Raw genomic sequence first — 72,089 nt, 5'->3', positions numbered from 1 at the left:
CATGTAATGTGTAAACTTGTACTAACATCCTGGATGTGTTAACTGTGTGTCTAGTCATGTAATGTGTAAACTTGTACTAGAATCATGGATGTGTTAACTGTATGTGTAGTCATGTAATGTGTAAAGTTGTACTAGAATCATGGATGTGTTAACTGTGTGTGTAGTCATGTAATGTGTAAAGTTGTACTAACATCCTGGAAACTTATTAGAATCATGTGTGTTAACTATGTGTCTAGTCATGTGATGTGTAAACTTATACTAGAATCATGGATGTGTTAACTATGTGTCTAGTCATCTAATGTGTAAACCTGTACTAACATCATGGATGTGTTAACTGTGTGTCTAGTCATGTAATGTGTAAACTTGTACTAGAATCATGGATGTGTTAACTGTATGTGTAGTCATGTAATGTGTAAAGTTGTACTAGAATTATGGATGTGTTAACTGTGTGTCTAGTCATGTAATGTGTAAACTTGTACTAGAATCATGGATGTGTTAACTGTGTGTCTAGTCATGTAAACTTGTGTGTGTTAAAGTCCTGTACTAACATCCTGGATGTGTTAACTATGTGTCTAGTCATGTAATGTGTAAACCTGTACTAACATCCTGGATGTGTTAACTATGTGTCTAGTCATGTAATGTGTAAACCTGTACTAGAATCATGGATGTGTTAACTGTGTGTGTAGTCATGTAATGTGTAAACTTGTACTAGAATCATGGATGTGTTAACTGTGTGTCTAGTCATGTAATGTGTAAACTTGTACTAACATCATGGATGTGTTAACTGTGTGTCTAGTCATGTAATGTGTAAACCTGTACTTACATCCTGGATGTGTTAACTGTGTGTCTAGTCATGTAATGTCTAAACTTGTACTAGAATCATGGATATGTTAACTGTGTGTCTAGTCATGTAAAGTCTCAAATCTCTTAAGAAAAATACGTATGTAACATTTGTTTATCTTCTTGCAGCGTGTTTTAAAGTTCAACTGTTTTGTCGTCTTGGAACGTTCATTAAAACGTATCTTTTCAGAACAATAACTATTTTCTGGGTAAAATTTCTTCATTTACGTGTAATTGTAGTTTTATAAGAATAACAATTTCCACCATTATCAGTTACATATCTCAAATGTCGATCTTCTATAAGCAAATTCATTGTCCAATAACAGAATAAAATATTTACTTGTAAGCTCACCCAAATAAACTAAAACATTATCTATCTATATAAAAAAAATATATATATACTGTAACGTTGTATGTGGTTCAAACCCACTAACTACTGTAATGCTACGTGTGGTTCAAACACACCAACTATATAAATGTCTTAAGAGCCACAACATGCGTTGTCCATGAAAATCACGTTTCTTTTATAATCGCAGAATCGTTTCAAAATTAATCATATTGAAGCCAGTGAGAATGTTGACGTGGTGTATTCCCCACTGACACAGATAGGTCTTGTTCACAAAGCACCATCTGAACGTGAGCCACTCATTTCCTGTCGAGCCTCGATCTGGCTTTCTTTCATTTCCTGTTTAATTAAATTTCACCCCGTCTACATCACTTCTCACTATGACTTATATTTAGATTATAAAGCTGTCTTCAAGGACAATGGCTTTCAATTTTTCTAATCTTTTGGTGAGTAAGCAGTGTCGACTTTATAATACCAAACATACATGTGTCAACAGCTTTCATTAGACTTGGCCCGGCATGGCCAAGTGTGTTAAGGCGTTCGACTCGTAATCCGAGGGTCGCGGGTTCGAATAGTTCGAACATGCTCGCCCTTTCAACCGTGAGGGCGTTATAACGTGACGGTCAATCCCACTATTCGTTGGTAAAAGAGTTGGCGGTGAGTGGTGAGGACTAGCTGCCTTCCCTCTAGTATTACACTGCTAAATTAGGGACGGCTAGCGCAGACAGCCATCGAGTAGCTTTGCGCGAAATTCAAAATAACAAAATAACTCGTTAAACTAGTCACCCTAGTAGAATCACTACACACTACAGCAAACATTGCAACACTAGTGTAAACAGTTATTCTGGGAAAGTTAATACACACAGACTAGAATAATCATGACCATAAAATTGACAGTAACAGTCCAGGACAGTCTGTTTAAATGCTGTAATAAGCCCAACATTGAAGTTGGCTGTGAAAAGTTCGAAAGCAAGATAATCTCACACACTACAAAATACGTAAAAGTAACGAGCAGATTACAGTGCACGCGAACAGTTTAGGTACCAGACAATATCTACACACTACAACAGTAAGTTTAGCTATAATTACTCCTGTATTGACCACTCAAACATTTCAATCCAAATTAATCAAACATGGAATGTTCTATGACAATGTTATTCACAGAATGTCACCACAGTTTCACGTTAAATAAATTTTGTTTGATTGTTTTGTTTGTTTTTTGCTAATACAGCATTTAATATTTCAACAAATATATGACGGTCAATCCCACTATTCGTTGGTAAAAGAGTAGCCTCAGAGTTGGCGGCGGGTGGTGATGACTACCTGCCTTCCCTCTAGTCTTACACAAGGGACGACTAGCGCAGACAGTTCTCGTCTATATTTGAGCGTAATTCAAAATAAACAAACAATGAAATTGACATTTTCAGCTTCGAATTTATAAACTTTCTACTTACTAGCACAAATACTTTAAACATATTACGTTGCAATACTTTATTAGGTTCAATAGAATTCGTTCAACATCGAAATATTTTATGGACAGAAATCATAAAAATCCCTGTAATCGATGTTTCTGTGTTCGATTCGAAAGCACTCGAATTTTGGTGTATTTTAGTGAAATACATTTCACCCTTTGTGTGTGATGACCGAGCTTTCGCATTGTGCATCTCAAGCACAGAATCCGTTTAATTTTGTGGGAAATTCAAAAATATTCTCACCACAGATTACAAAGGTTTTAGAAGTTCTACAACTTTTATAAAACTGCCACCTCTACAATTTAACATCCTCGTGACATTGAATATAACGATATTGATGAATTTTGGTCTATAAACTAACCACCATTAGGCTTAACCTTCTTTAAGTTTAAGCTTCTATTGCGTGTAGTTAATATTAGTTCTGTAACAGTTTCGTATATAGCATCACATCTCCAGCTTAGTTAGTTTTGACGATTACTTTGTGACGCATTAACAACCGTTTTAGCTCTCCTTAATAAACATTATTATTTCTACTTAACTTTCTAATTTTTAAGAGGCTTGTCGTGTTTCCTTAACGGCTTTTAGAGAGGTTTTATCATTATTTATTAATGCATGTTATCGACACTATTCATTTGGCAAGTGAATGTAGTTGAAGTAAGTTATTAACCGCACTAACATGCTGTTTTCTTTGTATTACATTTAACGTGTTTACATTTTCACGGACAATTTGGCGACAATTTTAATTTTTGAACTATATGTTCTCCAACATCCGTTTTGTTGGTTGCACTATTAGAATATTATTGATCCAACAATTTGACTCAACATTAAAAACGATAATGCATTTCCTATACAGATGGGGCTCGTCCGTGACGCTAGACAGTACGGGTGGTTTCATGGGTTTTCTGTGTTCTGAAGACAAGCTACGGATAACTGAAAAAAATAGACATGTCACACCAAGCTCACATTTTCGAAACAAATTTCTTTTACGATAGCAACTGAAGCTGACAACTGGCGTTTCTTTGTTACTTACGTAGGGTAGACTGTATTATTTGTTTATTGTTATTTTCATTAACAGTATTGTTTATATTCTTTACTGTTTTAAAATCATTACTTTCTATTTCGATTTACTGTTTATTAATATTCTTTTATTACAAAAGACTGTTTTCCAGTGTCTGCTTAAAATATGTAAGGCGACCGAACTTCGTGAGATGTTATTGGGATTACGACCGAAAATGTTAACAGCGAAAATACCCAAATGATGAAACATTACTTTCTGCCATATACAAGCAGGATATGCATGGAAAGTAGATGTAATTATCTATACTGATTACCACATTGATTTTTAGCTTCGCTCTAAATACAAGTTTACTCTAATCAGAAGTTAATAATGGACAGAACAGACAGACACTTTGTCCTCCTGAGTCCCCACACACCAAAAAAGATAATTGCACTGTATATAATATCATGAAACATTCTTAATACTGTTGTATAAATGAATACCTCTTCACATTTCAAAGCAAGAAGTTGAAACCCTGGGAAGTCTGTTTGCTTATTTATTGAATTTCGCGTAGAGCAATTCGAGGGCTATCTGCCATAGTCATCCAATCCTAACCAGTTCAATGACTTTCACACACACAGAATTTTTCAGTCGAATCGCCTGCGGCATCTATGTCTTCCAGTACTAATTCAAATATTTTCACATATATATTACAAATAACAAATTTATCTACCTGAATTACTTACGCATGTCTTCTTACGCTAATTCAACATCTTTGACACTGAGAAAAAATTTCCACCCTTATCGCCTACGTCACGCATGTCTTCTAACAATAATTTAACGTCTTTCACAGATATACGTGTATACATTAATAGATATATCTCAACCTGAACTGCCTACGCATGTCTTCCAGTATTTATTATGTGTTTTACGTATTCTGATTTAAACTCTGTAACGTGATATTCCATCTGGCGGGCAGACCGGCAGTCGTTAGTATCTCATCACTCAATCAAATCAGAACACTGCTCCCCTTTTGTTCGCCTCGTGCAGACTGCGGTTAAAGGTGTACTACCGGCCGGCTGGGCCCAATCCTCCTCACAATCCGTTCAGAATACGTGCTTCACTCGTGCGCACTGAATGAACATTTCCATTATTGGTTGTCCCACAAGCGAACAATTGGAAAATTGGATGACTATTCTTTAGAGAGTTGTGTCCTTTAACACCGTAAGCTGAGCACCCTACTCCGTTTCCTTTGTGATGCGAGGCAACCCCCAACGCGACGTGACGTGACGGTGAATTAATTTAGCACAAGGTTTCTTCTGGCTTACCTATCCTTCCCTTAGGCCTTTAGGGTGATCGAATGAATCAGCTGTCGCTTTTATGAGGCCACCTGGCACGTGCCGTGCAGTAGTTCAAAAGATGAAGGGATAAAAGAAAAGGTACGGCACGTGCCACGTTACACTTTGAAATCCCCAATAATACAGACTGTTTACAAAGACTTAGTGGTTTAACAAACTCAGAAATATTTTCTGGAGTGCAGTAAACGTACATTCAATGCCATTTTTTTTACTCCGTATTTTGTTTGGGTTGGTGCGAATGTTAAGATAATTTACGAAATAAAAAATAACATTAAATATTTTTGTATAGTAAACTACAACAGTTTTCTTATGAACTGTTTTATCTTCGCTCTTTTATGTTCACTCCGAATGATAAGAAAAAAAACGTTTGGCGTGCATGTTAAGACAACTGACAGAAAAATATCTACTACACTTTACTATAAAAATACAGTATTCAACGCTATTTTTACGCCATATTTTGTTCCATAAAGTGTGAACGTTAAGGTAAGACACTCCTTACTATAGTTCTCTATAATAAAGGTCTAAAAATGACTAAGTGTTGTTGAAATTCTCCAGGAAAAACAAAACACCATGTGCACTACGGTAATCAGTCTTTCATTTCTTAACTATTGTTGTAACAATGTATATTTTTGTAACAGAAAACATTGTTTATACACAAAACAGTTTCATTTTGTTTAAACATACGTATATACTTTTACGGCGTAAAGAAATAGGAACAAAATATCTTCTTTCATAACGAGTTATCAGTGGACAACCAACGTTCGCCACAGTCTTGTTCTTTTGACCTGCAAGTTGATTCCATGGTCTCTTGACCCTTTGTCCGAAATTTGAACAGCAGATAGTGAAAATTTACCAAATATAAACCTTTTCTTGCTTAATACAAACTTCCTATCAGAGCAAGATATGTGTACTTAAGCCTAACGAATCCGTAAAATCAAAAATAAATTTTACAATTCATTGTTAACTAATGTAAGGTTTCGTGGCCAAGATATTTGATTAATTTCTTGAAAGCACGAATTATTCGATCGGTCTATCTACTGTTAACTCCAAACACTAATTCTATACGTGCAAGAACAAAGATGAATTATTGTACTTGATTTGTTGCTAATTCAGTTCCGGTTTAATACGATGAAAAAAAAAATACTGCACGTTTTATAGAATATATCCTCTTCTTAAAATCCTTCCACCCTCATCCGGAGCCATTGAGATGATCCAGACAACATTGGCGGACTGATGCATTAGGCCACTAAGGAAGGGAAGTCATGATAAAGAAGCCAACATTGAGTGAGATTACTCCATTTTCCCAGGAGTCATGTATATATACAGAGAGAGAGAGATAACAGCATCACTCTATATCGCACGAAAGTAACATGGGAATAAGACAAGGAGAACTGGATATTTTCTGTGCAATCTCTTCAGCCATTTCTAGCAATAAAAAACTGAATGTAACCTTTTCAAACAGTTATAATTATAAACCTGTAACTAGAAGTTTCACATCAGTTAGTTTTTCTTTTTTTGTAATTAAAACTACCACGAGCTACTAACCTTACACCCCTTAACGACAAAGATTAAACAGCCCGGAGAATACAGCACCAGTTGTTTTTTGTTTTTTGTTATTATTTTTTTTGTATGTCATAAAACTACAGGGTGGCCCGTAAGTTCCTACCCATCCATATGCTATTATGTTATAATCAATTACGCATGTATTATAAATTTGTTTGTTTGTTTTTTCAGAGAAATGTGGCCGATGTCTCACAGAACATGGCGTCGCATAATATTATGCTGTGAGAATGATGGACAGCACACAGATACACTGGATACATAAGATATATGGATGGGTAGGGACTTACGGGCCATCCTGTAGAACAGAATTCAAAAGAATCGCTATTGTAACAATAACCAAGAATTAACACCTGGACCCAGTCTTCTCTATTTCTTGAAACTGACTAGTTAAAAAAACAAATCCATACCGTTGGTTTTGTGTGTTCCAGCAGAACATATGCTATTAACGATTATTTTAGAATATACTGGAAATAAACAGAAGATTAAAAAATCCAGCTAATTAATTAAAAAAATACTAACTCCAACAGCTAGGAGACATTTTGTAAAACTAGGAAGGGACGCGTTTTTTTTCTACGTATTATTTCAACATGTTTGTTCCTACTTTAAATAAAGTTTCTGAGAGAACAAACAAATATATATTCACCACAAATTACGTTTATACTACTGACACATGAAGTTAATATTGGTGCACTTTATACGATAACTGAAACTATGGTAACACGAAACTACGTAAACAATAAGGTTTTCAGTTGGCAAAAATACAGTTACAAACAAAGAGGAAAAACAAACGTATTTCTTCTTAGAAAATGATCAACATTCATAACTTTGGAAATGTATTCAAATAATGAAATTAGCTATCTTTATACTTGCATTTTAAATTTAAAGTATCACTTGTTTTCGGGAATGTGGAACAAATATATTTGCTTGAAGAATGTTTAGTTTAAAATATCTGGACAAAGAACAAATAAATATAAAAATACACTTTTTTTATGTTCACATAATCTTTTGTAACATTTGTAGTTAATTAGTAGCAATCCAACTTTCAGTAAGTATTACCGAAAATTAAAACTATGGCAAATATTGAACTATCAATGTGCTTGTTCGTAAGTTTAAATTCAAATATAGATACCTCGTTAGGCCTAATAATCCAACAATTCATCAAGTGTGAAATAGACACACACATTTCTTTTTTGTTATGATGTGTTATACAGAACTTATTGTTTACTAAGGATGGCTAAGTACAAGCTAGTGTTATGTCGCAATTAAAACTTAATTTTAAAATACACCTTAACGTTAGGTAATTTTAGCTGTAAAAGCCGTTCCGGAAATGAGACAAGAAAATACTTTACCAAGTTTGTTTGTTTTTTTAATTTAAATATTTGAGTTTTATACGTCAAGGAATATTTGTTATTATTGTGTCCTTAATATGATGGATTTTGAAAATAAGGAAAAATTAGTATGAAAAGATTGAACAATAACGTTTAAAATATTTTAAAATATAAAAGATATACAAGAAATATTAAAAACAAATTGTTATTTAACTATATACATCTTAACAGCTGATAGCAGAAATCACACATGCCTGCATATGTAAACTTCATGTAAGTTGTTTTGCTTGTAGTTCAGTTGCACAGATTTCGAAAATAATTGTTTTCTATCACGTAAGGATTTTATAAAAATGAGAAATAAACTCGATAAAAATCACCACATTGAACACTTTTTAAAATTTTATTTATTAATAAAAATACAAACTAAAGCAAAATGGGAGAGTATTGATGTTAAATATGCATTTCCATTATCGTGATTTTTGTGTGAAATCCACGTTTTTTAGTCTCAAAACTACACGTTGTGGTCTTTCTCTTATGTATTATATTACAACGTTTTGTGACAAATCTATACGAGATTAAGAGAAATGGATATCATTTTTGGATTCATATTGTATACAGGAATCACTGGAGAACATGTAAACAATTCAAGGTAATAAAACCATCGCAGACCCGTGTTATTCGCATAAAATAAAACCTGAGTAGCCACATCATGTAATCTAATTTGTCACCAGAATAAAAAATTCAAACCCTCTGCAACAGTTGTTTTCTATTAGTAACTCCAAAGGTTATGTCGTTATTTTTGTTCAACCAAAGACCTTACTATAATTAAGTGACGTCAGAATAACGTCATCTTCAACACGTCACAAAACTTCTGATGCTATAGCAATACGGTTATTAATCCTCTACAGACTCGCAATCGCTACATTGCCAATAAAAAGATTTCAAACGGTCTACGAGTTTACCAAATTTTCAGTCCAGCCCAAAAGTTACCTTTAACAAAAAAATTTGTATTTCGCACAAACATGAATTCTGCTAAAAATATACATATAATTAAAATTAATCAAGTCCCATTTAATATCTCTTAGAACGATCAAAGTCTTTAAAAACTTTCCTTGTTTTATTTTAAAACGAAAAAACGGATGTAAACATGCTTTCAGATAAACTCATTATGATTTGGGTTTCGTATTCACGGTGTAGCACCGCCAGCGTCTCTTGTACACTAATGCTCCGAATGCCTTACAAAATTACTTTGTTTATTTAGAATAAACTTTATACCAACAGGTCATGTTAATAATTTACATCTGGTCCACAAATCAGCAAGGATTTAGACTGCACGCAATCTCCAAGAATATTTCACAACTGATCAATTTCTGAATACTGGAGTCTCATTCTAAAATCACGAACTATTTTATAGATATATGATATTCAAGCGTGTCTTTATCGCTAAGTGAGGTTACAGGTCAAATTTCGAATGTCCCAAATTTTAGCCTTGGCTTATAAAGCATCCAAAACATCCAACCCATTTCCAGTTTTTGTTCCTTCAAAAGATTTAGAATAATAACTCTCATTTGGTCAGAAACTAACAAATAAGTAAAAACTGATTCTGAGACTTGAAAACATTAAATAACAACAGTTGAAGATGAACATATCTGACAGATATCGTTCTAATAACCCAAAACGTAACACTGACGACAGCAAAGTTATCAAAGTTGTAAATGGTAGGAAAGATGACACGTTTCAATATTAAAAATAATTTTGCTACTGTATTGTTTAATACTAATAAAACATACGAAGTACTAACAGTTAATTAGTACATTTCGAACAATAGTAATACATTTATCTTTAACTATATGTTGTTCTCAAATAAAGGTTGTACTCAGACGTTTCTTAAATTAACTTCAAATTACAAACTTTTTCGTGAGCTTTCTATCTTTTTATTTACTTTAAGGACGTTTCCTGCCTTAGATCTAACTTACAAAAAAAATTCTTACCACTGAGGGCGCTCATATACTCGTCTAAAACTCACGTGCTTGCAACCTTTACACTGTCACAGCGGAAGAATGTGCAGTCACATACACGAGCCATTCACGATAAAAGAAAACTTATACAAACATTAAACATCACTCTTAAAAACTATAACTTTAAAATATACATGCTGCTAACGTATTTCTGAGCTTAATGTTATCAGTGTCACTTAACATTTAATGTTTAACTTGTATGCTTAACGTCGTTACTACAAGCAATACGCGATATTTGTAGGATAATAGACACCTTACCGTTATTTTTGCGAGGCTTAGCTTGTTTTCGTCTTCTTGCTTTAGGGCTAACCACGTGTTCTGCCATCGCTTTAATTGTTATTATCCCACACAGTTTAAATTGTTTTTCATACTTCTCAGATCCTAATAACAACAGTGATGCATCTACAAACGTTATATACAACATGAATGTTAACGAATTCTGGAATTAAAACGCTTTTATAATGTGGCAGAAATGAGAACTCACTACACGTTTGTAGCATTGCTGTTTGTATCCCGTACAAACAATGTAGGTAATACAACGTTAGCCCTTATGAAATGATGATACCGAGAGTAGCTTGGAGACAAGTGACCTAATCAATGACTCTTCACGTGTGAGGAGTTTCTATTGGTTGGTACACGCTTGCTATGATTGGTCATTGACTTCGTACCTATCAGGTTGCTCCGCCTAACTTCTGAAAGTAGTTGATTTTTCTTTCTTGGTTTTTGTGTTTTTAGGACGCCTCACATCGAAAACCTTTCTTTTTATTTTATTTTAAAAGAATTTTTACGCGTTTTAAGTTTATTTTAAGTATGTTACTTAACTCTCAGGTGTTATGTTATATAATACTTGATAGATTTACACAATTTTAATCGTTTGAGGTAAAGAGATTTGTGGTGAAATTTTACGATTTCATTCATTTCTTCAAAAAATTAAAGAGCGTTTGATTATAACACACGATGGCGTTGATGTTGTTGTTGTTTTCTTTATTTTTTTGTCAAAACATAACCGAAGGAAATAAATTCTGGTAAACTTCCAGAAAATGGAAATGAAAATAAGAAAAAACTTCTTTAAAAGTTGAATTATGTATATGCATACACAGACAGCTAAGCCTAATAACGAAAGATGAAACTTCGTACTTTTGTTAATAATTCCAAACTCTCGATTCCCAAGATTTTCGTTTTATCATTTTACCTTTTTCCAACTTGTAATGGTTGTTTAAGTCTAGTCAGCTATAACTGTCAAGTTTGATTATAGTAAACCTTTTTGTTGAGGTAGACCTAATGTACCAACACTTAAAACGATATACAATTTCACCCTTCCGATGAGCAATGGGAAACACGTATTTAGCGCCATCTCTTGAAGAAAGTAAACCTAATTATTTAACAATAATTTATTTAATATACATTAATTAGAGTTTAGAAGATAATTGTTGTAAATATTACAGTCGTATAAAAGTAAGTGAAAACATGAAAACAAAACGTGATTTTTTAAATAATTAAAAACCTCCACTAAACTCATGGTTACATGAAATTCTGATTTTGTCAATCAAAGACATTTACTTTGCCGTCACAATAAACATTCTCGCCCTTTCAGCCGTGGGGCATTATAATGGTACGGTCAATCCCACTATTCGTTGGTAAAAAAGTAGCCCAAGAGTTAGCGGTGGGTGGCGATGACTAGCTGCCTTCCTATAGTCTTGCACCGCTAAATTAGGGACGGCTAACGCAGATAGCCGTCGTGTAACTTTGCGCGAAATTGAAAAAAAATAAACAAACAAACATTTACTTTGCCATCTGTTGATAGATTATTAAGTAACTCAGAAATAAAATAACTTGCTGTTTATTTGATACTTCCCCATAAGCTTGTGTTAAATACACGTGTATATATGTATATATGTGTATATATAATTGAGTAATATACAATTGTTCATTGTTTATAATGTAAGAAGTGAAAACCAAACGCCCTTGAATTCCTTAAGGTCAAGGGTGCAGAATAGCGTCAGATACGACACGTATTCTTGCTAGATGTAAGTCTACCCACGTCACTCATTAAAAAAAAAAGTTAGATTTAAACACTTATTGCTGTTTATACTTTAGGCCTTAAGTTTTATTCATTATTAACAGGAGGTTACGTAAATGTTTAATAATCCACAAAGGAGATTTTAACGTGATTCAGTGTGATACGGTAGATTGTATTAACATTTACCTAGCTTAAGATTTAATAATAATTTTAAGCCTAATTAGTTCACAAGTGACTTGCTGACGCGACGATTTGACTTAAATTTGCCAACGAATACTGTACATAGTTTTTATCTTGAGTTAAATTACATACAATCAAAATTGAAAATAAAACACTTATGTGCTTTCTGGTATTATCAGTGAATAAATGAATGACTTTTTATCCAAATTGATTTCTTTGATTAATTATATTTTCACTGTAATTAACGCCAGGACAATCGGATGATGTTCACATAACAATGTTTTATGTTGGAGCGCGTTCCTTATTCGTTTGTAATTTTTCAATAACTCTTTACAAATGGAGTTAACTTTTTTCAAGATTATCAGACATTTCTCTCCATAAACCTAATATATAATTAACAATCAAATAACTAACTTTTTTTTTTTAATGAGCAAGATACAACTGTACAATAGATAATAATGGATTAACTTGAAAAAAACTAGTATTCCGTCCAGAGGGCGGGTCTGCATTCTCATCCATTTGTGTTATTGAAGCCATTGTCCTGTATTTTATCTTAATTAAAGTTGTAATACCCATACCAGCCGTCTTGAGAACACATTTTTATTCGTCATCGTAAAGTTCAATTTCATTTTCGATGTTTCGTTTCAGCATTAATTAATTTAGTTATACATACATCTATGAAAACATAATCGGCATTATATAACGTAATGCAAAGAACTGTGATTTTTTATTACTCCTTCGAAGCGAGTTTTATACAGACAACTAACTTACAAAAAATGTTTATTAAACATTTAAACAAACAAACAATGTTCTGTCAGACATTAACGAAAAAATGTTCCAACACTTACTAGCTGTTGCTGTGGCTGTATTTTTTAAACAGATGTGACTCAGCAGATAGCTCAATATGGCTTTGCTATAAAAAAACACATACACAGATACAAACACTTAAACAGATGTGTTTTTAGACCTTAACATTGAGGTTACAAAGAAATCACACTTACAAAAACTGTAATGAGATGCACAAACCCCGTGATAAGAAACTAGTGTTTTTAATAAGAGATCTGCTGTTTGTGAATTTATTAACTAATATATCGACAAACTACTTAATAAACGCATTGAAAAAGCAGAATAAAAATGATGAACCTGACGATGACCGAAGAAGGTCGAAACGTTGTTCGCTCCTCCATATACAAAATTTCTCAACCCAAACGAGCCGTTTTCACATATATAGATTTTTATTCTGCTTTTTCAATGCATTTATTAAGTAGTGTGTCGACATATTAGTTAATAAATTCAAAAACTGAAAAATGAAATTCTCAGTATTTGTTTGTTTACAAGAATTAAACAGATTTCGAAATCAACAATTGAAATCAAAATCGTGCTAGTTAGCGACTACAGCGCCATCTCTGGGCAGTAACTTCAGCAATTTATCAAGTTGTCAAATTGAGCAAACCTAGATTGGTTACATGAACCTTAGTAGTTTAAAATTGAAAATATTAATTGATAATTATCCAGATAATTCGAATGCTCGTGCAGTGTTTATTTCTCAACAAGTATTAGTAATGGGCTTATCCATCCGAGAATTCAACGATTTTTTTCTGGGTGGGGGTGCTACATCTAGAACTTAGACTCAAAATATTTGTAACACATTTTTCTTTTGTTTCTTAGTGTAAAGGTTGCTATGTGCTTGATAGTTTCATGGTAGCTTTGCAGTGTGCCCATCAATACAAATAGTTCGGAAAGGAGCAAACGTACAATGTAACTTAGAGAGCATTAATACAACAGTAATAAGATATTTCGTTCGTTTATTGTAGTTTCACGTGTGTTTGTTTTCTTATGGCGAAGCCACATCGGACTATTTGCTGAACCCACCGATGATAATCGACCCTCTGATTTTAGCGTTGTAAATCCGTAGACTTACCGCTGTACCAGCGGGAGACTTGTTGTTTCGTAGGAACTATGTCATAGAAGAATCGATTTCTTTACTGAAAAAAGGAAAAACCCAGAATCCAAACAGGATATCAGCTCGTAATATTCTCTAATTTTAATTACCCGGTTAGGAAACTCGTCTCGCAATATAAGGGTCGAGGGTTCGAATCCCTCTTACACCAAACATGTTCGCCCTTTCAGCCGTGGGTGCGTTATAATGAGACGGTCAATCCCACTATTCGGTGGTAAAAGAGCAGTCCAAGAGTTGGCGGTGGGTGGTGATAACTAGCTGCCTTCCTTTTAGTTTTACACTACTAAATTAGGGACGGCTAGCACAGATAGCCCTCATGTAGCTTTGCGCGAAACTCAGAACAAACAAACAAACTTTTGTTTTCCTGCACTATAATTTCTTTGCCCATGCACTAAACTTCCTTCTGAGAACAGTCATTTTTATTCTATAATTTATATAGCATATAAGTTTATGAGCATAACAGCTCATAAAATGACTTTGAGCTTTTTTAAATTTTTAGGCGCATCGTACCAGCTTATAGAATGGCTCTGAGGTTTCTGTTTTGTTTTGTGTGTTTTTTTTTCAAGTACATACTTTTATCTCATAGCTCCGTCATCTAATTATAGTTTTGGACTCAAGGGGGCTAAATCGTTTTGATTGATGTATTTGACCGAGCACAAAGTCTCATAGATTAATTTACTCTAATCCTACCTAAAAGAACTTCATGTGCTGTGGTCTTGATAATTCCTTTTTTTTATAAGTTCAATATTCACTGATGTTTATAGCTATAGATGGCGCTGGGGTATTGCTGGAAAAACAATAATAATTCCGTCAGACCTGTAACAGTTGTTACCACATTCTAATGCCTATTGTCATTTACTGTAATTAACATTGTAAATATATATATACACTGCTGGCCAAAATCTTAAGGCCAATGAACATTAAGAAAAAATATGTATTTTGCGTTGTTAGACTCAACTACTTATTTGAGTATAGCTTCGAAAGATGAAAATAAGAAAAGGGAAAATAAAATAAAAAAACATTTTTAGCATATAACCTGTTGACTGCCAAGTATTTCAGCTGCTACGATACAACTCTAATGCTTCTTTATTTTGTAACATTTTTCGTGACGCCATTTTGGACACAAAGTGAAACAATTTGTATGAAGGTCATTCAAATGGCGTGTATGGCGCTGACATCTAGCGTTGAAGGTAGGTATTATTGAGAACGAATTAACTCGTCCGTGGCACTGTGTTACCGATCGGCTTGGACAAGTTATCTCGTCTACAGCACTGAACAGGTTAATAGGGAAAAGGTAAACACTATGAAATTAGCCTAAATACTAGCTGGGCAAAAGTTTAAGACCATACTGAAACGAAGCGTTAATCGGTAAACACGTAATGAAATTTAGTCATTTGGGTTCAAGCTGTAGCGTTGTCAACATCTCTCACTGACATCTCCTGTGTTACATTGGGTAAAAACATGGCAAAAGCTAAAAAGTTGACAGAGTTTCAACGTAGCAGAATTGTCGAACTGCAAAAACAAGGTTTCTCTCAACGTGTCATCACTGGTGAGAATGGGTGTAGTAAAACTGATGTTGCAAATTTCTTAAAAGACCCTGAAAGATACGGAACAAGAATTTCAAGTGGTTGGGCCAAGAAAATTTCACCAGTGTTGAGCAGTGTTGATGCAGAATGTAGATCAAGAACAATAAGACGGCATCTGTGAGAGAAAGGCTTTGAAAACCGTAAACGTCTTCAAAGGCCACGCCTCCTTCCACACCGCGAAACAGATCGGTTAAACTTTGCTGAGAAGCACCAAACATGGGACGTTAAAAAGTGGAAGAAAGTTTTGTTCTTTGATGAGAAAAAAAGTTAACCTGGATGGTCCAGATGGCTTCCAACGTTACTAGCACGATAAGGATATCCCATCGGAGACATTTTTTACACAACACAATGGAGGGGGCTCCATCATCATCTGGGATGCTTTCTCCTTCCATGGAAAAATGGAGCTACAGGTTATACAGAGGCGTCAAACAGCAGCTGGCTACATTGGCATGTTGGAGAGAGTAACTTATTGACTGAAGGCCCTCGCTTGTGTGGAAATGACTGGATCTTTCAGCAGGACAACGATGCAGTCTACAATGCCCGCAGGACAAAGGACTTTTTCATGGCGAATAATGTGATTCTTTTGGGCCATTCAGCGTGTTCCCCGAACTGAACCACATTGAAAATGTTTTGGGGTGGATGCCAAGAGAAGTCTATAGAAATGAACGTCAATTCCAAACAGTGCATGATCTTCGTGAAGCCATCGTCACCACTTGGAATAACATTCCAGCCAGCCTTCTGCAAACACTTATATCGACCATGTCAAAGCGAATGTTTGCAGTTAGTTATTCGCAATGACGGCCGTGCAACTCACTACTGAGACCTTTTGTTGGGCATTTCCTAACCTGTTTAGGACTTCTTTTTGGTATGGTCTAAAACTTTTGACCAGCTAGTATTCAGGCTAATTTCATAGTGTTCACATCTTTCCTATTAAATGCTAAAAAAGTTTTTATTTTTTATTTTCCCTTTTCTTATTTTCATCTTTTGAAGCTCTAGTCAAATAAGTAGTTGAGTCTAACAACGAAAAATGCATATTTTTTCTTTATGTCCATTGGCGTTAAGATTTTGGCCAGCACTACATATATAGAAAGAGAGAGAGAAAAAATTAAAATGATTTTGAAAAATGTAAAATAACGGATCACAAACTTTGGTACATTTGGAAACGTTACGTCACTCTAAAACTACGGAAAGTGATTTTAAGTAAAATATTTTTCTAACATTATATTTTGTAAACTCTGGATAAAAATGATTCCGAATACTTAATATTTGGAAGCTGATTGGTTGAGAGTTGGTCTCAGAGGAAAGCCACACTGGACTATCTACTTCATCTAACGCTATGAATCAAATCCCGGATTTTAGCCTCTTTTCGCTCAACTTGGGAGTATTTGGATATCATCTTCAAAAGAAGCATTATAAGAAGTCTGTTACGCAAGTGATCAGCCAATAAAGTACTGTTCCTGATTCTATATTTAGCTCAGAACAAAGATCGACATTTTTACATTAGTTATGTGGCCATGCAGAGAAAATCGGCCAGCGGACTTTTTCCACCTCTGACATTACAATTCTCAATGAACATCCGATCGAACCTTAAAAAAAAATATATATATATATATATATATACATATGTATAGAATGGGTTGGACTTAAAATAAAATATCAGATTAGATTACGTTTGTTTGTTTGTTTGTTTGCTTGTTTTGAATTTCGCACAAAGCTACTCGAGGGGTATCTGTGCTAGCCGTCCCTAATTTAGCAGTGTAAGACTAGAGGGAAGGCAGCTAGTCATCACCACCCACCGCCAACTCTTGGGCTACACTTTTACCAACGAATAATGAGCTTGACCGTCGTATTATAACCCCACAGCTGAAAGAGTGAGCATGTTTGGTAGAACAGGAATTCGAACCCTCGACCTTGAAATTGCGAGTCGAGCGCCCCAAGCTACTTGGCCATGCTGGACCACAAAGTATAGGTGGGAAAAATAAGAGCAACAAAGCTGATGAATGGAAAAATACGGACGATTCTATGAGTAATATATACCTGTTTCAAAAAATATCTAACACTCGGGTTTATGGATTAACAAAATGTTGAGACCGTACTAAACACTTAGTGATATCAGTTTCACCTAGTGTTGTAGTTAAACGTGTTCTGGTATAATTACTTTATTACTACTATACAGTTCTCAACACAAATATGTGTGTGTCTATACAGCATTTAACCATGTTATACGTCTTTACAAAACTTTATAATTATGTGTTATTACTACACAGGTTTCAGAACAAATATGTGTGTGTCTATACAGCATTTAACCATGGTATACGTCTGTACAAAAATGTATAATTAGTCATCAGGAATAAATGTGATATAAATATTCTTTTATTCATTCCAGTTTAATGACAATTGCACAAAACAGTAATAGCCTCAAGAAGTATGTGATGATACGGCGCACACAATATAAACATCATCCGTTTCTGAAGCCACGGTAACACCTTAAACGGGTGCACTTCAACGGCCAGCAACACCTGGGATATCTCCAAGGGTTACACTGTAGAAGAAACATACAAATAACTGATTACATAACATCACAAAGTTATTATTTCAAAGTACATCTTACGATTTGGAGTAAATCTAATAAGTAAAAGTGATTTATGTAAAATCTCTGGCACAAGTTAACGAAACATAATTTTATAGCGTTTCTCTTCGTAATGGGCCCCAGCATGGCCAGGTGGGTTAAGGCGTTCGACTCGTAATCTGAGGATCGCAGGTTCGAATCCCCGTCACAACAAACATGCTCGTCCTTTCAGCCGTGGGGGCATTATAATGTGACGGTCAATCTCACTATTCGTTGGTAAAAGAGTAGCCCAGGAGTTGGCAATGGGTGGTGATGACTAGCTGCCTTCCCTCTAGTCTTATACTGCGAAATTAGGGACGGCTAGCGCAGATAACCCTCGTGTAGCTTTGCCCGAAATTCAAAAACAAACAATACTAAATTGGGTTCAGTAATTTAGATTATATGTTAGATAAAGGGGCAGTAAGACCATATTAAATTAAACTATTTAATGAGTGTCATAATGACAATACTGTCAACACTCAGTACCATGTGACAGTAAAACTATATTCATATAAACTATTTATTGAGATGGATGGCATAGTGGAAATATGAACAACGACTTCTCTGGATGACTATATTTTCATTTTCAGCGTAACAAAATATGATCCGGTTTTAATTAAAATAATTCACCCATATAAAAGTACATACAACGTTTTGTGAACAATCTGTACGTGATAGATATCATGTTCGGATTCAGCGTACTGGGCTTACTGTTGAATGTGTAAAAATTTCAAGACAACAAAATCATCGCAGGTCCGTGTTATTCTCTTGGTCATTTAATTTTAAAAGCTATGTGTGATTATGTACAATTAATTATTCAGTAAATTAAACAAAAACTAATATGCGTTATTTTTATCCGCGCATTTGTTAACGTTTTATCCCAATACCAAAGGTTGGTTAAGTGTCAGTACACTATATAATACTATTCGACAAAAGTCACGTGCATTCTAATAACGTGATTACACCTTCTTTTGTTGTTGTTGTTACGTCTTATAACGCATGCGTAAACAGTACTTGATGTTTTATTTGTTGCTGATATCCGTTTACTTTTTATTATTTGTTTGTTTTGAATTTCGCACAAAGCTACACGAGGGTTATCTGCGCTAGCCGTCCCTAATTTAGTAGTGTAAGACTAGAGGGAAGGCCAGCACCACCCACCGCCAACTCTTGGGCTATTCTTTTACCAATGAATAGTGGGATTGACCGTCACATTATAACGCCCCCACGGCTGAAAGGGCGACCAAGTTTGGTGCGACGGGGATTCGAACCTGCGACCCTCAGATTACGAGTCGAACGCCTAACCCACCTGGCCATGCAGGGCTAACCTTTTTATTACCAAACAAAAAGTATTTAAGACCCTCTTTCGTGATTTAGACATATTAAAAACAATGTCTAATTTGAAAATGTATATATCTTACTCACATATATATATTTAAAAATATATAACCATTAATGATAAACATTTATAAAAGCTTGCTCCTTAGCCAGTGCTTGTACTTACCCTTCCGCCATATCCAGCACATCTCAGAGACCGTTCGGTAATTTTATGATCTAATAGCGAAGTTTTCATAATGCCACATAAAGCTATCAAAACAACCAGCGTAAGCATCGCTTTGTGACACATCCTCACTTACGTTTAAACTGAAACAGAGAGAGAGAGTTATAAAAATATGGTTAACGTTACAGGGGAAAACAGAGAGACATTCAGTTAAGCGCATACCTTCAGATTCGGCTCTTAAAAAGTTCGAAAATATGTCCGTCGTTGTCAATGGACGCGAAATATTTCGGACAGAGTAGTGGGATAACATTCTACATTGTTAACTGAGTTATAGAGCAAACATAACCTGAAATATCTGTTCCCATGCTAAAATAGAGATATTTTGTGGATTTTCGCGACTTTGCTGTGGCCTTGACCCTCCAACGACCAACAACCTCTGAGCTGGGTCATAGTTCAAATGTATGCCAACTTACGTCCAAATCCATTTAGCCATTTCTGAGAAGTTTCGTTGACAAACACACACACACACAGGGTCGAAAATATCACCTTCGGTGGTAGAGGTAACTAATTTACGCAGAAAGAGTTTTTGTCTAAACAACAGATAACGTAGAAAGCGTCTTGACCATTACTGTGTCTATCGTATCCTCGCTAGATTGATGAGCTCTGGTTTTGAACGAAAAGCCTCTTCGGCACTGGATATATTAGGTATAGTGGCATTTACCTTTTATCATTGCCCTTGTCTGAGGCATGGTTGATACTTCAAGTTCCGATATAACATCTGGTCTCTGTTGGTGGTTCCGAATTACCCCGTGGGTCAACGACAAGTTTACAGACTTACAACGATAAAGTTCGATTCCCTCTGGTGGATAGAGCGCAGAAAGCCTATTTTAGCCTTGTGTTCAAATAAACTGTTTGACAAGTTGGAATTACTTGATTCAGAATCTTGCCACCCGCTTCTTTTTTTCGAAAGTCTCGTGCACGTGCGACCTGATAATGTACGGCAGCAGGTGTGTAGTTTTAAAATGCAAGAAAGTTTTATTGTTATCCCGCTCGTGCAAAAGTTTTTCGAAACCAGCATTAAAATTACACACACATACGTTTATATAAAGGACCAATCAGATGAAGAGAACCATTTGGACTAGGCTTCAAGCTCAAAGGGGACCCTAAATGTAGACACCTGTTTTTGTTTCGTATTTGTTAAATTTCGCGACTTGTTTTCATGTGCTTCCATCAAAACGTGACACACACACACCTTCAGCTTAGAGCTGCAAATTTTATATACATATATATATATATATATATACACACACATTAAATATTTAAATTATGTTTCACTGTTATTTCGGGCTAATAATCGTCTTATTTTGTTTTATTGTGGCATCATTTTTTTATTCTATTATAGCCAGCGGCTTCAAACGATGACGCCCCTAACAGGGCCTAAAATGTTTAAATAAATTTATTTTTGGTTCACGGACCATTGGTTTCATTGTAAAGGTCATTACGTTGAGGCAATGAACGCGAAGCAAAAGAACTTGTGACCACTTTGTTTTCAGCTCCGAGATACTACCTGCTGACCAATCTTTGACCCTGTCTGATGTTTAACAGAAGTCTGAGTTAGGCCTAACTTGATGGGTGACCTTTCAACCTGGAGCAACAATTGATTCGTCATACAATAATAAAAGGAAATTGGGTAACAAATAGACGTCATTTTAACTCACTGCACACCGCGAGGATCAAATAAGGCTTGTTGATTGGTTCATAGGTTAAATTTGAAGCTTGCATAACGGTTAGAATTTCTTCTAACTAAATGAGTGTCATAACACCCTAAAACCTTATTTTAATTTAAAACTAAATGATTATAATCACGAGTTTTAGTAAGAATATATATATAAAATTATAGGGCTACAATTGGTATATTTAATTAATAGGAAAAGTTATTTAAAAAAGAAAAACATTGTAAAAAATTTTAAATCCCTGATAGATAACTTTATAACAAAAAAACACAATTACTGATATTATAATTAACGTTTAACGCTCTGTCCGATCCATAATTTAACCTTTTAAATATGTAAACTTACCATTGGCAAATACTATAAGAGAGTAATTCTTTGGCTTTATGGAAATTAACTTCCATTTTTGTACCTGACATTTGTAGTGTACTTGAAAACGGTAACGAGCCATAAAGATCTTTTGTTTGTTATACAGTGATTCAACCCTTTAACAAAATTAACAAGTAAAAATAATGATTATTGAGCCATAATAGTAAAATCGATTATCATTTAAGCTCAATCTTTCGATAATTTTAATATCATACTGTAATAAATTTTAAGCCCCCCGTTACTACAGCGGTAAGTCTACGGATTCACAACGCTAAAATCAAGGGTTCGATTCCCCCGGTGGGCTCAGCAGATAGCCCGAGGTGGCTTTGCTATAATAAAAAGACACACATTTAATTTTAAGTCACCCGCTACAACAGCGGTAAGTCTACGAATTCACAACGCTAAAAACAGGGGTTCGATTCCACTCGGTGGGCTCAGCAGATAGCTCGATGTGGCTTTGCTATAATAAAAACACACACACATTAAATTTTAAACATTCTAAATTTGAATTTCAACAGATATAACTCACGCATTACTTAATCATGTCACAAAACTTTGATCGTTTCCCAGAAGCGTTTTAAATTTCTTAGATACCTAAATCTAGTTGTTGTTGTTTTTTGTGAAAATTTGGTTTGTTTCGAATTTCGTGCAAAACTACGCGAGGACTATCTTTACTAAGCGTCCCTAATTTAGCAGAGTAAGACAGCTAGTCATCGCCACCTCTTGGGCTAATTTTTTAGCCAATGAATAGTGGGATTGACCCCTAACGTTATGACGTCCCCAAAGCTGAAAAGGCGAGCATGTTTAGTATGACGGAGATTCGAACCCGAGACCCTCGAAATACGAATCGAGCGCCTTAACCACCTGGCCCTGCCGGACATTTGTGAAAGTAAACTCATATTTCAAAATTATCAATAAACTCGGTAAATCTCTAATTAAACCCAATACAATTTTCGGCTCGAATCCCTCCGATTGGCACAGCAGATAACCCAGTCCGGCTTTGCTCTAGAAGTAAACACACTTAAGGTTTGTTTGTTTTTTCAGATGGTTAACGCAAGTGTGAATAGTACTACTAAATAAATATAAATTCTCTTAAATTCAAACAAAAATAAATGGGATTCGAACCTGCTTGCCTTTTATAGTTCGAAACTAAATGTTATTTTTCGTGCTGGAAAAGTTACACAGCGAGTTATGTAGTCCCCCGCTGGTACAGCGGTAAGTTTTCGGATTTACAATGTTAAAATCAGGGGTTCGATTCCCCTCGGTGGACTCAGCAGATAGCCCAATCGGGAAACACACACAAGTTATGTAAGCTCTTTACAACGCAACGTATTAAACCCTAAGATTTGTTTCTGTTATAGCTTCGTAGATTTACTACTGACTTACCTAGGGTATCACGTGGTAGAAAGAAATGAGAAAGCACTTACATAAAATTAATCAAGTCCTGATACAGCAAAGTTTTTATTGGACGAGGTGATAGGCCTATGAAAAGTTTCTGTACGAAATGGAAGTAAAAGTCAACGTAGTAATGCCAATTATTTGAATGACAACAACAGAGCCCTCTAAAGAAAATAACATGAATTAAAACAAATTATTTTGATTGAAAATATGTAGCTCTTTTCGAATGTAAATGAAGGAACTTCGTATGACTCAGAAAAACTGGTACATCACAGACTGAAAACAATTAATTGTATTAAACCCCTTTATTTAGATAAACATAAAATAAAAAAGGAATGCTACAGTGTAATTATGCATTAAATTATTCATGAAATCCCACATACTCATGACATTCACAATAATAAGGCCCGGCATGGCCTAGCGCGTAAGGCGTGCGACTCGTAATCCGAGGGTCGCGGGTTCGCGCCCCCGTCGCGCTAAACATGCTCGCCCTCCCAGCCGTGGGGGTGTATAATGTGACGGTCAATCCCACTATTCGTTGGTAAAAGAGTAGCCCAAGAGTTGGCGGTGGGTGGTGATGACTAGCTGCCTTCCCTCTAGTCTTACACTGCTAAATTAGGGACGGCTAGCACAGATAGCCCTCGAGTAGCTTTGTGCGAAATTCCAAAACAAACAAACAAACAATTCACAATAATAAGAGATGTTAGAAGATTTGTACTGGTTTAACGAAATATACTTTACCTTTTATTGCTCCTTGTGCCTAAAGTAAATGGAAAAGACCTATTTTTCTCTTCAAACTTTGCTTTTGTGACCTGGGAACGTATAAGGAAAACACAATGGGAGACTATATTTGGGATCTGATACGTGAAAGTGATTTACATTACAGTCGCAAATCTCAAAACACTACTCACTTCTAAACATTTTTGTATAACTTTAGTATCAATACATGTAAATCTTGATTCATATGTTGTTTTATTCAGACCTTATGTAAATAAAAATGTGCAGATTTGTCAGTTTTTACATAGAAAATAAGTTAATTTCTAAATTTCATTATCCAGGTCACAAAAGCAAAGTTTGAAGGGAATAATGGCCATTTTCTGTACTTTTACAACATAACTAATTAAGAAATAACACATACTATCTAGGATAAATAGAGTGATGTGGCTTTGCTATAAGAAAACACACACATACAATCCAGGAACAAAATTTGTGTTACAGGGTATAATCACAATTGTAATTATTTGTTTTCAACCATGTTACGTTTTTAAACAACATATAGTGGAAGGCACAGGACAGATAACTTATTGTATAGCCTTACGCTTAATAACAAACAAACAATCTGCTGTAACTCTGAAATCAAAAGTCGATCATACCTAATATATTAAAATTAGAGCTTCCGTACGATACTACTTTTGTACCCATCTTTAAGCCTAATCTGAGTTCTTAAACAATACAACTTTTGTGCCCACGTCAAGCCTAATCTGAGCTCTCAAACAATACAACTTTTGTACCCATCTCTAAGCCTAATCTGAGCTCTCAAACAATACAACTTTTGTGCCCACTCTAAGCCTAATCTCCGTTTGAAAATTATTTCTCATGTCCAATGCCTTTAGCAAAGTAATTTACCTGTTTTCTGTGATAAACAAGTAAGTTTACACGGGGAGAATCTCGGAAAGTCATGGTTACCCTAACCTCAGATGGAAGAGCTAAGCTAGAAGACTGATATTTTCGTAAAGTGGATGTAACCACGATGTTGAAGCTCAAAAAGTCACAGAGACTGTTCAAAAACGTTAGAATCCAATGAAAAATGAGAAGCAAATGAAACAGTAAAATAATTGGTTCTTGTCATTGTAACAGTTTTTATTGTTTTAGACTGTTCAGTGATTGACAGATTTTGATATGATTGGTCAAGCCTCAATCACTAAAAACCACAAAAACAGATGTAAAGCATTTATTGTTGTTACTACTAAGTGTACAGGATGTCTCAGATGACATGAATGTATTGAAACCAAATTTTATAGTGTAAACCAAGGCCAAAATGAAATGGGCCTAAGCTGATGTAACCTTATTTTGTAAAGACTTTTTATCAACATCAAATCAGTACTTTCATTACGTTTGTTGGAGTAAGAGAGAGATGTCGAACTCTAAACCTTTGCAAAGTTTTATAAGAAAAATTTATCTAGCAAATCCTCTGTTTCGTTAGACCCAAACATGGTAATTTTGTGTGCAATTGACTCACGATTTTAGGGTTAATATATTCCCACGAACCTCTGAAAACCAGTGACTCGTGTCAGCAATTCGTGGAAAATGTTTGGGAAAACAAAAAGTTGTGGTAATCATTTCACTAAGAGTCATTGAGATTCTGCTTTTCAATGCAATAATCTACTTGCAAGGACTGAAGTAAAATATGAAGGTTAAAGTATCATAGATTCTAGAACATGACTCTGTACATACCTTGGTTCAATTCGTTTACTGAATGAACAGGAATCTTGTGCTCTCTCTCTGAAGTCTTACGCTTCCTTTGCACGTGCGATGAACACGACTTAAAGGTTGTTAAAAAAACAATTACTTTCGTTCAATGTCGTTTTATTGCCTTTCTTACACTACCAGCCCACATTACAAGTCAGAAAATGCTCAACTTTTTTAAATAAGGGCGCACTAACCAGCAAGCAGGGCCCGCGTAGACTAACCGACAAACCGTCAAGGTTAAGATAATTAATTACTAATGATGGCGCCATCATTAATATTGACAGCAGGAAAATCTAGAATAATTTGTTGAATTATCTTGACCCTCACTTTCATGGGTTATTAACACTAACCATCTATGTTTTATGAGAATAAATGAAAATGTTTACTCACAGAAACGTTCGTGTTTAACTCCAGTAATAGTTAACAAGAAAAGCGGCAACCGTTGTTTGTTTCTAAATAAGCACGTAGTTACACAATAAGAAACTTGTGCTCTGCCCACCACGGGTATCAAAACCCGGTTTCTAGTGTCGTAAGTCCGCAGACATACCGCTAAGTCACTGGGGATGAAGTTGTAAGTATTAATAATGTTAACGTTTCACCTTTACAAAGTTTCTTCGTGATATGAGACTGCGAGAAAAAAAATGCATGTAGGTGTTAAAGTCCCGGAAATATCTGAATGATTGTATATCCCACTTCCCGGAAAAAAAATACAAAAGTAATATCTGCGCTAAGTTAGCGTTTCTTGAAATGGCCTTCAGTTCTTATGTTATGAAGCCATTTTTATAATAGCCGTTCCTTAACAAATGTTTAATTGTCTTTAAATTTAAAGAAGAATTTATCTGTTTTGAATTTCGCGCAAAACTGCTAGAGGGCTATCTGCGCTATCCGTCCCTAATTTAGCAGTGTAAGACTAGAGGGAAGGCAGCTAGACATCACCGCCCCCTGCCAACTCTTGGAATATTCTTTTACCAACGAATAGTGGGATTGACTGTTACATTATAACGTCCCCACTGCTGAAAGGGCGAGCATGTTTGGTGTGACGAGGATTCGAACCCGCCACCCTCAGATTACGAGTCGAGTACCTTAACCACCTGGATATGCCGGGCCTTTACAGAAGTAACTAAAAAAAAATTCAACTCGGTTACCTGTATAAAAAATTGAGACTCAAGCACATTTGAAATATACGAGACGTAGGAACGTCATTACTCTCCAAGATTCCAAATGAACCAGTTAATCAAAACAGGTTATGAATGGGCTCTGTAAGAATAATAGAACTATATGAAACTTCCACTTGAGAATCTCTAATTAATCTACATTAGCTCTCGGCTTTGTGGTTAAGATAGTCGACTCGAAATTTGAGGATAGCGTGTTAGCATCCCTTCTCTGAATATCCTAGCTCATTTAGATGTAACTGGCAATCCCATTAGTTGGGAGTGGGTGGTGTTAACTTAGTGCCTTTCTTGTAGTTTAAACACCTCAAAATTAGGAACGGCTAACGCATATGGTCCTCGAGTAAATATATACGAGATTTAAAACAAAAAAAAATAGTTATTCGAATTTTAAAACTTTTATCGTGCAAGTATCTAAGTTTGAGTAATGTGAATAGCTAGTTGGAAATCTGTTCTTTTTCAGCGTACACACTAATTTTGAATAAAATTTAATACGCGAGGCTTAGCATCGTCACACGATTTTCATAATGAGATCAATATGTTCTTCCCCTTAGCTTTCATAAAAACAAAATATGTTAGAAGCAGAATTTATTTCAAAGTGTCTATCTATTGGTAAATTACAGAGGCGTGAATATGTAAAAATATCGAACTAAAGATATGTTTGATAATCTGAAACTTCATACCGAGGACGGTATATTAAATTATTTAATATTTATTTAAATGATTTATTTTAGGATATGTACACCCTTGTGCAAATTAATTGAAACAAATGGTAATTCTACAATATTTTCAGTATGGCGGCAGGTGTAGGCTTGCTGGACCCACAATTTCTTTTAATAGTCATTTTTACACACAGATGGCGTCATTAGCTGTGTTTTGCAGTACGGTCGATCTATTTTTGGAATATATGACAAAAGTTTGAGGAATATTACGTCATTCGAAATTGCGCTATACTTTTCTTAAAATAAGGCTATTTATTTTACTGCTAATCAGTCGTTTTTCAGCCGTCATACACAATGGATGTGACTCCTAGAAAGCTTACAAAGATTGTGACACTGCACGAGCACACCGGCATGACTTATAGGGAAATCGCGGACGTTGTTGGTGTTAGCCTATCGACCGTCAGCCATGTGATCAAGGCAAAGGTTAGTACCGGATATATCAGTTTGAAACGTAAAGGAAGGTGTGGCCGAGAAAGGAAAATAACGCCAAGAGACCTCGCGTATGTGGTTAGGGAGTGTGTGAAAGATCCACGAAAAACAAATAACTCCATAAAAAGAGATTTGGAGGTCAAAGGAATAAAAATCAGCCTTTCAATGGTTCGTCGTAGGCTTCTTGATGTTGGTCGAAGGGCAAGGAGACCAGTCAAAAAACAACTTCTTACCAACTCAGTGAAGAAAAAACGGTATCAATGGAATCTGAAATACAAGAACTGGACGCAAGAACAATAGAGGAAGGTGTTATTCAGTGACGAGACTCATTTCTTCGTACAGGGTCAAAGAAGTCTGCATGTTCGCAGATCTCCAGGTGAGAAACTTCGAGAATCTCACATCAGTCAGTTCGTAAAACATCTCTTGAAGAAGATGTTTTGGGGCTGTTTCAGCTACTATGGCGTCGGAAAATTACATATCGTAGAAGGTGTGATGCGAGGACCACAGTACATAGAAGTTTTGCAGAGAAGAGTCGTTCCAGAATTGAAAAAGAGATTTCCAGAAGAATCTGGCATTTTTCAGCAAGATCTGGCTCCGTGCCACACATCGAAACTTGTGAAGAATTTTATGACTACAGCGCGAATAAAGGTGCTGGACTAGCTTGTAAACTCTCCGGACTTAAATCCTATTGAAAATCTTTGGGCGATTTGTAAAGAAAGACTTCGGGAAAAAGACTGTACTACGAAAGATAGGCTAATTGAGGTGTGGTACCGCGATCCAAAAATTAGTAAAGGTTGCAGTCAACTCGTGGACTCGATGCCAAAGCGGATTAATGATCTTCTGAAAAATATATATGCGGTCATATCATGCATTAATTTGTGAGTAATTTTTTGGATTCTCAGAAATAAAACGCAAAGAAATTGAAAAATCGCAATTTTCCGTCTTGTTTCAATTAATTTGCACAAGGATGTAAGAGAATGTCCTTGTAAGAAGATACCATGGCAGGGTTTTACCTATTGCTACAGGAAGTAACAATGTAGAAGGAAGGGTGTTCTGTGGTCATATCGGTGTTGGTTATTTCCAAAACTCCTATTACACACAGTCATAGGCGCCTAACAGGGTAAAAAAGTGCCTCTCTTCGCATTTTTGTTTTCCTCACTTTGTAAAAATACATTACTATTGTTAGGTCAATAAAGCCATTTTTTTAATCCTAAATAATCGGGTTCGACTCCATGCACTACCACAAAATATTTCTCGTACTTTAATCTGTGAATAACACAGGTCTGCGAATCTAAATTTTTTAAAAATTCTTTGTTCTTTTAATAACAAATTTTCGGTCCACATTGCCAGGTGGGTTAAGGCGTTCGACTCGTAATCTGAGGGCCACAGGTTCGCATCCCCGTTGCACCAAACATGCTCGCCTTTTCAGCTATGGGGGCTTTATAATGTAACGATCAATCCAATCATTCATTGGTAAAACAGTGGCCCAAAAGCTGGCGGTGGGTGGTGATGACTAGCTGCCTTCCCTCTAGTCTTACACTGCTAAATTAGGGACGGCTAGCGCAGATAGCCCTGATGTAGCTTTGAGCGAAATTCAAACCAATAACGGATTTTATACTGATTTCGAAAATAATATTAATTTCGTTTTTCTATCACCTTAGGACTTTTTACGAATACGGAATAAATAGAAAAAGTCTAACTTAAATGAAATTTACAAATTCAACAACTTATGTTTGGGTCATTCCAGCAACTTCTTGTTGCCAGAGCGAAGAATAAATGTTTGTTTTGTTTTTTGTTTTTCAATTTCGCGCAAAGCTTCACGAGGGCTATCTGCGCTAGCCGTCCTTAATTTAGTAATGTAAAACTAGAGGGAAGGCAGCTAGTCATCACCACCCACCGCCAGCTTTTGGGCCACTGTTTTACCAATGAATGATTGGATTGATCGTCACATTATAAAGCCCCCATAGCTGAAATAGCGAGCATGTTTGAGAATAAATATTATTCAACTTCTCAATCGCGAGTTACTTGGTTACAAAAATCCCTGTATTTTTGTATTAATTTGATAAATAACCTAAAGTCATAAACTATTAGTCAACAACGTTACCGACACTCGCAGTTCTATAAAAAAAAATATAAAATGCCGAAAATTGTTCAAATAGGATTGACCGTAACATTATAACGCCCCCTCGGCTGAAAGGGCGAGCATGTTTGGCGCGAAGGGGATGCGAACCCGATGCCGAAAATGGAAGGGGAAATTGCAATTAAAACAACACGTTTGTTTAGTTTTACCATGGCATATATCAACAAGCACATTGAAACAAGCGTGCAAGAGCATTTACTAATAAAAATGGATTATATAAAAATGTACGTCATTAAAAAACATGAATTTATTGTTTAAAACTAAGATTGCACTTTCATATTAATTATTATTTTTAATGGGACACGAGTATTGTCCATCTTAATGTGCAGAACATACTAAATTAGGTTTTCTGATATTAAAAATTACGTCTAAAGTGCTAGATAATTAGTACAATAAGATAAGACATCTTTATCTTTAAATAGTATTTATTAACTCCTTTAGTCATTATTCAACAGCGAAAATAATGATTTCGGCGAGGATAGCTTCTTATATGAAAGGAAATATAACTTTTTTGTAAGACGGAAGTTTTTGGAACAAATTACTAACAGTTACGAAATTCAAATTTTAATGGTGTCTGTTTTTTCTTCCATTGTCATTCGTATGATCAAATTCTTACGTACCTTCCATTTTCGGCTTGTCGCTTGTTTGACATTGAACTGAAAACTCAAACAAGTACATAACATATCATATTGACAATAATTTGTGAACTGGTACATCAAAGGTGTTCTAACACTTACTTGGGAAAAGCAGAAACTTAAACCAATTCTTTATTTGTATGCAAGTTTTGATGGCGAGAGGACGTATTTCCGTAAACTTTAGGTTTTATTTTATACCGGCGATCGAAAGGTAGCGCTGTTAATAAACAAACGTGGCTATGGCACTTAAATGACACGAAGGTGTACGATCATAACACAAATTATGGCTGGTATTAATGTCAGATGTGGAAGTTTGTGGAATAATATTTGGAGATATGGAAAATGTATAATTTTTAATCTCAGAAGTTACTTTTAAACAACTGGTGAAATCGAAAGTTAGCTAGCATATGTGGAACTTAAACTAACATTCAGTATTGTTTAATTTTTCAAGTTCTAGAATTTTTATCACCATCAGTGTATTAGTTACCGATAGATAGTATTCCTACCACTAGAACTAATAATAGCAGTTAGACTTTATAAATAATAATGCTGTATTAAGTTATGTAAATAACATTGACTTTTTTACGCGTCCAGTGCCTTAAATTTTCCACGCTTGGAAAAATATAAATCAAAACTAATTTCTTTGTTTAATTTTATTTATTTCGTACTTTCTATAGAATTTAGCCGTGGATTATCATGTACCAAAGTTTTTGTCCAACATATAAAGTTTATTGCTCGACAGTTTTAGTGTTTCTTCGAAGTCTAGATAATGTATGACAACTCCTCTTCTGTTTAATTTAAAGTTGTAATAAATATAAAAATATCTCTAAAATGTAGAGGGTCTCCAGTAAATTGTCACACAAGGTAAAGTCATGCAGTGATGAATTCCAAGCAGTTCTGGGGACTGTGATGTAGGTACATCACTCTTAGAGAATAACTGTTGAATGTTTACAGCTCTTACCAGGATCACTGGAGTTGCATCTTGAATTTCTTGTTGCTTTGAGTTTGCTTTCTAAAACTAGATTCTGGAGAAGGTTTGCTTTGGATTATTCTCACTTTTTTATCTCTCTGTATCTTTTATCTTATTTTTTGTTGAAGCTTCATGAAGCAGTGTAATTTGGTAAGTTAAATATTAAAACTTAAACTGTTCATATTTCATTACACAAAACAACACTAATTCAAAATGATACCACTCTTGTTACGTTGTTGTATGTTTTAAAACTTTAATGAACTGAAACTGTCTGTTGAAAGAAAAAAGATGTTTCATGTTTTAGACTGAGGACTTTTTTCATGAAAAGAAGGCCTCACTATAGAAGTTGAAATGCCACCCATTTTGTTGTTCAATAGACTGTCGCAGTTCATTACATTTTTCAAACCTGCTATGTGTACTCTGCCTAAAATACTAATGTGTCTTTTTAAAATTTGTTTGGTAAAGTATTAAGTTATACTCTCATTATGTTGTTTATTGTGGATATTGTTCTATTATGCCATTTAGCATTGTGTTGGGCAGGAGTTGGCGGAAGTAAGGCAGTGTGTACATCAAATCATTTCGTGAACGATGAAGGACCATTTCAGTTATCCAGTGAAAGAACTCAATTAAAAGAGTATGTATGACCTGTGGCACAAACACTAAGGATTTTATGAATGTGTAAGAAGTTCATAGATAATAGAAATTAATTTAATTTAAACTTTTTAAATGTTTTTATTATGTAATGAAACTAATGTGTTAAAATAGTGAACTGTAGAACTCATTGGCTAGCTAACTCTAGTTTGTATCGACATGTTAAGCGTTTCTTGTTTAACCATACGACCAGTGTTATAACTAAAGTCCTTACATACTTAAATTCTTGTACACTTGTTATTGACAAGTAAACTTTGACCAAAGGTAACTAAAAAGCCATAATGTTAAATTAAGTTTTTTTTAATTATTGTCCCTTAGTGACAAAGTGTTACATCTGTGGACTTGCAATGCTAGAAGCTGGGTTTTCAATATCTGTGGTGGGCAGATCACAGATAGACTATTGTGTAGAGTTGTGCTTAATTTTAAACAAACTTGAATTGTTTCTGTTTAGTGGAATATTCCAGATTGTATGGATTCACTATCCACATTTCCTAACATAACATACAGACAACATATGGACTATTTAGTCTTAAAAAAATTGGTCCAAAGAGTACTTGTCTTGAGTATTACCAGTGATAACTCATTCAAAGAACCAACCATCCTGTTAGAAAAATAAAACATCTTTAGGAGACAGGACAAATAAATCACTGGCCTAAATCCTATTGGTTTTTTTAATAATCTTATAATCTTCAAAATCACCTTTCACCTTTTTTTTCCCAAGATAAAATAACTAAAAGCTCTAAGATAACCATTTCTGTCCTTTCATCTCTAGCTAATCCCCCTTTGAACCTTTCCCAAAGAATCAGTATCCAATACTGAGACTTCATAATCAGTCAGTGAATCAGTATCTTTATTAGTAATAATCCTGATCTAATTATACAATTTTCCTTCATAATTTGTCTGATCAGGTAGGCTGTAAAACTTTCAAGTGAAAACTATCTACCCTTGAAACTCTAGTAACTGATACAGATACATCTTGTACCTTTAACAACAACAAAAAGTCCAAGCAGCCTACAGCTTTTCTCTTATGTACCTCTCTCTTTAAAAGGATCAGATAAATAATGACAACGAATTCTGTTTTAAATGTTATCCAAATCTAACTCGATTTGAGTAATTCCCATTACATCTTAGATTATAGTACTCCATATCAACTGGACTCTTGAATATGTCCATTTGTTTCTAATATTCGTAATAGTAAACTAACAACAAGTAAGCCTATTACGAAATCTAGAATGTTTATCTTGAAATCTTGCATGGTTATGTTTTTAAAACTCTTATTCATTCTCTAACTAACCCATTAATATGTTTATTACCAAATTCCATAACAACTATTTTTAAACTGCCTTTAATAATTTAGTCTTCACAAACATTTTAATATTAATCTGCAGAAGCAGAACCCACTTCTAGCAGACATGCTAAATAATACCTGTATCTAATCTGAGAGAGCACTTACAAAAGTGCCATAAATCCATATTTATTCCTTACACTATCAAGGAATTCCTTCTACTACTTGGGCAGCTCTTCTGATTTACAGTTTCCAGTATTGTTTGTCCCTACATGCACTACTAAAGAGAGAATGTTTTTTGGCATTAGCAACTAAACGTTTAAACACATTTTATAATGTGCTGTACTTCAGCATGCGGTAAGTAAATTGTAGTCCGGCATTCTCCACTACAAGTAACTGATTAACTTATACATCATTACAAGTGAGGATTTATGTTAATTAGTGACTTTGCTAACTGAAACTTGAACCTGTTTTTGTCTTAATTTCTTTGAATTTTAACAACCCTTCCCCCTTGTAAGTGAACTTTTATTTTGTGCCAATTCCTGGATAACACCTGTTAGGACTTGACTAAGTTTAATTCTACATCGTAATGGGTGTAAGGTGTAACTAGCACTAAATTGTTACTAATTGCTACGGGTGCTTAAAATTCAAGAACACTTTTCAAAACACATTCTATAATACTTTCCTGGGTTTTTTGCTGATTTCTTTAAGGTTTATAAGAGAGTAAAAAATAAAAGCATGTTACTAGGAAAACCATTTCAAATGTTTAACATTTAGCAGAGAATTAGTTTTGTTTCATACCATTTCTTACAATCACATTGTACTTCTACCTAAATGTATCTCCCACGGGAAACTGCTTTATGTTCTAACACTTAAGCACTCAAGTCAAGTTACCTTTACTGTGTTTTGTTCCAGTTAAAATAATTCCAAATCTATATTTTTTATTTAACTCAAGTTTCTTCAATTAAATATTCCAGTAGTCCTTTTCAATACTGTTTCTATTATATGGTACTTTGGATGACAGAGTTTTATCTAATAAAACTTAATTTTGTATCAAGAGTTTCATAAACAAATCATAGAACTCCAAACTCCTTCTGTAACTTCTAATCTTCTAGTTGAAAGGTTTAAACTTTTCATTCAACGGTGACGTTCAGCTTTGTGCGAAATTCAAAACAAACCGATTATTGTACAAGAAAGTGTGTGTGAAATCTTTAACAATTTGTTGTTTGATTCATTATTTCAAAATATTAATTTATTCTTAATAAATTTATGATGTATATGTGTGCAGCACACTTGTATCAAAATGTTAATCTGCTTTTGTATTTATTAAAACAAACTTTATGTGGCATATTATTCCTAACTGTGATTTCTTTATCCCAGTAAAAAAGTAAAGACGGGAATCCTGATGCTAAATATGGGAGGACCAAGTAGTCTTGATGAAGTAGGGATTTTTTTAGAACGTCTCTTTTTAGATAAAGATATCATTTCACTTCCTGCACAATGGTAAGCTTAAACTACATTGTGGTAGTGTAACATATCCTAGCCAATAATTATTAAAAAGAGCAAACAACTTTGCACCAAAATAATATCTTGTAAGCTTTAGAAGTACTTAAGTTTGTGTACAGTATTGCCATTATGTATTCTAAAGATGGCTGGTATGGGTATTAAAACTTTAATTAAAATAAAGTTCGGAACAGTGTTTTGACATTCTCAGCAATAAACAACAATCTTTTTTTTTTAACCTGAAGATGACCTGAGAAGGTCCAAACATTGCTCTGTACTTTATTTTAATTAATGTTTTAATACCCATACCAGCTGTCTTTAGAACACATTGTTACACCATGTGGGTTTCTCATTATCATGGAGTATTGTTAATACCCCAATACTTCAATACTTGAAGTTGGAATATTAATTTACATATGTGAAACTTTGAATGACTCGTACCTACTGCATAGATTAATATTTTAATTTTTTAATGCACTAAAGATCGGGAAATACAATAACTGTATGAGTTTATTATATAGTACAGGTGTTTTTTATTTTAAGGCAAATATTTTGAACGTTAAATCAAAAAACAGTAATATAATATTCTTGCATGAATTGTGTGTTTTTTTTAATGTTAAAAAAGATCTGTTTTTGTTTAAGAGATTGATTACATTGTCCTCCTTTTAATATTTTCATTTACCGTAGGAAGCTGGGTCCTGCAATAGCTAGACGTAGAACTCCAAAGATTCAAGAAAAATATCGGGAAATAGGTGGAAGATCCCCAATAAAGTTTTGGACCGAGAAACAAGGCAAGAAAATGGTAGAACAGCTGGATAAAGTGTGTCCTGAAACGGGTAATGTCCGTATTGAACTTTGAACTTCATTTAAATTTGTGTAACTGTTAAGGTAGGTATTTAAAACAGTCAACCAAAATCAATGCTGAGAAATAGGTAGAGGGCTGGAAACATAAAATATGGAGTGAGAAGCAAGCAGTGTGTGTGCAGAAATAGGTAAATTTTTAATACACTTTGTTATTAGTAATTTCTGAAACAACTGTGTAAAACAGAACATACATTTTAATTAGTGGGCCTGTATCATTAAACTAAAACAACATGGTAATATTGATGACCTTACTTGGTTTGTCAGTCTGATGTCAGTGTGTGTATAGTGTTGGTGACCTTACTTGGTTTGTCAGTCTGATGTCAGTGTGTGTATAGTGTTGGTGACCTTACTTGGTTTGTCAGTCTGATGTCAGTGTGTGTATAGTGTTGGTGACCTTACTTGGTTTGACAACTGTGTAAAACAGAACATACATTTTAATTAGTGGGCCTGTATCATTAAACTAAAACAACATGGTAATATTGATGACCTTACTTGGTTTGTCAGTCTGATGTCAGTGTGTGTATATAGTGTTGGTGACCTTACTTGGTTTGTCAGTCTGTCAGTGTGTGTGTGTGTATAGTGTTGGTGACCTTACTTGGTTTGTCAGTCTGATGTCAGTGTGTGTGTGTGTATAGTGTCGGTGACATTACTTGGTTTGTCAGTCTGATGTCAGTGTGTGTGTGTATAGTGTTGGTGACCTTACTTGGTTTGTCAGTGTGTGTGTGTATAGTGTTGGTGACCTTACTTGGTTTGTCAGTCTGATGTCAGTGTGTGTATAGTGTTGGTGACCTTACTTGGTTTGACAACTGTGTAAAACAGAACATACATTTTAATTAGTGGGCCTGTATCATTAAACTAAAACAACATGGTAATATTGATGACCTTACTTGGTTTGTCAGTCTGATGTCAGTGTGTGTATATAGTGTTGGTGACCTTACTTGGTTTGTCAGTGTGATGTCAGTGTGTGTATATAGTGTTGGTGACCTTACTTGGTTTGTCAGTGTGTGTGTGTGTATAGTGTTGGTGACCTTACTTGGTTTGTCAGTCTGATGTCAGTGTGTGTGTGTATAGTGTCGGTGACATTACTTGGTTTGTCAGTCTGATGTCAGTGTGTGTGTATAGTGTTGGTGACATTACTTGGTTTGTCAGTCTGATGTCAGTGTGTGTGTGTGTGTATAGTGTTGGTGACCTTACTTGGTTTGTCAGTGTGTGTGTGTGTGTATAGTGTTGGTGACATTACTTGGTTTGTCAGTCTGATGTCAGTGTGTGTGTGTGTGTATAGTGTTGGTGACCTTACTTGGTTTGTCAGTGTGTGTGTATAGTGTTGGTGACCTTACTTGGTTTGTCAGTGTGTGTGTGTGTGTGTATAGTGTTGGTGACCTTACTTGGTTTGTCAGTGTGTGTGTGTGTGTATAGTGTTGGTGACCTTACTTGGTTTGTCAGTCTGATGTCAGTGTGTTTGTGTATAGTGTTGGTGGCCTTACTTGGTTTGTCAGTCTGATGTCGGTGTGTTTGTGTGTGTAGTGGTGGTGGCCTTACTTGGTTTGTCAGTCTGATGTCAGTGTGTTTGTGTGTGTAGTGTTGGTGGCCTTGCTTGGTTTGTCAGTCTGATGTCGGTGTGTGTGTGTGTGTAGTGTTGGTGGCCTTGCTTGGTTTGTCAGTCTGATGTCAGTGTGTGTGTGTTTGTAGTGTTGGTGGCCTTGCTTGGTTTGTCAGTCTGATGTCAGTGTGTGTGTGTGTGTGTGTAGTGTTGGTGGCCTTGCTTGGTTTGTCAGTCTGATGTCAGTGTGTGTGTGTGTGTGTGTGTGTGTGTAGTGTTGGTGACCTTACTTGGTTTGTCAGTCTGATGTCGGTGTGTTTGTGTGTGTAGTGGTGGTGGCCTTACTTGGTTTGTCAGTCTGATGTCAGTGTGTTTGTGTGTGTAGTGTTGGTGGCCTTGCTTGGTTTGTCAGTCTGATGTCAGTGTGTGTGTGTGTGTGTGTTGGTGGCCTTGCTTGGTTTGTCAGTCAGATGTCAGTGTGTGTGTGTGTGTGTGTAGTGTTGGTGGCCTTGCTTGGTTTGTCAGTCTGATGTCAGTGTGTGTGTGTGTGTGTAGTGTTGGTGGCCTTGCTTGGTTTGTCAGTCTGATGTCAGTGTGTGTGTGTGTGTGTAGTGTTGGTGGCCTTGCTTGGTTTGTCAGTCTGATGTCAGTGTGTGTGTGTGTGTAGTGTTGGTGGCCTTGCTTGGTTTGTCAGTCTGATGTCAGTGTGTGTGTGTGTGTGTGTAGTGTTGGTGGCCTTGCTTGGTTTGTCAGTCTGATGTCAGTGTGTGTGTGTGTGTGTAGTGTTGGTGGCCTTACTTGGTTTGTCAGTCTGATGTCAGTGTGTGTGTGTGTAGTGTTGGTGGCCTTACTTGGTTTGTCAGTCTGATGTCAGTGTGTGTGTGTGTGTGTGTATAGTGTTGGTGACCTTACTTGGTTTGTCAGTCTGATGTCAGTGTGTATAGTGTTGGTGGCCTTACTTGGTTTGTCAGTCTGATGTCAGTGTGTATAGTGTTGGTGACCTTACGTGGTTTGTCAGTCTGATGTCAGTGTGGGTGTGTATAGTGTTGGTGACCTTACTTGGTTTGACAACTGTGTAAAAGAGAACATACATATTAATTAGTGGACTTGTATCATTAAAGTAAAACAATATGGTAATTTTTTATTTTTTAGTTGTAACATTCAGAAAGATGTAGATATGTATCATTACAATTCAGCAGACAGATTTATTAATCTAGAATAAAACTTTTAATTCATTGTTAATATTAGTTTTATATGTATATTTTGGTTGCTTCGTGGCTATTAGAATAGAAAAAAATCATGACAGATGTGAAAATTGACGAGGAAGTCCAATGAGTGCATGGCTTTAGGATGTTTCACACAGGTGTTATTTAGGTACCCTTACATCAGCTTTTATAATGTGGTGGTTGTTACAAAATAGATCTTTCTTGGTTTTCTGCCAGAAATGACATCTGTTTACCAAACATTGTTAGCTTGAAGGATTAGGTACATTGATTGACAAAAACCTTTCAAAATGGTAAGCTTGATTTTGTTATGTTGTATCTGTCTGAACATTTTGTATTTGTATTTATAAAAAATAGAATGTTTTTAAAGGTTGTTTATTTTTATAGGTTTTGTTACCATCTGCCATGATCAGACAATAACATAAATTCAATACTATAACTAAGTACCTTAAAATTAGGGCTACCATCCACAGGCATCATACCTGAAGGTTTTGAGAACATCAGGAACTATAGGTACACATAGGAGCATTTACATGTCTGTCACATAGGGTTTGATCATATGTGACTCTCAAAAATGTGAAAATGTATTATATATGTCTCAATATCAACAGATGTGGACCACTTTTGGCAGGACAATAAGTATTATTATTCTACATATGTCCAATTTTTATCAAAATTTTATCATTTTTGACTGAATGATAGAGCAAACATAGTGTAAAAATCTGTTCCCATGTTAAAACACAGGGATTTCTTGGAAGTTTGTGACCTTGACCCTCCAAGAACTAATAGATTCTAAGTTAGGTCATAGTCCAAATGTATACCAACTATCATCCAAATCCATATGGCATTTTTTGAGAAATCTTTCTGACAAATACACAAGCAAAGAAACACAAACACAAACCTCCATCTGCCTTTGGTGGCAGTGGTAAATATAAGGAAGAGTCAATCACATTGGTATTAATTTTTGAAACCATGCAGAACAAAATTAGAAACGATATTGAGTCAATTCTACAGGTAAGCAAAATCATGTTAAACTTCAAAACAAGTAGAGTATAACAGATTTCTGTACATCACCTTTCAAAGGAGCGTAACGAACAGAGAACCCACACTTTGAGAGACTTGAAAAACGTTTCTGGATCTGAAATTTCGAAGTTTTTCTATTCCAAAAATACCCTCTGAAACTTCTAGTTATTGGTAATACATTTCTTACTGTCTGCACTAAATGATTATTAAGTCAACAGTTTTCAAATATAAACAGACTAAAGAAGGTGTATTGCCGTTAATAAACTGAATATAGCAGTAATCTAAACATGAAAGCCCTAAACAGAAGGGTATATTTTCATTACTAGTCTTTCTTGAGATTACTAAAAGGGGATTTGTTGGATTTGATTGGGAGTTAGCTAAAGTATGGATGTTATTCAATACATTACCACGTGTAGTGTCCTTGTAATGTTAGTAGCTTCTTGTGTCTAAAAGAAATCTTCCTTACAAGCCTAATTACTACTTAGAGATCGAGTCTGTGATCTTTCATATGTATCTTGATCTTATTATATTCAGAGACAAAGGTTGGAGAACCAAACACCCATTCACATTGTAACAAATCTTGATCTTATTATATTCAGAGACAAAGGTTGGAGAACCAAACACCCATTCACATTGTAACAAATCTTGATCTTATTATATTCAAAGACAAAGGTTGGAGAACCAAACACCCATTCACATTGTAACAAATCTTGATCTTATTATATTCAAAGACAAAGGTTGGAGAACCAAACACCCATTCACATTGTAACAAATCTTGATCTTATTATATTCAGAGACAAAGGTTGGAGAACCGAACACACATTCACATTGTAACAAATCTTGATCTTATTATATTCAGAGACAAAGGTTGGAGAACCAAACACCCATTCACATTGTAACAAATCTTGATCTTATTATATTCAGAGACAAAGGTTGGAGAACCAAACACCCATTCACATTGTAACAAACCCTTTTATTTTAGACTAAGAATGACTAAAATGTTAATATCAGAATTCTGAATAGTGTTTATTAGAATTGTTTTTCAAGTTGAGAAGAATGTGCCCACATTATGTAAATGCCAAATGTGGACTTTTATCAAATGACAGATAATTTTTTACTCTAATAAAACCATGACAAAATAAGTTTGGAAAAAAAACACAAATAAAACAAACCTAACATCATAAATTATTATAATATCTACATTTATAGACATTCCAATTAATTATAACATGCAATATTCATTAACGTCTGAGTATAAGCAATATCCAATATAAACTTTTATGTTAAGTACGTAGTTTAGCAATCTCTAACCCATTTTAACTTACTGTCAAACCAAGAGATTACAATTCAATGTGGGATGGTTATTGACTATTCAGTCTAAATTTACATACAGTACAAGACTGACTTGCAGGTCATCATACGTTTTGTTACAGAAGTCCCTGTATTACTAATTTCCTGTTATTTTGTCTTACCAAAAAAAAACGTGACAATTAATACTAATGTGTGGGAGCTGGCAAATTGGATAGACAAATTAGAGATAACTAAACAACAGAGAAAAATTAATGTAAAACAAGTCTATCATAATAATACTCGGATTTTATCTGTTTTGAAAATACATGAATGTGCACCTCATTTCAATGAATGTAAACATACTGTAGTAGACCATTTGTATAATAACATATTAAAAGCTTAAAAGTTTTTTACAAATATCTTTTATAGTATTAAATACAGTTAAGTTTAACCCTAACTAAAGTGCCCACTGTTAGTACAGCAGTAAGTCTACAGATTTACAATGCTAAAAGCAGGGATTCAATTCCCCTCAGTGGATTCAGCAGATAGCCTGATGTGGCTTTGCTATTAGAAAAAACAAAAACACATCCTAACTAAAGTAAAGCAAAAAAACACTAGTTACAGTGTTAATTTATTTATCAAATACAGCCCATGCTTAATAAAGGCATAAATGATGTTAGGCCTAAGACAAGTGGACTTGCTGATTTTGATGTATGCAGTTAAGATCCCTTAGTATTGTCTGAGCAATCTTTTATTTAAATAAGTACTTTTGTAAATATACTAATTTGAACATAAATATTTTTGTTTTTCTGTTTGTGAACATAATTGATGCTGAAAATTATGGTTTTATATTCCTTTACCTATTCAGTTTTCAAAGGGACATCTCAGTGTGTTACAGTTCATAACACATTTAAGTTGTAAACACAATGTATATACATAGATAATTATCTTTAATCTTGTTTCTCATAGCTCCTCATCAGTATTATACTGGCTTCAGATACGCCTCTCCATTAACTGAAGATGTTTTAGAACAGATGGAAAGGTTTGGAGTGTTTGTTAGTTAGTGATAAATAAACTAGTTATAAAGTATAGATATATAAATATACTGATTGTTCATAATTTAAATGGTGTATGTTTCTTTATTTAGGTATTGCAAAGCCTTTTTTTAATTTTATGCTTTTTACTGTAAATACAATTATTTTCAGGAATTTGCTTAAGGTTTAAAATGCACAGTGAGGTTTTTTTTTGGAATCCTAGCAGCTGTAATGTTACAAATGTCTATGACAAGATAATAGAATTCAGTCTTTTCATATGCTGAATTTAGGTAGTACTATTTCCATTGAACTTTATTGTAGTTATGGTCAGGATAAAGAAATGAACCTTATCATTCATTTATGACATTGGAACACCCAGGTACAGAGACATAAGAAATGGCTAATGTATGAATCATTGTTATATATATTTTTTACCAAACAATTTTTGTCTTTGGCAGAAGAATGTTGAGTTTTGTTTCTTTTTGCTAAGTTATAAACAGTAAAATTCTCTTTGCAGGTCAGTTGAAAAGTAGCAAGTCGTAAGCAAAAACCTATCAGTACTTGCTCAACAGGATTATAATTTCTAAAGTCATAAGACATTAATATTAGGCCTATTACATTTTTAAACACTGCATTCTTTGTCTGGTCCCTTAGGTATGTTCAAGAATTAGAAAAGTAATAATATTCCAACCACCCTGTATTTACCATATATTCTAATTCTTAAAAATACCTAAGGGATTAGATAAAAGTGCAGTATTTAAAAATGTAATAGGCCTAATACTAATGTCGTACAACTGGTTTAATTGTAATCATTGTTTGTTAGCATGTTTAAAAGTGTTCTCACCATAACAAGTATTATAATTTTGCACTGTGAACTAAAAAGAATTTAAAATGATTTGTTTCAGAGATGGGGTGCAAAGAGGTGTTGCTTTTTCCCAGTACCCACAATACAGCTGTAGCACCAGTGGTAGTAGTTTCAATGCCATTTACAGACATTATGCTAAACGAGGAGAACCAACCAAAATTAAATGGTCTTTTCTAGACAGGTGGCCTACTCATCCTGGTTTAATTCAGGTTTGGGCTTATAACCACAGTATTGTGAAACTTGTATATTTTTTCAAAGATACATTTTACATTATATGAAAAATACATTCATTTTGAAATAACAAGTTTCATGTTATAACTAAACAAACCACATAGATTTTGTTCGCTTCTTGGCCTAGTCATGATTACAGAGTGTATGGTAAAAAAAGGACTATTTTAGAAGCTAAGTTATCAATTTTATAATTTTAAAATTGTTAATAAATATCTAAATGAATGAATTTCAATCTTCATCAATTAGGTACAACTGCTTAAAGTTTTTATTCAGTACTTTCACTTTAATCAAATACTGTTTTTATTTAAGTTAAATTGGTGATGAAACTAGTATCTTTTTAATAAAGTAACACAATCAAACTTCTCTGTTCTGTGATATTTCCTTTACACTGGTGAACAAAATCTTATTAATTTTTAGCAGCATCTAGTACCAAATTCATTTTTATACATCAATTTACTGTTTGATTTTGTAACAAGAACATTGCAATATGAGATGAGGTGACTTTGGGGTTAATTTTCAAAAAAATAAAATATTGTACAATATTACTTCTTTTTTATGAGTGTTCAAAGACATTTTCTCATTACATAACAATTGGAAAGACCTGGAAACCATCAATTTTCTATATTAATACTAGCATGAGAAAAGAAAAATCCAAATTTTAAAATAATTAATCCAGCTTAACTCTGTGTTCTCTCTGAAACAGTTGTAACATGTGATTTGACATGTGATATAAAAGTGTAGAAAGAGAAGAAAAACGCATCTTGCACATCTAAATAAGCACATTTCTTTTCGTGTTGCTATGTTTTAGGTTTAGCAGAATATTCAGTATGTTTAAAGTGCTTAAGTTGGTTCATTTTTGTTTTATATTATTTTAGATCATTTCTTTAAGAATGTGATTGTCTTCCAGTAACATGACACTAAGGTAATGTCAAAGGTATTTTGTTGTTTGTTCAAGTTAGAAAAGTTATTAAGGAACTAGTATTGTGGTTCATCAGTTTTCTTAACTGTAAGCTACCTAATCTATATAAATACAATATCACTCTTTTGTATGCCCATGTAACTATTTCATAGGCTATGGATGGATATTCTTTATCAAAATTGGGATGCAGGTTCATTAGGTCCATGTAAGGGTACATTCAAATTTGTCATATTTTGTGTTTTGTAATTTTTATGGGCATTTTTTTACAATTACATATAAAGGAAGCAACCTTTCATATCCTAGGATAACTTTTCATTAATCATGATTTTACATAACTGCCATCTAGGGGAGGGAAGTTCATGCTAGTTGATAATACACTGTTTTAAAATTAATACATAATATTGTGTTAAACGTTCTAACTCTAGTTTTGATGTGTTATGACAAATAAAATTGATGAAAAATCACACTTTGCCCACATAATTCAGTTCACACTTTAAAAGATTGCTGTTGTGCAGTTTCCTAAAATAAATAGTATTGCACACACTATTATGTCTGTTCAATTGCAGCTGGTCTGAAAGAGCACTAGCTTTGATCAAAATACTTCACTGGCAGTGAATACAGCCGATGTAATGTGATTGACATTATTCATTACAAACTGTTCTTTACTTTCACTTGGAAGATTTTATTAAGTTATGAAGTCCTGTCACAAAATATTTTCAACTTGTGTGCCCTTAATTTTTTAGGCTTTTGCTGAGATGATAAAAGATGAAATAAAGAAGTTTCCTAGTGATGCGAGTGATATTGTGATTCTATTCTCGGCACATTCTCTCCCTATGAAGGTGAGCCTATTTAAACGAACCATTATAAATATAATTGTGTACAGTAACAATTTAAATAAAATATTTCATTGTATTAAAGTAAAAATAGAAAATCTCTATATTGTGGCAAACATTTTCAACATTTTTTTTTACAGACTTTCATAAAAGCAATATCAATGTTTATTTTCAAGTGGAATATTTGTTTCTAAAGTGCAGACTTAAAATGACTTAAAGTTCATAGATCAGCAACAGCAGAAGTGATATTTTTGTATGGTATTTTTTAATAATCAGTCTTTTTTTTGGGGATGGACATTAGGTAGTCAACCGTGGCGATCCTTATCCAGCTGAGGTAGCTGCAACTGTTTCCAGAGTTATGGAACTGTTAGGATGGAGTCATCCTTACAGACTCGTGTGGCAGTCAAAGGTAACATAGGAGGTTTGTTTTCCCTTACTGTTCAAAGGCATTTAAACTGAAGTTTAATAATTATTTTTTGTGGTTGACCAACTCCTTGAAAATATCATTCAGTGTTAAGGTGATAGCTCTTCAAAAATATCTGATACTTATGACTTTGCGAGTTCAGTGTATGTGTACAAAATGAACTTTTCATATTCAAATTAACTAATTTTATGCTGGAAAAAAACGAAATTTGAAAGTACTTAAATTATTGCAAGGATATAAACAGAACTTTTCTTGAAAGTACAACACAGAATTTTTTTAAAAATGCTTCATACTTTCCTAACAGAGAAGACGCAGTCTCATAAGTTAAGAGTTTTGGATCGTGCATGATGAGAGAGTCCATTTCATTAGCTACGTTAAACAATGGTATTGCTATATACAGATTGTTCTGCTGAGACACTTTCTTTGTTAATTAAAACTTTCAAAAATCTAAACCTGTAAAATGATTTGAACAAGGCTGTATTTTTAACTTATTTTGGTTTATTGTTTGAGCTTAATCACCGTTTGTTGCAAAGCCCGAAGGTGTTCCAGTAAAACGAGTTTCCATTGGCTGCAGACCAGTATATTTCATTCAGAAGCTGAAAGGAGAATTTTCAAGTTGATTATTCACTGAACTGGTCTTTCTCTCTCCTTAGGACATTGTGCATTCTAATTTGCTGGTGTCGGCCAAAATTGTTTTTCAAATATCGTGTGGTTATCATTAAAAAAAAAAAAGTGATACTGGTACATCACTAACAATTAATAATTACAAGGTTAATTATTCATTTCAGCAGGTAAGTTAGCAATATTTTAACAATTATAAGAAATGGTTATTATGAAAAAACTAAAGGTTTAAGGATAGTTGAGAATTGGTAATTATTGTTACACAAAACTTGTTGGGGAAGGCTTAGCTCAGTGTCGTCAATATGACTAAAATGCACACATTTTAAGAAATTTTTATTTATAAAAACTGAATGTTTAAGGATAGTTGATTTGGAAATAATTAGTGTTGCACTAAAATTATTGAGGAAGGCTTAGCTCAGTGTTGGTGGTCAGGTGGTTAAGGTGTTCGCCTCATAATCTGAGGCTCGCGGATTCGAATCCCGGTCGCACCAAACATGCTCGCCCTTTCAGCCATGGGGGCATTATAATGTGATGGTCAATTCCACTATTTGTTGGTAAAAGAGTAGCCTGCGAGTTGGTGGTGGGTGGTGATGACTAGCTGCCTTCCCTGTAGTCTTACACTGCTAAATTAGGGATAGCTAGTGCAGATAGCCCTCGAGTAGCTTTGCACGAAATTAAAAACAAACCAATCCAAATCAGCTAATTTTGTATCACTAAAATATGAGGTTGGAAAGACAAGAGGATGACTGGTTGGTCCATCAGGTTCTTGAAATGATTAACAAGCAATTTTACAAAAAAAAATAAATTTATGAATAAATGTAATGATGTACATTGGAATACCAGAAATAAAAAAATGACAAGCATTTAAATCAAAACTCGTTTAATTTCTAATATTATAAAATCTTGCAACTTATTTAATGAGATTGCTTATTTAAATTTCAAATTAATTGATATGAAGTTTGGGAATAGTGCATCAGACATGAGTTATGCTAGCCTGTTCCTGATGAGAGGGCTGAGGTTGGGCTGGATAAACAATTAAGGGGTTGTACTCGACATGTTGTGGGATGCAGGTGTTGCAGAAGATGTTAAGGAATATTTTGTGGCAACTCCAACCTCAACAAGCACCCTCTGATTTCAGATGTTTAATTTATTAATTAATTTCCAGATATTTATGGTTAATCTTTTTCTATTATGAAAAACTTGAAATTCTGCTTTGATGTTCTGAAAATTCCTTTTAAATATTACGAGTTTTGTTAGAGATTGTTCTGGGTTTATAAATGTGGGTTGTTTTTCTCATAAATTGGTGAATGTAGAGAAATTCTCGTACTTGATTGTTTTGCAAAGCAGGCAATTTAGTTTTACTGGATTTTGCAAAACAAAAAGAGAAATAAGAACTTAACTTTTTACCATTTCGTATTACTGATTATTTCCCTTCACTCTAAAGAGACATTATGGTTTTCCAAGTTTAAACTTTATACTGTTGTTAGGTGTTCAACATAGTAGTAGGTTGACTGAACTTCTTACTACATGAGTTATAACATTAATCTTAAACTGTAAACAAATAATCGATGAGTTTACCTATAAAGAGTAATTTCATACTGTTTTGAGTAAGATCTTTCATGCCATTCAGTAGACAACATTTATTTAAAATAATGGTAGATAAAAAAAATCCTTTGTCAGGTTTGTTTCATCCACATACCAGGCAGACATGGCAAGATGTCTTTTACAAGTTTTGATAGAGCTATTTATCTGCATTTTTTTTAAAGTGGTTAAGAAATTAAATGTGTACTAATATAATTTTTCCATCTATTTAGTTTTACAATAAAACTTGGTAATTAATTTGGTTTCATTTGTGTTAAGAAGGGAGTTAAACCAACTACTACTTGTGATTGGTATGTCATTAGAATTTGTCCACAAAATGGAAGTATGAGGGTTTTATCATTGAACTGTTTATAAAAGAATGTTTCTGTTCACCTGCTCTGTTTCTATTACAAGGTTGGGCCAATATCATGGCTGGGGCCACAGACTGATAAAGCCATGAGAGGGTTTGTTAACAACGGCCATAAGAACTTTCTTATGGTACCGATTACTTTTGTGAATGAACATATAGAGACATTACATGAGATGGATATTGAGTATGGTCAGGAACTAGCAGAAGAGGTAAGATGTAAAAGTTGTTTGTGCATTTTGTTTTATTGTTTTATCAAACTCTCCCCTCAGAAACAAATTAAGGGGTGATATATGATGACGAGAAACACACTTGAAGTAAAAATGTGTTCTAAAGATGGCTGGTATGGGTATTTAAACGTCACCCCCTGCTAGTACAGTGGTAAGTCTACGGATTTACAACACTAAAATCAAGGGTTCGATTCCCCTCAGTGGGCTCAACAGATAGCCTGATGTGGTTTTGCTATAAGAAAAACACGCACATTAAAACTTTTATATTAATTAAAGTTTTAATACTTGTACCAGTCATCTTTAGAATACAAATTAAGGGGTGATCATTGCAGTAGGATTTGTTTTAAATAGTTGTATAAACATGTGAACATATTTCCATATAATTCATGTTGTAAGTTTTGGAATTTTTTTTGTCAACTTAAAAACAAAATGCAATAAATATACTTAACATGTTTTAAAACGATACTTTGTACTCTGTGAGAACATAACTAAAATGTATTATTTGTCTGTGTAGCTTTATTTTTCAGTGTTTAAAAGTTGCTAAATGCATTTCTTTCCGTTACGTGGTTCTTGTAACACGCCTCATTTGCTCTGATACTGAAATTCAATTGTTTGTTTATTCCATCTAATTACAGAATGTTGAAGACAATTTTATGTTAGCTAGAACTGATTAGATAAGAGTTTAACTCATTACCTTGTTCCATGGTTTATAAAAGAAAACCTATTTAACTTACTATTAGGATGGTGCTTTTTTGTTATTTGTTTTTTTTTTAAATTAGACTGAAAATATAATATTCTATGACAATGTTTCTTTCAGCTAGGAGTACTGAACTTCCGAAGGGTAACAGCACCTAATGACAACCCAGTGTTTATACAAGTAAGTGCTTAAGTTACCCACCAGTTGGTTTAATAGTTCTGCATTTCTATGGTTTGTATAAATGACAAACCTAACACAGTCATTCCACCCTTGGAATAGCATTTTGAAGGGCAAAACCTAGAGTTGAGTTTAAAATTTGTAATTCTCGAATCTAGTTAATTTGTGGTGGTGAGAAATTACATCATTTTGTTAGTGATGTCATTCTGCAGTATCATTGTTTTTTCACACTGTCAGTAAAGGTTAGAGGGAAATGTTGTACGTTACTTGTATTAACCGAAGTTTGAGAATTGACACATGTAGTAGTAATTATTTTTACCTAGTGTTTTTTAATGACTTGTAGTGATGCAGAAGGGTTGGAAGGGCATGATATAAAAAATGGATGAAGCACTCCTGAAATGTGAACACTGATAACCATGCTCGATAGGTTTTGCCAAATAACCAAGTTCTAGTTGTACTCTGTGATAGGTTAAATGCTTTTTTGTTTTATACTTGCATACATTCTTGCAATATTTGAAATTATATTTTATTTTAACATTTTGTATCTTACAGTTGACTAATTATTTTATTTTTTTTTATGATAGAATTTATTTTTATTTAAAACTAATTTTACCAACTCAGTGAATATCCATGATTAGTAAAATTTATTTATTTTAGGCCTTGGTTGAAATTGTAAAAAATCATCTTGTGTCAGGAGAACTGTGCTCTCAACAGTTTAAGATCCGGTGTCCAATGTGTGTGAACCCTGTTTGTCTTCAGGTGAGGAACTGGATAACATCTACCAGTAACTGAGGTGGCGATTAACAGCAACCGTTATTTTACTGTTACTGGCACATTTGGTTTGGTAATCTCACTAAAGAAAAAGCACACTGAGTTTAATATAATGTGTAAAACAAGGTTTTTGACTTTTAAAAGTTTTTTTATATTTTTTAATTGTCTGTTTAAACATGATTCTGATGAGTCAGTCACAAACAACCACTGAAACTTGTATATTTTAATATAAGATCAGAAACAACTAGTGACTGGAGTGTCATATGTCTAGAGTTCTTCCAAACTATAAGTGAACTGTATGGGTACTTTGAGGTATCCGTTTGTAATTTAATAAAAAACAAAAAACTAAAGCACTGTGTAATATGAAATGGTTTTAAACCTGTTTGATATTAAAAAAAACTATTGACCATGTTTATTTTTTCATTTGTTTTATTTCTTGATAGCACTGCAATTTTTGTGCTTCACTTGTTAACTGTATTTTTTTATATTTATAACCAATAAAAGGGAATTTAATTTGAGTTTTTAAACATATATTTTATGAAGATTTATGACAACCAGGCACTTTATTTTTTGTTTAGTTTGTTTGTTTTCTTATAGCAAAGCCACATTAGACTATCTGCTGAGCCCACTGAGGGGAATCGAACCCCTGATTTGAGCATTGTAAATCTGGAGATATACCGCTGGAGACAAAGGTTATTGGATTGCATCCATGGTTGCATTGTAATATTCTTATAGGTACATTCTACTGAATAATAAGTAACGATGAAACCATTAGATTATGCCTACAAGTTTTGTTTAGTTTTCTACAGGAAAAGCACAATTGAAAATGGTTTAATATTAATAAGAAAGTTCCCAAGATCTAACTTGTTTTCAACTTGAAACTGTAGGCTATAAATCATAATTAATTATAATCACTCAATATTCAATGGTAAATTTACATACTTTCAGTGCTACAATCTGGGGTTTGATTCCACAATGTGGACAGAACACAGCCTACTGTGTAGGATTCCATCACAATTAAAACACACACACGTACAAGTTCAAACTGTTAGACGTTTTTAAAAAGGTCTGCATTACAATGTCAACTGATGTTATATATTTGTAGATTCACATACCAGTTTGCAAGGTGACAATGTAATACAAAATTTGGGCAGTAGTGATTCTTTGGAAACTTTGCCTATAATTATGTATATTACGTAGATAGTGATCTTAAGACACAAATTGCTATTAAAAAGCACAGATTCTTTGAAAACCTTGCCTATACTTGTGTATATCACCTGACAATTATCCAAACAATTTGACACAATACCTAACATGTTCTTAGAAGTCAGAAACGTTTTCAGTGGTACTTGTGCAATTATAAATTTATTTTTGTTGGTAAAAAAATCCTTTAATAATTCTGTTACAAAAATGGGTTAAGTACACATTTTTCTTTCACTTAAGATAAACAAAAACTGAATAATATTCAGTGTTGTTTGCAGAAGTTTAGGTGTTGTTTTTTTTTAAATCCCAAATAGCTCTTTTTAGTAAACTTCTTTTAGTCATAAAATAAACTTTACCCATAAATTATGAAAAGGTTATAAAAAAAAAAAGATAAGTCACATGTACATTTAAATATCCTGGTGGTACTTACATCATTTTTTTTAACAATTCATTTTATTTTTATCTGGTATGGTGGTTTTAATGTGATTACACAGGCCAGCAGTGGTTCTAATATCTTAACATTTTTACATGCTCTACAGTAATTTCTGTTTGCTATATCTGAAAATGTCCATTTTTCTGCATCACATAGATTTTTTAAAAATAAAAAGTCGTATATACTTAAAAGTCATTTTATTGAAACCATGATACATTTTATGCTTAAATGTTGACAACCACTGGCTGCAGATTTCTCTAGACCAATCGAGACGTGAGAATCTTATCGACTGTTCCAGAACGTAAACATAAAAACTGTTCATAGTAGCAAACTACACATTAATTTGACCTAAATAAGTTTTTTCTTATCTCTTAAAAATATTTTTAAGTGATAGAAAAAGAGAGTATTATTTTTTAATTATGGAAAATCAAAACCAAAACTTTTACGAAGTTAAAATTCACTGATCTATGGTCAGAAATGTTTTATGTTATTTTATTTCCTTTCCTCGTGTTGTTTGATTTACATGTGAATTTTAGTTTGAAAATTTTCGATTATGCAATTGTTTCTAAAGGTGAGAGATCTGTTTTGACAAAGAACATATAACTATCATTGCCTTTAAATGTAGCATTCAACCATCTTGATTTGGCCCTTGAGTAGTTTGGAATTGTAAGTTTAGGATATGTGTTCATGTTATTAATTTGACATCATAAAATAAGCACAATTTCTAATTTATAGAATCGTATGAGGGCCTGGCGTGGCCAAGTGTGTCTTAACAGTATTTTACTTGCAGGATATTTCAGTAATATATATTGAACCTGGGTTAATCGAGTTGAAGAATATTATTGTCTGGTCACTTTTGACGTCAATAGAAGCTGGTTAACGCTGTTAGGTAATATATGCCACGAAGGTGGTGCTGTCCACTGACTAAAGAAAGCGATTTAACATTCCGAATCTAAGTGCGTTTTCCTTTTACTATTTTTCACGAATCCAGCTACAGAGAAATCTTGTTTTAAATTAAGTCTAGAATATATTCGTGTTTAGTAGTGTGTTGTTCCCTCCTGTAGGAAGGAAGGCTACGAGACTAAACACCCACAAGGAAGAAGAAAAATGACTTCCACTCGTCCATCACGAGTACGCACACTACATTATTCTAATTTAGTTAATTATAATAAAGGCTTAGGTTCACTCTTTCAAACGCACCCAGACACATTATTTTTAATGTAAAAGAGAGAACTCAATCAAACTACTTTTACTACAAAAATATTTCCAAACTTCTCTTGTGAACTCTGCTGTTATTGCGGAATAATAAATCTGATGCTTGTCGGGAAATAGGTTTTATGTGAGAATACCACAATGATATAATAAATTATTATCGCTGCGCCACCAGGAGGAGGGGAGAAAGTAAAAATTAAAAACTATACGCTGGTGTAAAGATTACACACGAGTACAAAACTGATATAACTGACAAAAACAAGAGTTAGTGTGAACAGTATTAATTAATTTGACGATATTTTCTATGCTCAGGTTTCTTCGAGTTTCTTATAATATGCAAACAACCAGGTATTGCTTATGTAAAATATGTTACAATAAAACCACAAAATATTTTGAAGTATCTGACTGGAAAGTGAGTTAATTTAAATAAACATCCAACAACCAATCTCCAAAGCCCTCGTGTAGCTTTGCGCGAAATTTCAAACAAACCCAAAAATCAATCTAAATATATTATTACCATCCATAGTTAAATTATACCAAAAAATAAGTATGCCACTTTTCTTTCGCTGTTCGTGCATTTTCAAATGAACCAGCGCAGACTATGTTGACGAGTCACGCACGCGCAAACTAAATATGAAGTATAGTCAATCTAACGAAAAAAATAACGTTTAAACGTTGACTATAATTTAAAATACTATGATCAAAAACTCAATTGAAACTTAAAACAATAAATAAATTTTTAAAATCATTTGATAAACGGCTTAAAAAGACTCAGTAAACGTTTTCTTTCGAGCCCGGATAGCTCAGTCGGTAGAGCGTTAGGCTTTTAACCTAACGGTCCAGGGTTCGAGTCCCTGTTCGGGCGTTTAAATGTTTTTCTTTTTATTGAATGTTTTATATAATGCATTATTATTGATTTCATCGAGATGTAAATATTTTCTATAAATCTATTTGTATTTTTATTGTATTAAACGTATCAGTACGTTAGTATACCACTTAAAAAATTAAAACATGTCTAATTGTTAATCAAATATTCTTAAAACTACGATTTTGAAAAATTAATGAATAAGTAATTACATTAAGACCATATCGAAAAACTTGTGTTTAACTTAAGATATAGTTGCACATAAACACATTCTATGAGACTTGTTTTGTTGGAAGCAAACCGATAGTGTTCGGTAATTGTTATTGAATATATGTATTGACGAAATCCCCCCAGCGGATCAGCAATATGATTGCGAACGTACAACGGGTTTCGATACCCGTGCTAACCAAAACACACATACTGAATATCGAAACCCGGATTCTACTGGGATTGTCAGTGGAAGACAGAACCTATGTTAAGAAATCCTGTCTGTGTCAGTTTACAGAGTCTCTTTAAAAAGCCCACCGTAGGCCCAGCAGCATGTCTGAGAAGAGCACTGATAACCACTTGTGTACCTTTGTTTAGTTCAGGTCAAGTCTCCTTACAAAATGTTGAAAATTTAAACATTTAACAAAACACATTATAATATATAAAAACTCGTATGATTGTGGGTCATGTTTGCTATACAATGTTAACAATAATAAATATTATGTGGTTCGTGTACCGTTGTGTGAATCCGATAATTTTCGGTTTGTATTCCGTTGCCGCATACTTCGGATATAAAGACCAGGTGCGTTATAAGAGTAAGAGTAAAATCCCACTATTCTCTTAAAAAAGCCCAAGAGCTGGCGATGGGTAATGTCGACTAGCTGCCATTACTCTAGTCAGTTAGTTCAAAATTAGGAACTGATTCTGAATATCGTCTTCGAATAGCTTTGCGCAAATATTCGATATAAAACAAACCCACGCAGCTATCTACTTTAGAGAACATAAGTGGATCACATTATATTTAATTTTTTGAACTTGGAATAATTTTTTTTAAAGCTGGAATAAAATAATTTCAAGACTTCAATATTCTTTCCCTATTTAAGAAAAACAACCGATAAACTCAAAAGTTGTTTTTTTTCACTATTCGTTGGTAAAAGAGTAGCCCAAGAGCTGGCGGTGGGTGGTGATGACTAGCTGTCTTCCCTCTTAAATTATACTGCTAAAGTAGGGATGGCTAGCGTGTAGCGTTACCCAAAATTCGAAAACAACTAGCAGAGGCCCGCCAAAATTTGCGATCAAATTAGTATTCTTACTGCAATAGTAGTTTTTTAGCCCTTCGTTCGCGACTTGTATAAGTCTACCTGCCGCCCTATGCGCGAATTTTTGCGGCGAGCAATTTAAAATGTTGCGTGCAAAATGCTTGTATCATATAATGTCAGTTATAGTCGCCTCCAATAAAATCATGTCAACTGCAGTTCAAAGGTTAAATACGGAGTTTCTAGAATAATTCTAATCGCACACTCCGAAAGATTGTCTCAGTTAAGCCTTTATTAAGTGCGGCCTGTATTCGACAATGAGATTAATTACGTTATTTGCTTGAGTTCAGTTAGGGCTAAGCGTTACCACAGTTAACATTATAATGTTATTCTATGACCTAACGTTAAATCCTTTTATAAAACTTTGATGAACGTTTAATATATTGTTCTAAACAACGTCTACTAAACTGTATTTAAATCTGCCTTTTGTTCAAATCCGTTGAAATAAATGTGCAACTTAAGATAGTAAAATACCCTCGCATTTTCAGGACAGACAAAGACAGTACAATTATACAGGGTGTTCAGAAAGTCACTGTGCAGTTTTGTAATCATAGTTTATTATATTTCAGATTTTGAGTTCAGTATGGTTTTAACAATTGAAGAACGTGTATGGCTCGTCGAACACGTATTCCGAGAAGGTGGTAGATACACAGATGTGGTGCGACAGCGAGTTGCTGAAAAATTCCCAGATACACCTGTTCCACATCGCAACGCAGTTGATAAGTTTCGGGAAACAGAATCTGTGGATGATGCCAAACGCTGTGGAAGGCCAGCAAAGCTATCGAAGCTAGTCATCACCACCCACCGCCAGCTCTTGGGCTACTCTTTTACCAACGAATAGTGGGATTGATCGTAACATTATAACGTCCCCACGGCTGAAAGGGCGAGCATGTTTGGAGCAAATATGTAAGAAAACGTTTATAGTATAACTGTTGGATATTTCTGACAGTGTGATGCAGAGTCCATCAAAATCATTACGAAAGTTAGCTCAGCAGCATGATAATGGTCTTGGAACTGGTCATGAGGTCGTCAGAAAGAAATTAAATCTCTTCCCATACAAAATAATGGCGGTACAAGAACTGGAAGCAACTGATAATGAAAAACGAACACGCTATTGCAGATGGTTTAACCGATTTATCGAAGAGAATACAGTTAATGTGTTGGATGTGACCTTTTTCACCGACGATGGTTCCATCTCTCGGGTTACATTAATTCACAAAATTCAAGATTGTGTTCATCCGACAATCCTCACAGTTTGCACGAAACACCCCTTCATGGTTCCAAGGTTGGTGTGTGGGTTGCGATTTCCAGACGTCAAATTATTGGCCCCATTTTCTTTATGAACACAATAAACAGCGCTATTGTTCGGAGATTCTTCACACCTTCATCGGTCAGATGACAAGTGATGAAATCAATAACTCATGGTTTCAACAGAATGGTGTTACTGCCCACACATCTCACACATCTATGCGGTTATTAAAGAAATGTTTTGTAGACCGCATTATTTCCAAAGACGTGTGGCCCCCACGCTCACCAGATCTTAATCCACCAGACTTTTATCTATGGGGAGCAGCTAAATCTGCAGTGTATCGAGATAGTCCGCGCACGCTCGATGACTTGAAAGCAACGATAACAGCATTCATTCAGTCTATTTCAAGCCAACTAATAGCGGTGTTTAGAATTAGAAGGATCCAGGCCTGTATTGATGCCAACGGGGGTCACTTTCAACATTGTTTATAATTGTCATACATAATTACCTCCTGTATTCCATATTGAAACATGTCTGTTAATAAATATATAAGAGCACAGTGACTTTCCGAACACCCTGTAGTAAATAAATAATTCCTTCCTAATAGATTCTCATACATGTGTAAATTTACCACATTAAGTATTGGGAGTTAGTTACCAATAGGTTCCCGTGTTTCACTGTTTAATATTGTGTAAGGTTCCGTTTTTTGTTTCCGTAGGAATTAAACACTTATTTTTAAACGTGGGTTTATATATATGTGTGTGTGTGTGTGTGTGTTGTTGTTGCTTTTTTATTTCGCGCAAAGCTACACGAGGGCTATCTGCGCTAGCAGTCCCTAATTTAGCAGTGTAGGATTAGAGGGAAGGCAGCTAGTCATAACCATCCACCGCCAACTCTTGGGCTACTCTTTTACCAACGAATAGTGGGATTGACCGTCACATTATAACGCCCCCACGAGTGGAAGGGCGAGCATGTTTGGTGCGACGGGGATTCGAACCCGCGACCCTCAGATTACGAGTCGAGCGCCTTAACACACCTGGCCATGCTGGTCCTATGTGTTTGTGCATGTGTAACTAAATGGAGCGTGTTTATATATATACACAGTATGATTTTTATATTAACAATTTATTCTGACACAGTTAAAACCTGATAAAACTATCCATTCTGACCATTGTTTTCATCTACTCTACAATATACTAACTACAAAACGTCTTTTTGTTTGTTTGTTTGTTTTGAATTTCGCACAAAGCTACTCGAGAGCTATCTGTGCTAGCCGTTCCTAATTTAGCAGTGTGAGACTAGAGGGAAGGCAGATAGTCATCACCACCCACCGCCAACTCTTGGGCTACTCTTTTACCAACGAATAGTGGGATTGACCGTCACATTATACACCCCCACGGCTGGTAGGGCGAGCATGTTTAGGGCGACGGGGGCGCGAACCCGCGACCCTCGGATTACGAGTCGCACGCCTTACGCGCTTGGCCTACTACAAAACGAACATAAAATGCAGGTTAATCAAACATGGATAGGAAGTTGAATTTTAATATTGTATATTGTAAGAATAGTTATCCTTTATTTCGACATGAAAAAAAACTTGTCTACTCATCCATAACAATATTTCTTTACAATTCATTTTTATTCTGATAGCATTTGGTTGTAAATATTAAGCCTTAACCACTGTTAATGTTTTAATACAATTCCATAATCGTTTCTATAAAATATACCAAATTTCTTTAAAAATAACAAAGACAGTTAAGTAATTGTAGTAATCTGAGACGGTTCACATCTACACATAAATATATTCAAATTCCAGTAAACTAATTATGGTGATATGTAAATTTGCGCATGATATATTACCTACTTAACTCTGTGAGAGTAATTCGAAAACCAAGCGCTGGCGACCATCGTCCACTGTTTCTGTTTCTCATTTGCATGAAGAAATTAAGTTATGCTTTTATAAAACATCTGTTGAAACAACGTTTGTTTCAAATATATATTCATAAACAAAGGCGTTACAACGAAATTTCCACCCATCTCTCGCACTAGAATACAGTGATCTGTGTGCATGAATAGTTGATTTACAGACATCCACAAACGCTGCGACCGAAGACTAATGGTATGTCTTCGTGTGGAACAGCATGCATATCAGTTTCATTCTCCAGCTTCTTGAGCTATGTGACAGTTAAACACATATCTTCGCTGCACAAGTATAAAATAACGTACGGGCTTTGGCACACATGACTTCTGTAGCTTTTCGAGACAGCGTTCCTTTTAATTATGTTACGTACTGTTGCCTGAAGCACGTGGGTGACGTTTGCTCCCAACCTTTGTGTACGCAGATTCTCAGCTGTTATAAAAAGCTATATTTTGCTTAACACAGCTGGAGTAAGACTTGTTTGAAGTCTCTTTCTATATGGTCCTGGGACAACAAGTTGATCCATATACCCTTACTTCCAGTGCTATTAAGCACAAAAGATATTCTAGTTATGGAGATCCTAAATCTCATCTGAATACATCTTTATAATCTGTATATATGAATACTTTGATTCAGAAATTCAGAAGAGCTGTACAATATATTTACCCAAAGCAACCAACTTTAAATGACATCACACTATCGACTAATGCCACGCAATGCAAAATATAGTTGTGATACATTCCGTTCCATAGTGACATCATATATGTTGTAATTCTCACGTAACTTGCTGATTTACATATACAAAATCCATATAATATTATACACTCAACCTTCTTAATAACGCAGCTGGAATCGAATATGATCACCTACAGCTTACACAAAATCGATGAAAATTAAACTACTATTACATAAAGTGGCACTGTTATAAAAATATATGTATTGGAACATGTCTGAATCAATGGCAACACCGATTTAAATTACACCCACTTGGAGTGTCCGCCTGAATCAATGACAACACCGATTTAAATTACACCCACTTGGAGTGTCCGCCTGAATCAATGGCAACACCGATTTAAATTACACCCACTTGGAGTGTCCGCCTGAATCAATGGCAACACCGATTTAAATTACACCCATTTGGAGTGTCCGCCTGAATCAATGACAACATCGATTTAAATTACACCCACTTGGAGTGTCCACCTGAATCAATGGCAACACCGATTTAAATTGCACACACTTGGAGTGTCTGCCTGAATCAATGACAACACCGATTTAAATTACACCCGCTTGAAGTGTCCGCCTGAATCAATGGTAACACCGATTTAAATTACACCCACTTGGAGTGTCCGCCTGAATCAATAGCAACACCGATTTAAATTACACCCACTTGTGTGTTCGCCTGAATCAATGGTAACACCGATTTAAATTACACCCACTTAAGAGTGTCCGCCTGAATCAATGGCAACACCGATTTAAATTACACCCAAACAATAAGTTCTTACTTTATCGACTTCAAATTGTTTTCTCGCTAGTATAATCGCCATACATATTGTAAACTACAATTGTACGATGAATGTTTTTCCCTATTAAATTGAATATTGGTCCATAAAACATTACAATAAAAACAACTTATTGCCATAAATAACGTATGCGTATGCATAGGAAGGAATGCGCCTACTGATGTGTTTTGTCATTAATTAGCACCTCTCTTTACGTAAACATAAAAAATATACTACTTTAGTGGACAATAAAACAACTTGAGTATACTACCTACAACAGCAAATTGAAACCATTTCAAAATTACGCTTAATTAATACAATGTAGGATAAAGTCTACAAGTATATGTTTATTAAACAGACACAATGCCTTTTAACAAATATGGTAGAAAAGTAATGACATATTGTGATGTCTTACGACATAAACTGTACTCTTAAACGTTGTTTCTTGTTAAAACAGAGATTGGTTTTCAGCTATTTGTTTCTTTTATATGCCTACTCCCAAGAAAACTTTCAAACACTTCCATTCCAAGATTGTTTGGCAATTCTGATTTGTTTCTACAAAAGAAAACTATTACTTTAAAAAATCTTACTTCTTTCGTTAAAGACGCTGAAACTGTGAATAGTTTATAGATATTTATTCATAAAACATTTTTTGTAATGTTTAAACAAAAAAAGGAGAAGACAATTAGAATTTTCAGTATAATTTAATGGTATCACGTGAATCAAAGGATCTGGTCAGAAATCCCTTGAGATCAGATGTAGAAGTCCATAGTTTTAACCTACTGACCACAGTGAGGGCCCGGCATGGCCTAGCGCGTAAGGCGTGCGACTCGTAATCCGAGGGTCGCGGGTTCGCGCCCGAGTCGCCCTAAACATGCTCGCCCTCCCAGCCGTGGGGGTGTATAATGTGACGGTCAATCCCACTATTCGTTGGTAAAAGAGTAGCCCAAGAGTTGGCGGTGGGTGGTGATGACTAGCTGCCTTCCCTCTAGTCTTACACTGCTAAATTAGGGACGGCTAGCACAGATAGCCCTCGAGTAGCTTTGTGCGAAATTCCCAAACAAACAAACAAACAAACAAAAGACCACAGTGAGAACAATTGCCAGTAGCGCCCTCTGTCACAAATACAGTTTTGAATCGTTACAACAGAACTCTCAGTCACAAGTATAACACGTTCCTTGCTGAAAGGGTGTGTTTATGGCGTCTTCACGGAGAGACAAGTGCATATTTTCTTCGTAGTCTTAAAATAATTTTAACCTTCCCCATGTAGAATATGTTTCCTCACGCTGAAAATTTAAAACTTTGGTTGTTTTCATACATATTATACGCATTTTCCCACAATAAGTTTTTTTATTTTTTTAATTTCGCGCAAAGCTACTCAAGGATTAACCGCGCTAGCTGTCCCTAATTTATCAGCATAAGACTAGCAGCTAGCCATCACCACTCACCACCAGCTCTTGGACAACTACTCCTCTACCAACGAATAGTGGGATTGACCGTAATGTTATAACACCCCCACAGTTGAAAGGGTGAGCATGTTTGGTGCGACAGAGATTCGAGCCAGTGAGTTACGAGTCAAGCGCCCTAACCACCTGAGCATGCCGGGCCTCACCATAATAAGAGGCTTAATACGTTGTGTTTCGCTGACTTTCAGGCCCAAGCCGTGCTGATGAGCCTTTGATAGGCGAAACTACAATGCACGGCAGAAAGTACAGCCAATCAGAGAATGCATTAGATCTCCACGTCACAGATTCTCTTTTCAATTTCACCTCTGATATTCGTTTTATTCTAAGTTTAGTAACCAAAAATACACGTATAAAAATAAATATGTAACTACTATTAAGATTTATATTTTAATTATACAACTTCTCAAGAATATTGTGTCATAATTAGTTGTATTTATGCGCGAAACAACTTAACTTCGTTTCAGTTAATTACAATAAGTATCCCTCACGTATGTTCTTACCTTCCCCCTGATTAACGATTTCAACTTAAGATCTCAAGTTGTGAAAAAAACTGATCTAAACCGAGGGCCTTAAGGTTTAAATAGTGTGGTTAAAATTAGTTCTATTATACAGCTTTCATCACCCAGATTTGTTTCTCAGTGTAAGTGCTACGTACCTCTTCCCGACGAATAAATTCAACATGCCACTTCTAGTTGTATACAAACTAACGTATACCTCAAGGCTTAAATCGTATGATTAACGAGATAATATATAATTTTTTGTTTGTATAACTTTCTTTTTATCATTTTTTTATTCTCAACAGTTTTTGTTTGTTTGGAATTAAGTACAAGCTCTTTGCTCTCCCAACCACGGGTGCTGAAACCCGGTCTCTAGCAGTCCGCAGAATACCACTGTGCCAATAGAGAGCTCTCGACAGTTTATACCAGAATCCAGTTTGTTTTTTTTTGAAAGATAAATACTGTTTTATCTTAGTATTAAGTTATATGATTTAACATTAAATCATTCCATAAACCATTTCTAAAAAACATATAACAAAACTTAATAGAGAGCTATATCACCGTTAATTTAACGTACATATAAGGTTCAATATTATGGATGCTTTGATAGCAGCTGAGTTGGAACCATATCAATTGGTAGAATATATGAAGTCTAGAGTCACGTGAATGAATTATCCTGGTATCACTCTGGTTGACGGACTTTTGCAGGTATATAAAATAATGTACGTGTAGCTATGAAACTAGCTCGGAGTTACCTGCTATCAAGATTACATAAGCACATTTCTTTTCACATGTGTTTTTTCTACTTATGGACAAACATTCACTATTATTATTTCTGGAGCAAGAAATATTACTTCTAGCTACTAAAAAATATATTACGATAATGTTCAATGGAGATGTCATTGAATATTAATTGTCATCTACATTGAAAATAGCATATTTTCTGAAGAAAACGTATTAAAGAAGCTGACATAATGGCTGAGTAGATTGATAAACAAGAAAAACTACTAACGTTTGAAAATTTCTTACATAGTTTTCCTTTGAATTTAAATAAAATGCATTTTTTTTGACGATTCAGCTTTCAAGTTGAAATTATTTCATGAGTCTAGTAACTGACAAAAATAATATCAGAAAGAAATAAACCAAGAATATTTCAAAAGTATTAATGGATAAAGGTCCTTATCGGTTCTTCACGAATTCTCGAGCCATCTGTCAGTGTAGAGTATATTACAATGCAGTATTGTCGAAGAATTTCTTCAGTTTACAGCGAGTTGGGTATTCAGTGAAGTTGCAGTACCGCGTAAGTTTAGAAAACCATAAATACATTAAAACTATTTATTAATGGTGTAAGAGCCACCTCGTGGTAAACAGCTGTACTCATTAATTTGCTTTCTACAATAATCTAGAAATACGTAATTGACACGAGAGGTTGTTTATAGGAATGTAAGCATTTTAAAACCTCTGCCCATATGCTATATTAAAGATTATGCTAGTATATTTTGTAAACAAGGATAACAAAAATAATAGGAACTTTATTCCCCAGATAATAATAAAAAAACTTGACTTGATCCAGTGTTTTTACGATTGTAGTATCATCAAGTTCTGTGGTACAATAATTTTTTCTAACATTGTTTTCATAATGTTTAAGTCCCTCCTATATGATCTACAAACTCAGGAAAAGAACAAACATAAAACGTTATGGTAGAATATAGTTAAATCACGTATCATCAGTACAAGCGAAAATAAGTGTTAAATTTCTTGTATGCAGCCATGCATGCCCACCCACCTGCACTTCTGCTTGTAAAAAAAGAAAAGAAAAAAGTTAAAACACGAAAGCGAGGTTCTAGACTTTAACACCATAAACCTGAAATAATACTGACGAAATAATCACCCTTAAGCCTGAATTATAATGGTTACTTGAAGATAACCGTCTTTCTTTCAAATCTGTTTTTCGACTTTATTAAGTGAAATACCGGAAATGTTTTGTTCGAAATGATGGAACCCAATTAAATATAAATAATAGAGAAAAATAACAAAAAAAACAAACAAAAGTGCAAGTGCCCAAATACAGAGTAACATCAAAAATATATGACAGGCCTACAAGGAGCTTCGGCATGGCCAGGTGGTTAAGGCATTCGATTCGTAATCTGAGGGTCGAAGTTCGAATCCCCATCACGCCAAACATGCTCGCCCTTTCAGCCGTGGGAACATTATAATGTTACAGTCAATCCCACTCTTCGTTGGTAAAAGAGTAGCCCACAAGTTGGCAGTGGGTGGTGATAACTAACTGCCTTCCCTCTAGTCTTACACTGCTAAATTAGGGAGGGCAAGCGCAGATAGCCCTCGAGTAGCTTTGCGCGAAATTCAAAACAAACAAACAAGCCTACAAGGAATAGGGCATGGCTTGCTGTCAGTGTGGCCCAGTCCTAAACCAATCGGGTAATCATCAGCCTATCAGTTTCAGATTATCAAATTTTCCAAGGGAAAACTGGGAAACTTTTGTTCCGATACGAAGTGTCACTCTTAACAGCTCTGAAAGAGTTTAAATTAAAATAGCACACCTTTTTACCGTGTACTAAATAACACTGCACAACAATTATTTTGAAAAGTTTTGCTTCCTGAAAAGTTTTGCTTATTGTGACAGGTACCTGGTGGGTATGCACAAATATAGTTTTGGTTTTGCTTCATCACGTAAGAACTCAGAGAAATAGACAGTTAACTGTTTACCGACAATAACGTATTTAATTGCGTTTATGTTTCTTATATGTTATTAAGTTCAACATAATTAAACGTGTTTTGCTCCAGATTTTCGTTTGTATTCAATGTTCGGTGCATCACGTTGCAGTGTCCAACAGTAGTCAGCAAGCATTGACGGAAACCAATTGCCCTGATATCGTTTTTCCATTGTAGATGTCCAGGTGAAACCAAGATTTCGATGAAACGGTACGTGATGGGCAGATTTGGATATGATTTTCGTAATCAGCAGCCAAAAATCTATAATAAACACCCAACAGCGTTCAAGAAGCAAAAACTTTGTTGTGCGGTGTAATTTAATGTTTTCAGCAATACGTTCTTAAAACCACATACAAACAAAATTATTTAAGAGTTTATGTAGTTGAAATGAATGAAAAAATAACAATAAATAACCTAAAATATTTTGAACTCACTCAAAAGAAAATGTTACTTCGTTTTCGCGACTGCCCAGATTAGGTCTTTAAAACTTTATTAATGTAGCTGTCCAGTGTTATATTACGTTAACAAAATTCAGCAAAAACTGGATTAAAAATTTTACAATGTAATATCGTAAAAAACAGGAACCTTAAAAATGATAAATCGTAGATATCAAACTCAAACTGAGGTACAAAAATAAAAACTAAGAGAATTTGATATTCTACATTTATTATCGTGACGAAAAATGGCTAAAAACTGGGATTATCCCAGTTTACTGAAACGTCTGGTGACCCTAATCACTTTTGTACTGGCTTACATTTGAGCTTTTTTAGGCCTATTTTATAATTCACAGTTCTTTAAAACGAACGCTTACATAAATGTAAGTTCGGCGTCACGTTCAACCAATAGTAACAATGCTAAAATTGAAATTAACTCACCATTGCTTCTAGGCCTAAGTCGTACCAGATTTAACCTTTTCAAGATAATAACTCATGGCGTATTTATTTATTTTTTTACGGCAGTGTGCAACGTAGTGTTTTAAAGTGTGAAATAACCACAGCTGGAGTATAAGTTATGTCTGGAGAAGTTCATAAAATCACTTGAATGTTTCAACTTTTCGAACAAAATTGGTTAATCAGAAATCAAAAAATGCCAATGGAAGGCAAGCGTATGCACGTGTCAAAAATACATAACTCATCTTGTTGGATTCGAAACAGTCACATGTTTTATATCCTAAAATTTGTTATTATAATCACGTAAATAACAAATACCTTTGTTGTTATTGTTTACAAATTCCTAATAATTTGCACTATGTGGATTGAATATCTTTTGTTTTCCCCAACTCCTGTCATAGGCCAGTTTTTAAATACCAGAACTTGTCAGTTTGGCCGCATAATATGAAAAATATACTCTGAAATGATATTTATTTGTGCAATATAAAAGTTTAAAAGTTACGGCTTAAACTAAAAAAACCTGGCGAAATTTTAGACATCAATATACCTAAAACCTGTGTCAAAAATAATGATAACTGATTATGTCTATTTGTTAAATAAGTAAACACGAATTATTTTTAGTTGGACGATGCTCGTTGAAGTCATGAAACATTTAACATTAAAAATAATACGGATTTAGGCTCGTATAGATAATTTTTATAATATCGTAACTTAGTACTAAATAGTTTTTTTACTTAGTTGTTTTCAATATTAAATAATTTAGTATAAGGTTGTTTTTTATAAGCCGAACATTTTTTGATTGAATCACTAATTTTTATTTTTCACGAACGTGTTCTTAACTGGATTTATGTTGTTATTTAATTACTGATGCCACAAAAATTAATAAAGTTACTTTTAAATCACAACTGTATCTTAATTTCACAGTTTTTGTTCGTCCAAATCGCTCACACAATTTGGTATTTTCATGTATTTGTCTACTGTAATTAAATATCTGTCCCATTCCATTACCCTGTATTAGGTGGTATTATGTGATAGTGTGTGTGTGTTTTCTTATAGCAAAACCACATTGGACTATCTGCTGATTCCAGCGAGGGGAATCAAACCCTTGACTTTAGCGTTGTAAAACCGTTTACTTACCGCTGTACCAGCGGGTGACAAAGTGTCTGTGATATCACGACTGATACTAGTCGAATTTATTATTTGGTTTGAATTTTGCTATTTTTGCAAAGATTGGTTATTTTTCGTGAGATATGATATACTTGAATTTTAACGTGATATCGTTATGACGTGACCTATACACTTTACTTCGTAAGTAGCGTAAACGTAATGTTAATTCATTATAGGTAACTTACACCTACATTATATGCGATCTAACTATAACATCGATTTGTTCTGATGATATAATAATAATCCCACCTTACGTCAAATGCTCTGATGACAGTACTTATTACGATATAATTGTAGCTAGTATTATATAGTATCTGAAACTTCAAACATAGAAAAAAAAGAAGGATTTTTTAAAATCTGCTTGTATATTTAACGGGAAGCAAATACGAGAGAATTAATTTATAATCCAATATAACATAAGATACTAATTAGGACAATTTGCAGAAAATTAACAATAATTTATACGACTTACTTGTCTTTATGTTTTTTTTACGTTTGACGAACGTACAGATTTTTTTCTATACGAAAAGTAAAGTAAAGCAAAGCAGTTGGGACTTCGTCTTATCAAAGTTGTGATATCTGTAAATATAAAAAATCAAAGTCACATGGTTGAATGTTCATTAGGCGGTGTGTTTACTTAATCGATTTATACGGAACACTCCTTATTAGAAATTCACCTACATAAATGGATTTTATTGATAAGTAAGAATTCAGGCAAAAAATATTGTTTTAGTTAGTGTTTCATAAAACCTTCAACCTTCCTTTCAATGAGGTAAACAAATTTCGAGGCTTGAAAGTAAAACAAATAACGACACTTAATTTGCCGTGTTTTTTTTTTCTTCCGACAATTTTTCCACCTCACGTGCATGGATTGCAGTTAGAATAATTACAGAGATGAACTAGCTGTTTAAGCGAAAATAAACTATTTAAATATGGAAATACAGTTGATGATTTTATCAAAGATTAGACTGGAAAAGAATCGAATTATTTCGTTTGATGTGCCCTGGGCCATCTATGTAATGATAGCGGTACTAAGTTCACCTTTTTTATTCCCAGTTTCTCTTGCTTTAAGGCGATATTCGGAAAAATTTCCAGCACGAATTATTCATTTTTTTTCTGTTATGTTACAGATACCAAGAGTTAGTTTGTCAGACACTCAACTTGAAAAGGTTTACGATGAATCTAATTATATAAGACTAGTTTCTTTTTCTTTCTTTGTTTGGAATTAAAACAGCTTTTAAGAATAATTTATACAATTCGACAAATAGAGTGCCATGATAATGCGTGAAATCAAGTAAAAACTTTTGAATTGAAAAGTAATAACCCGAAAATAAGGCGATATACAAGAGTCACGACAGTTTGTTTCAGAATTTCACGCAAAAATTCGCGATTATTTGCGCAGAAATCTTAATTTTTTATTCCGATATGTACGAGAGATAAAACTAGTAACCAACACTCAACAGCACTCTTTATGTGACCTAATACAGAGATTTAACGTCCAGTTTATAGAGCGGGTTATTTCCAGCAACGAGACAAGAATGAGGAATCCTTGGATTCATAGTCAGGACACAGTAATCACTGGGCCACACCAAGATGAATGTATCATACAAATTGCGCTTTGCACTTTGTAGTTGTAGGTGCGTTACATTAAATATCCTTACTAATCAATTAGATTAGCCCATAAGTTGGCGGTGGAGGTGTTAACTAGCTGGTTGCCTTCGTTCTAGTCTAACACTTCGAAATGAGGGACGACTAACACTGATAGCCTTCAAATAGCTTTGCGCGAAAATTAACAAACAACGATGTACGTCATGATGTTAGTTTAGTTTCATTGTGTTTTGTCATTTTATGTGGATTACAAGTTAATTTTCAGTTTATCTTGACGTACTTGCGTAAGTTATAAGTTTGACGTCACTGGGTATATAGTAAAGATGACCTTGCACAGCTAATCAGTCTCATGTCAGTGTGTATATAGTGTTGATCACCTTACTCAGTTTGTCAGTCTGATGTCAGTGTGTATATAGTGTTGATGACCTTACTTAATTTCTCAGTCTGATGTCAGTGTGTATATAGTCTTGATGACCTTACTTAATTTCTCAGTCTGGTGTCAGTGTGTATAGTGTTGATCACCTTACTCAGTTTGTCAGTCTGATGTCAGTGTGTATATAGTGTTGATGACCTTACTTAATTTCTCAGTCTGATGTCAGTGTGTATATAATCTTGATGACCTTACTTAATTTCTCAGTCTGATGTTAGTGTGTATATAGTGTTGGTGACCTTACTCAGTTTGTTAGTCTGATGTCAGTGTGTATATAGTGTTGATGACCTTGCTCAGTTTGTCAGTCTGGTGTCAGTGTGAATATAGTGTTGATGACCTTACTCAGTTTGTCAGTCTGGTGTCAGTGTGTATATAGTGTTGATGACCATGCTCAGTTTGTCAGTCTGGTGTCAGTGTGTATATAGTGTTGATGACCTTGCTCAGTTTGTCAGTCTGGTGTCAGTGTGTATATAGTGTTGATGACCTTACTCAGTTTGTCACTCTGGTGTCAGTGTGTATATAGTGTTGATGACCTTGCTCAGTTTGTCAGTCTGGTGTCAGTGTGTATATAGTGTTGATGACCTTACTCAGTTTGTCAGTCTGGTGTCAGTGTGTATATAGTGTTGATGACCTTGCTCAGTTTATCAGTCTGGTGTCAGTGTGTATATAGTGTTGATGACCTTGCTCAGTTTGTCAGTCAGGTGTCAGTGTGAATATAGTGTTGATGACCTTACTCAGTTTGTCAGTCTCATGTCAGTGTGTATATAGTGTTGATGACCATGCTCAGTTTGTCAGTCTAATGTCAGTGTGTATATAGTGTTGATGACCTTGCTCAGTTTGTCAGTCTGGTGTCAGTGTGTAAATAGTGTTGATGACCTTACTCAGTTTGTCAGTCTGATGTCAGTGTGTATATAGTGTTGATGACCTTGCTCAGTTTGTCAGTCTGGTGTCAGTGTGTATATAGTGTTGATGACCTTGCTCAGTTTGTCAGTCTGGTGTTAATGTGTATATAGTGTTGATGACCATGCTCAGTTTGTCAGTCTGGTGTCAGTGTGTATATAGTGTTGATGACCTTGCTCAGTTTGTCAGTCTGGTGTCAGTGTGTATATAGTGTTGATAACTTTGCTCAATTTGTCAGTCTGGTGTCAGTGTGTATATAATGTTGATGACCTTGCTCAGTTTGTCAGTCTGGTGTCAGTGTGTATATAGTGTTGATGACTTTGCTCAATTTGTCAGTCTGGTGTCAGTGTGTATATAGTGTTGATGACCTTGCTCAGTTTGTCAGTCTGGTGTCAGTGTGTATATAGTGTTGATGACCTTGCTCAGTTTGTCAGTCTGGTGTCAGTGTGTATATAGTGTTGATGACCTTACTCAGTTTGTCACTCTGGTGTCAGTGTGTATATAGTGTTGATGACCTTGCTCAGTTTGTCAGTCAGGTGTCAGTGTGAATATAGTGTTGATGACCTTACTCAGTTTGTCAGTCTCATGTCAGTGTGTATATAGTGTTGATGACCTTGCTCAGTTTGTCAGTCAGGTGTCAGTGTGAATATAGTGTTGATGACCTTACTCAGTTTGTCAGTCTCATGTCAGTGTGTATATAGTGTTGATGACCATGCTCAGTTTGTCAGTCTGGTGTCAGTGTGTATATAGTGTTGATGACCTTGCTCAGTTTGTCAGTCTGGTGTCAGTGTGTATATAGTGTTGATGACCATGCTCAGTTTGTCAGTCTGGTGTCAGTGTGTATATAGTGTTGATCACCTTGCTCAGTTTGTCAGTCTGGTGTCAGTGTGTAAATAGTGTTGATGACCTTACTCAGTTTGTCAGTCTGATGTCAGTGTGTATATAGTGTTGATGACCTTGCTCAGTTTGTCAGTCTGGTGTCAGTGTGTATATAGTGTTGATGACCTTGCTCAGTTTGTCAGTCAGGTGTCAGTGTGAATATAGTGTTGATGACCTTGCTCAGTTTGTCAGTCTGGTGTCAGTGTGTATATAGTGTTGATCACCTTGCTCAGTTTGTCAGTCCGGTGTCAGTGTGTAAATAGTGTTGATGACTTTGCTCAATTTGTCAGTCTGGTGTCAGTGTGTATATAATGTTGATGACCTTGCTCAGTTTGTCAGTCTGGTGTCAGTGTGTATATAGTGTTGATGACTTTGCTCAATTTGTCAGTCTGGTGTCAGTGTGTATATAATGTTGATGACCTTGCTCAGTTTGTCAGTCTGGTGTCAGTGTGTATATAGTGTTGATGACTTTGCTCAATTTGTCAGTCTGGTGTCAGTGTGTATATAATGTTGATGACCTTGCTCAGTTTGTCAGTCTGGTGTCAGTGTGTATATAGTGTTGATTACTTTGCTCAGTTTGTCAGTGTGTATATAGTCTTAATGGTTAAACTTTTAGTCTAATCTCCTCAACATCCATACAATAAGTATAGTAATTTTATGTGTGAAACTATAAATGGAAAATAATATTTTTGAAATCACAGATTCGAAGAAAGAATGTTTGAAGAATAACGATATTTATTCAGGACACTAAAACCACATACATAGATAAATAAAGAGTACGTCAGCGATCCTCACGTAATGATGGGTCAAGTTAAAAATGGTGGCCATTACATTGCATATAGCAGCGCAAATGCCAGGTCGTTTTCAAAACCCAGGGAAATTTAACTAACTTTCGTTGACATCTATAAAGCTGGCTGCAAAACATGATTATTATTTTCTTGCCCGTCAGCTGTAACTCATAAATCACCACGTGCCTGTGAACATTCTACACACTAAAGCACCTCACTACTCACTCCCTAAGATGTGCCTTACCACACTTAGAGCAGTAAGTGATCCACGATCGGTTTGAAGTGATCCACGATAGGTTTGTTGCTGCCCAAAGTATTAACCATGCCATCTCCAATCAGGCTTCATATTGAAGTAGATAATCTACTGTATACTCCTTGCCCCTCTCTGGGACAGCGGTAAGTCTACGGATTTACAACGCTGAAGTCAGGGGTTCGTTCCCCTCGGTGGGCTCAGCAGATAGCCCGATGTGGTTTTGCTATAAGAAAACAAACACAGACGTACACTCCTTATCGTGACACATAGTATCCTGGTCATGACTTACCTTACTTCGAAAAAACTAACGTCAATTGATTACGTTATGGCTGCCTATAGAATAGGGCTGATTAAGATGGTGAAATGGTGCCTTCCACCTAAAGATTACAGCTCTACTGGAAAGAATAAAAAAATACCCTTCGACTTGTAAAAAGTGCAGAAACTGGTAAGAAAAAATTCATTTTTCTAAAATTGTTGGGTTGGAAAAGAATCAGTGACCCGGCATGGCCAGGTGGTTAAGGCACTCGACTCGTAATCTGAGGGTCGTGGGTTCGAATCCCGGTCACACCAAACATGCTCGCCCTTTCAGCCGTGGGAGCGTTATAGTGTGACAGTCAATCCCAATATTCGTTGGTAAAAGAGTAGCCCTAGAGTTGGCGGTGGGTGGTGATGACTAGCTGCCTTCCCTCTAGTCTTACACTGCTAAATTAGGGACGGCTACCGGAGATAACCCTCGAGTAGCTTTGCGCGAAACTCAAAATAAACAAACAAAAGAATCAGACACTAGAGGTCATTTGAGAAGGGAAGAAAATGTGGATTACCCATTCCAGCATTCCACACACAATTAATACACATGACGGAGGG

The 72,089-nt window shown here is 34.8% G+C and overlaps 1 protein-coding gene, 1 long non-coding RNA gene and 1 other non-coding gene across 7 annotated transcripts; 2 read left to right on the top strand and 1 right to left on the bottom strand.

The window, feature by feature from the left end:
• Positions 1 to 18,023: 18,023 nt before the first annotated feature.
• LOC143222396 (uncharacterized) lies at positions 18,024 to 26,396 on the bottom strand. The gene is made up of 3 exons (XR_013012226.1): positions 26,131 to 26,396; positions 19,778 to 19,917; positions 18,024 to 18,210 (listed from the first exon to the last, which is right to left on the bottom strand). It is a non-coding gene; the product is annotated as an uncharacterized LOC143222396 (long non-coding RNA).
• A 4,657-nt stretch (positions 26,397 to 31,053) lies between these two features.
• On the top strand, positions 31,054 to 50,345 carry FeCH (ferrochelatase, mitochondrial). 5 transcript variants are annotated; one of them, XM_076448862.1, is made up of 11 exons: positions 31,054 to 31,179; positions 32,331 to 32,439; positions 35,122 to 35,244; positions 35,932 to 36,080; positions 42,154 to 42,226; positions 43,124 to 43,292; positions 44,977 to 45,072; positions 45,368 to 45,475; positions 48,107 to 48,271; positions 49,107 to 49,166; positions 49,821 to 50,345. In XM_076448862.1, the coding sequence occupies exons 1-11, from the start codon at positions 31,086 to 31,088 to the stop codon at positions 49,953 to 49,955; spliced, it is 1,281 nt and encodes a 426-aa protein (XP_076304977.1). In that variant the 5' UTR covers positions 31,054 to 31,085; the 3' UTR covers positions 49,956 to 50,345. The 5 variants fall into 5 exon arrangements, with proteins under 5 accessions (XP_076304977.1, XP_076304980.1, XP_076304978.1 ...); XM_076448865.1 differs by having other exon boundaries at positions 32,331 to 32,483; XM_076448863.1 differs by having other exon boundaries at positions 31,056 to 31,125.
• A 3,229-nt stretch (positions 50,346 to 53,574) lies between these two features.
• Positions 53,575 to 53,647, top strand: TRNAK-UUU (transfer RNA lysine (anticodon UUU)). Its single transcript has one exon. It is a non-coding gene; the product is annotated as a tRNA-Lys (tRNA).
• Positions 53,648 to 72,089: the final 18,442 nt, after the last annotated feature.

The sequence above is a fragment of the Tachypleus tridentatus genome, chromosome 8, assembly GCF_004210375.1.
Source record: "Tachypleus tridentatus isolate NWPU-2018 chromosome 8, ASM421037v1, whole genome shotgun sequence".
NCBI lineage: Eukaryota > Metazoa > Arthropoda > Merostomata > Xiphosura > Limulidae > Tachypleus > Tachypleus tridentatus.
Note: the sequence above shows the minus strand (reverse complement) of the source record. Positions and strands in the feature narration are given on the sequence as shown.

What these genes read in the sequence shown, in the direction of transcription:
- FeCH (XM_076448862.1), top strand. Translation starts at nt 31,086, where the DNA reads ATGACACGAAGGTGTACGATCATAACACAAATTATGGCTGGTATTAAT. An exon ending in TAAAGTGTGTCCTGAAACGG is followed by an intron (nt 36,081 to 42,153) that starts GTAATGTCCGTA and finishes TGTTTCTCATAG; the next exon opens with CTCCTCATCAGTATTATACT. An exon ending in GTCAGGAACTAGCAGAAGAG is followed by an intron (nt 48,272 to 49,106) that starts GTAAGATGTAAA and finishes TGTTTCTTTCAG; the next exon opens with CTAGGAGTACTGAACTTCCG.